At 33.6% G+C, this 72,089-nt stretch overlaps 2 protein-coding genes across 3 annotated transcripts in view; both read right to left on the bottom strand.

Moving 5' to 3' along the window:
- The window catches only part of LOC127837411 (hemicentin-2-like), a 9,091-nt gene extending 3,571 nt beyond the window's left edge, over positions 1–5,520 (bottom strand). The window contains exons 1-6 of one of the 2 annotated variants that reach the window (XM_052364474.1): positions 5,390–5,520; positions 4,403–4,515; positions 3,886–3,948; positions 3,144–3,282; positions 2,148–2,288; positions 1,034–1,159 (exon numbers count right to left, since the gene is read on the bottom strand). In XM_052364474.1, coding sequence (XP_052220434.1) covers positions 1,034–1,159; positions 2,148–2,288; positions 3,144–3,282; positions 3,886–3,948; positions 4,403–4,515; positions 5,390–5,423 — 616 coding nt within the window. In that variant the 5' untranslated portion in view covers positions 5,424–5,520. The remainder of the gene's footprint in view (positions 1–1,033; positions 1,160–2,147; positions 2,289–3,143; positions 3,283–3,885; positions 3,949–4,402; positions 4,516–5,389) is intronic. The other variant, XM_052364475.1, reaches the window with a different exon arrangement.
- A 26,728-nt stretch (positions 5,521–32,248) lies between these two features.
- LOC127837412 (hemicentin-1-like) lies at positions 32,249–49,647 on the bottom strand. Its single transcript, XM_052364476.1, has 9 exons — positions 49,526–49,647; positions 46,232–46,344; positions 45,698–45,754; positions 41,896–42,034; positions 41,008–41,148; positions 38,064–38,189; positions 36,861–37,012; positions 34,585–34,744; positions 32,249–34,290 (listed from the first exon to the last, which is right to left on the bottom strand). The coding sequence occupies exons 1-8, from the start codon at positions 49,557–49,559 to the stop codon at positions 34,586–34,588; spliced, it is 921 nt and encodes a 306-aa protein (XP_052220436.1). The 5' UTR covers positions 49,560–49,647; the 3' UTR covers positions 32,249–34,290; position 34,585.
- Positions 49,648–72,089: the final 22,442 nt, after the last annotated feature.

Here is a 72,089-nt window from a genome sequence, read left to right as displayed (position 1 = left end):
AATGCCGAGTATCGGTCATTTTTTGGCTCAAAATTGGGTCATTCCATACGTAATTATATATCTCTAAACCGGTTAGAACCGATTCATTGCACCTCATACCTACAGTCAAAAACTTGTGAATAGCGGGATGTACGTTTGAAATGAATAAAGGTTGTCGAAAAACAAACAATTTGCAAACAATTAAAATCGCAAAACAATTTAAAGAGACTTTGCCTGTGATGTACATATTGATCAAAAGAAGTGATAATACTGATTGTAATTACTTATAACAAACATAGGGTTCTTTAGTGGGGGGTTTTATGTAGGAAGCCGTGATAAATTTTAATAAGCTTAATTTTGAAATGTTTATTACAATTGCTTATTTTGTTTCATATAAATTGTGATTTGAAGAGTTGTTGAAGCAGTTGCATTTTAATATTCATTTAGATTTTCAAATAAGGTATTAAGATAATTAAGACTAAACCAGTTCGAACCTCCTTCTTAGCGAAGGCGCGTGTAATTGTCACTAAAAGACAAAATCAAACTGAACAAATAGTCAGAGACATTGACTAAACCTACACTCTAGATGCTCTCAGAAAAATATGGGGTAGAAAAGTCGACTATCGGGGATATCGTGCGAAAAAAGTATTTTTATATTCTCCCAACAACTATTTTCCCAACAAAAGTCGGTTTATCAATGAATTGAAATTTAAAAAAAAACCTTTATGGAACTAGTTCTGTATTGAAAGGTCTAAGTCATTGTCATGATATATATAAATAAACAAATACAATTTCCTAAAAGTGTTTTTTTCCGCATTAAGATTTAACAAACATATGCATAGGCTGTCAAGCTTATCATAAATTTATAACATCTGCAATCGTTTTGCGATGAAGATAATTATATGATCCTTATTGTAACATTGTAACATATTGTTCTATAGTAATTACTAACAGGTACAATTAAGTTCATCGATGTTTCCTTTTGTGGTACTTGACGTACGTGTCGCAATAAACTCAAGTTTATTTTCAAGCATCAAATATCGCTGCTACTCACAGTTTACTTGCAAGTCGATCGTGTAGTTGTGGCTGTTAACAAAGTTCTTGCCTTCGCAAATGTACGTGTCAGACGCGTAGCGCGACACTGTCGGCAGCCGCAGTATTTCACCAGTTATGCCCGTGTCTGGAAAGACAAGTAAGGAGTAAACTTATATGCAATTGCAATATATTGTCTTATATGTTTCGTAATAACACAATTTCTTACATTAAACGATACAGGGATATTTTGCTAAACCCGTATCTACCTGTCATGTTTTCAATTGTGATTAATGTGATTAATGTGATAAATATATATTACCAAACACACGGACTACAAAGGGCTAGCGAAACCCGAATTATATCACTGGCACAACAAAGATTGTGAAACACATCACTAAAATATGTGATATAATGCTCTTCATAAAAGTAACTACGATTGGGAAAGAGATCATATAAATATCTATCTATATCTATCTTATTTGTTTTAAAAGGATCTTTTCACGCTTTGGTAAATTGACAAAATTGAAAAAAGTTGTTTCAGATTCGTAAGTTTTTGTTTTAGTTATGATATTTGTGAGGAAACAGTAATACTGAACATTAACCATTCTCTAATATGGCCATTATATGCATCTTTTGACGATTTTAAAACCTAAAAATTATAAAGCGTTGCAACGCGAAACGATTGAATAATTTGGAGAGTTCTGTTTTTGTCGTTAAATTTTGTGAAACTACGAAGATTGCTTATATAAGGTATAAAATACGTCAAGAATGTGTACTCGGCGGAATAGCTCAGTAGGCTAAAGCGTTTTTACTTCAGGACTCTGGCAGGACTCCAGGGGTCACTGGTTCGAAACCTGCTCCGGGCAATGTTCTTTTCCTTTTTTAAATTTTTTTCTTGATTTTTTACTGGAGCTTTTATGATCCAATGTTTACATTTATCAATATAAAGCATTTAATGAATAAGTTAAAAAAATGCCAAAATCTGTGAAAAGGCCCCTTTAATAGGTCAACATGCATTTTATCTATTTTAAATGCATATTCGCACAATTCACTTATACTAGTATACGCAACTAGGTCGGAGCATTAACAGTAGTGTAAGGTCTGTAAAGCCATACTCGTATGTCAGTTCTTACCAACGGCGTTCTTTAAACCACGATACCAACGCACTGTGGGCGTAGGAACACCCGAGAAGTGGCAATAAAGTGCATGCGTGCTGCCTTCTGAGCACGTTTCCTGAGAGTCTGACGACTTATCTAGGTTAATCCTAGGCCCATCTTAAAACACACACCAACATTACCTTAATACAATTTACTTCACATGTGGATATAGTTAATTACGAATCAAGTAATAATAAATTATTGTATTGTAATATTCACCCCAACCCTATTTACAGCATGAACAAAGAACAATTATACTTTTGATTGAACATTTCACAATTCAAAAATTTAATGAAATCGACAAAATTGATGGTATTAACTTGCATTTTAATAAGTACATGTAAGCTAAATAATCGAAACAAGTGTTGTTGTTCTACTTATGTATTCCCTTAGCAACTGTGTTATAGTATTGCAAGAACATGATTCGCTGCAATTGAACGAGCATGTAAAGATACAATGTTAAAATGAAAGTTATTGATAAATTTTGATATGTTCAATGTAAAATCAAAAGGAACAAATATAATATGAAACGAAAACAATATCAAATAACGTATGATATATGATTGTTTGTTTACTATAGTTTGTTAACTATATATTTGTGTTATTTAATATTTATTGCGCATTATATAATATAGACAATACGTGTTTTTCAAATGAGGTAAACGCATCTTTCGGAACATCAGCGCGTCCGCATTTTGGCACCGTTTGTATGAGTGTGATATAAATACATTCACAATTTCTGTGAGGATTGTCAAACACCACAACACACCACATCAAATAACACCAAACCACATCACAACGCATTACATCACCTCATATCAAATCAAATCACATCGAATCGCTTCCCATTACAACAACTCATATCAAATCACATCACATAGCATCGCAACACTCAAATCTCATCACAAAGTACATCACACTTCACCACCCATTTATCAATTAATTTCTTAGTAGCCAATTGCATTGTCATACCGACTATTTCCAATGTGTAATTTGAGATTATCTTTCCAGTGTTTGTCTCACATGTATACACTCCTGCAAACCTGTTGTCAACCTTCTTAATAATCAAGGTCCAGTCGTGTTGAGTCGGCTTTTGGACCTCAATATTGTTCTGGAAAATAAACTCCTGGGTTTATATCTCGATTAGATCGACAAAAAGCGGTCACACGATTTCGCTAGTTAATCGGTTTTTGATCAACGAGTAATGACATAACATTTTAAACAACTGATGTAATAATCATTTATCGCTAATATATATTACTGTAGACGACATGAAGTAACACAATATAAATGTTATAATAACATAGTCTACTCAACTCATTTATTTTGTTAAGTGCTTGTTTGTGTTGTTTTTTAATTTAATTAATGATGGTGATGTTTGTTTTCTGCTAACATAGATTGAAAATACGTACATATGAATTAAATGTCAGTGCCAGGTTAATGGTTGTAAGCTATATATATGGTAATGAATGAGTTTGACAACCCTAGATTAATCTCACTTTATGCACGGCTATATTTAAGAATGGCTATGATGACTGCATTCATTTTAGAATTAGCACCGAGATAAATACATTGCCAGTTTTTCGGACTAATTATATTGTATTTTGTCATTTAGCTCGTTAACAATTATAACAAAAAAACAAGTACGAATTTAGGACAACATTCAAGCACGTAACCTATTCACATAGAGTTCACAGGCAAAAGGTCAATATACTATATGTTTGTAAATCCTTGTTCCACTCGTTAGAAATCCCTCTTTCGCCAATTTCCATCGTATCTGAAATTCAGAAATCACTAAAAATACGCCATAGTCATTTTTGAGATATGAATGTAAGATGCACTGTGCTGAAATGGTATCTCCGGCCCGTTATCCTCTTGAATACAGTAATAACACAATCTGTATTTTGACTTATACACTGTATTACCTATTACCCCTTGATTGTATGTGCAAGCATAGTAACGTATGTTTACGACACAAATATAACACGATTAATATAAGTATACAGCTTTTTCTCAATAAATGATAAATAAGTGTGTGGCCGTCTACTTGGGTTGCAATACATATTCCAAATGCACATAATAAACATTTAAATCTTATATTCCCTCTGTTCATATGGTCTGCTGCTATTAATTTGAAAAAAATAAGTTGACACTATTATAAAGTATGACAACGATTACAAATAAAACAGTACTGAGAGGTTATAATCAGATAGACAGTTTCCACTATATACCGTTGTATTTTTATCCACTTCTTGGAATACACAAATCAATGAAGCGGATCCTCCCCGACGAATGTGAAGGTTGCTGGTCGGTACAACGGACATCATCATAACGATATGCACGTCTGAACGGTAGAGCATTTGCAAAGTCATTAATCAACACTATATCAGCGAAAAAAGATTGTTTATCTATATGAAGGTTTTGTTGGCCAGTGAATAGAACTTTGTATCGAATATCAAAAGTCCAAGAAATATAAAACCAAAAATAAAACAAATATCAATTGGGTTATAGATTGAATTAAATTGTCAAATATTATACATGTATTATATATATAATTAGTTTAGTTGTTGGTGTTTACAATTACATTGTTTTCGGGCAACACACAGTCATATGAAAACAAATTCATTGGAATACGTTTGATTTACACTTTTTAATTTGCGGGTTCAGGGATTGGCAACCATAAATTTTTCAAATGGAGAAGTGTCATGGATTTGAAATCGAAATTACAACTAATGATTATTTAAACAAACGAACTAACGGTCATGACTAAGAAAGAGAAAAACATTAATCGTTTATATATCAATTTCTATAAATAAAATTAAACGAAGTTTGTACATTAAGAAATTGAATCGATAGCTTTGGAAAAAACATTTATGATAAATGTTTCGTTAAATATTTCTTTAAAATATGCCCAGAGAATGGATAGAATGGAGCGCGCGAGATTGTTCTTCCGGATTCCTAAAATGCTTACTTTTCATTTCACGTTTTGCTTGACATTGTTATTATATCACAGTAGTATACATAATATAATTCAGTAAATAAATACATTTTCTGACATAACGAAAGTTTTATATATTTTTCTTTCCTCCAGATATCGTTGTGCAAACATGGTAACGTGGAAAAATGAATGATACATATTACAAAGACATTTTCATTTTATTTTAAGATTCGTAATTATTTGCAAAGAGCATTTACATATATATGTATAATATACTCACGCATGGTGATTTGTATCCACGCCTTAAGGCACATTTTCTTTTCTTTAACTTAATTCTGCATTTTACGCAAGACAATGTCATCAATGTATATTTTATAAATAGGCTATGAATATAGTCAACATACTTTGAAAGTTTGCAAACTCTTAACAGAAGCGTTAACTTCCTGAACACTTGAGATGTTACACTGACGATGTGCTATTGTTATGTCTGTGTTTGTTTTTTAATCCACCAATATACGGCAAAATTAAATTGCTGGGACAGGCACCTTCGACCAGACAAACAGACGGACATGTTTCTAACACATATCTGCTAATGTTTACTTTTGAGGCTTCTTTAGACTGGCCACTATTGTCGAAAAGAGAAACACCACTTGCAATAATTGTAGGTTCATTTTCTGTTAAATCAAAGAGGATTTTGTTTCGAAAACATTACTATACATACTCCATATCTTTGGAATTCCTGCACATCCTTGCATCGATTATGCTTCTCACGTGTTTCATACATTGTGTAAGTACTGTACTTCAATGTAGAACATATCATCATGGGGACATGCGTCTTTCTACCGATTTATTCTAATACATACGATGACGAATGCGTAGACGTAGACGTAGACGTTTCTCGTTTGTGATGTTGTCCACAAATGTCCACGTAGGTTCTTATACTCACCACAATGAAATATCTCAGTATTTCATCACATATCATGCAAAGTGAACTGTGTGGTCTTTTAAACCAGAGACATCTACATGTCACTTGACATCAAGCGGGGGATGTGAATATCGGCTGGATGTGGAAACGTATACTCTCTGCAGTAGCGGCTGCTCTGGCGTTCACTGGGAGTCTCTTCACAGACCAGACCTTCTTTAAATCCAGTACGTCACTTCCGGAGATTGACTAAACACGGAGATGCACTTCTGAGCCGGAAAAGGAGCTTCCAGAAGAGTTCTTGATATATACTGGTTTCCCTGGCTGTCGTAGCTTTTTCAAAAGCCGCTCATCGCACAGCGATTTATCTGCGCCATCATCTATAAAAGCGTACGTCTCTCATGTGTTGCCGTTCATTCCCGTAACTTTCACAGGTATGATACTCAAATACGCCTTTAGCAACTAATCTTGCGAAGATGCGCAATTAACGGACGGCTGAAAAACAGTGCGGTCGGACTTGGGCTTTACCCAATAATGTAATAAAGAATGGTGTTTATCTTGACACTCAGGAACATTGCATTGTTTGGGCATTTTACAACTTACAGACATGTGTCTTCCTTTAAAACAATTGAAACATAGTTTACGTATGGGAACAAACATCCGCCTCTTACTTAATGGCATGTCAATAAGTGCTTTACAGTCACCCAATTCTTTACCAGAACAACAAATGCATTTGCCTTCAAATGTCGCACACTCGCTACCCGTATGCGTTGTAAGAGTTGTGACCTTTGTGTTTACAAAGCTGTCAGACTTTACATGTGTATCATGGCCACTGCTACGTGAGTGTTTGTCTCTGACAATATCGGTAGCATATATTGGATTAGCAGTCTGTGACATTTTGTTGACAAAGCAAACTAAATCAGAAAATTTTGGCGCTCTGTCTGATGTAACATTTATGTCATGTGCTATATCAACCCATCTTGTTCTCATATGCATGGGCAAGCGTCTAACAATGCGTCTAAGGTTTTCTGAGTTGTCAATATCAGAGGCGAAACCTAGTTGAGCAAGAGTTATCTCACATTTGTGCGTGTCCAACGCTAGCATTGAAAGTGCATCAACATCTGAGGCCTTAATCTGAGGACTATGCACAAGCTTATCGATGTAAGACCTAGAAAATACATGCGGTTCGCCGTAACGAAATTGCAAAATATCTCTCGCACGCCCATATCCTTCAGTAGGTTCTAACAAAACACAATCTTCAATACTACATTTGGCCTCACACACACAGTACTGTATAAGGTAGCTCAATCTAACTCTATCATCATACACTTTACATTCTACATTTGTCTCAAAAGTCTTAATAAACTTGCAATAATCAATAGATCTGCCACTAAATGTAAACAATTCAGGTTTAGGCAAAGTAAAGCCTTCTTGTAATGTACTAGCCAGTTTATGAAATGCACAGTCTATGTTTTGCGTTGAAACCTTACCGCTGATATCGCTAGTAGAATTTACCGCTAGTGCTGAGTTGTTGTGCGTAGACTGCTGTGTTGACCGTAAGTCACGCTGACCATGGTCCCCGTATGTAGACGCTTTTGCCAGCGGGTTCGTCACGATCGTACGCGTCACACTCATGCGCGCAGATAAGTCCGAAACACCTACACTTCCGGTCGATGAAACGCCCGCCCGTCCCACGTACGCGTGTACATCAGGCCCCGGATACAGATTTCGATGCCAGATTGAAAACGTTAATCGCGGCACGGTCCTCATCATGGGTCTAGGTCCCGGACTTGTCGCAGTCTGCCTCCCTCCACACGGATTCCTCTAGGACCGGTTCCTCCAGCTCGCACTGCGTGTCAAACAGCTGTTTGCTTTAATTAGATTGCATGCCTCTCCTTGATTCTCTTAAGTCTATGCTCGAGTACTAAGCGTTTAGCCTTCACTTTCCGGAGTTCCGATATGGCTGACCCTGACGACGCCGAACTTATCCGGCTTGCCACGGAACACGCGTCATCCTCTTCCGGTGTTTTCTCGTCAGTTGCTGTCCACTGGGAAAACCGCTTCCGCAATTCAACAAAGTTCTGTAGGCAATTTCCATACGTCAGTTCCAAATTTTCAGCCACATCCGGCACAGAGCACAATTCTAAACACTGGATATGAGCATTTTTGATCAGTTCAAATCTCTCACAGAGTTTCTGGTTTAAAACTTTCACGTAATCGATGTTATCACGCGACATCATGTTTTTCTCCAGTTCATTGTACAATTTCGTCATCGACGCCTTTTGCGTCGACCGTTTCCTTTTACTGTCTACAAAGTCCATTGTGGTTTCTGTTTCTTCCATGTTGCACGGACAAATAATCGAGAATTGCAAGTAATTCAGTTCATGTGGAACATATCATCACGGAGACATGCGTCTTTCTACCGATTTATGCTCATACATACGATGACGAATGCGTAGACGTAGACGTAGACGTTTCTCGATTGTAATGTTGTCCACAAAGGTTGTACAATTAATGTTTTTATCAATGACCGTTATGACGTCTATTATATGACGTAAAACGCGTAAATGCACGTGACGTCGTGGCGCTAAACATAAGAGCGTAGGTTCTTATACATTGTGTTGCTTACCACTGCTTCGCTATGATAATATACACAACCAACCCCAACCTCTCATCAGGCATCCTGAAATTTTAATGACCTCATCAATACTTGTTTTAAAGCACGATCAGTGGAGAGACCGGCCGGATTATCTTCAGTCAATTGTCCCATAAGCTCCAATTGTGAAAGCTTCTTTTACTTCAGGGTGCTTTTAATGCAAAAAGCACTTACTTATGAAAGAAGATAAAGGCGCTTTTATGAAAAAGATTATCATCTTTTTAAAAGTATCTACATTCAAAGACCAGTCACAAGTTTATTCAGCTCAATTGACTCGTTCTAACAACGCAATCATATTTATTTAATGGTACCATATACATGGAGTTATGTTTTGAAAGTCTGTGTCATCGTTATTGGGATGGAACACGATAGCTATAACAAAATGTAAGCGCATTGCCATTGAGCACATGCGTTCTTAGTGCACGTTGTGCAGTTTTCCCAGACAACATATATACCACTGAATTCACAGCATAAACTGTTTGTATTACTTCATTCAGGGTGACCCGGACATGAGATGTGTTATACACCCTAGAAAGCACATATAAGTGTGAAACGCCCCGGTTAAATGTTTCCTTTAGTACGCTGTGTGGGCTGTGTGATTCAATTATACATGTGGCTTTTTGAAACAGTGGCTGGTGGAAAGTAAGTATCTGTGTCTTGGAATACTCCTTAGATTTGCAACATAAAACACTTGGATTGGGAACATTCGTGAGAAGAACAATTGAAGTTGATTTCCATGGAGTCTGTATATGGTGAACAGCACATGCACTTTAAGCGCGGGGCCGACTTCGTAAGGCCGCCACCGAACGCTATTTGCACAGCATAACAATTACGGTGTGCATTCCAAAGCCCTTGGAAGTCCAATTACGAAACAACAATTCAAATAATTAATTTTCCTCATGCTGCATGCCTTGTGATTCGAAACTTAAAATACTCAAGTATCCACAAATATTAAAACGCGACGAACAGAGGGCCGTTGCCTTAAACAAATTATCTACTCTCAACATCTTTCAGATTCAATAAACCTTAAATGAAGCTTCAGCCACTTCCTTGTTCGACGTTTGTAGACTCCAACCCTCTGAAGAACCTCCGCACTTGCAATAGGCACTCTGCAGCCCGAGTAGCACCGTTCGAGCCTTACAGCCAACGTAAACACTCACATGTTCCACACCAATTCGTTTACAGTACTGAACTGTCTTCTACGGATGTTTCTCGATCGCATCCACATGAGAACTGACTACTTTCTGCGTGTGTATTTCGAAGTTTATGGGCTGGAGGCCGCATAATGTAAAGTATCTGAGTCTCTCCCAGCACTCCCACTTTATTTGCTTACTAGAATAACGAAAGTTTGGACGAATTTCCAGCTATTCAGTTTTGTCATAGATATTTATCCAATTGTGCTGTGGTCTTATGCTATGTGTGTTCCCACAGGGAACCCACCTGTTCGGTACGGTGACAACCGATCAATCTCAAATACACAGGAAAAGGGGATTGAGCCCGTGTCGCAGACGTGAGAAGCGCATGAACAAACCACTGCGCTAACCGGACAGCTACTGACTCCTTTCTTCAACCTGCAAGCCAATATATAATGGCGAGCAAAGCGCCTCCTTGCCAAAAATACGGAAATGTATTATTTGGAAACTACCGACGTTACCAGATTAACTTCGAGTTTGAAAAAAGCATACCGAATGCCCTCTGTAATGAATGAAGATTAACGATCATGAATTTCCCCTTCACTGCCATAGAAACGAGCCGAATTTATATGCAGGAACTTATAAGACATGCTCCTAAAATATCAAATGTTTTAATTATGCTTAATCAATCATTTATTAAAAGAGAATTTACTTTTTGAATTACACGTAACAATTCCATATTGTTTACTTGGCTTATAAAACATCTAAGCGAGGTGATGATAATGTAACCGTGAAGACAGACGCTACTTCTAATTAGTTTGCCACAATCGCTTAACAATTTAATATATCATCAATAATTAGTTACTTTCTCAACATACATTCGGACTTTCGTTCAATCAGGGAAGTTTCATACGAGCTGTTTACATCGATCGTATAAACATGCGGTTTATACTATCGCTATTTTTAGATCAGAATTGGGATTTTCCAAAAATTGGAGAATCTGTTTTTGTCAACTACGGAAACTCAAAATCGTTCAAAAATGCGATTTGATAATTATTACTGGAAATAAGGAGGAAATAATAGGATAAATAGAATATTATGAGAGTTTTGGATAATGATCAAGTTTATCATGCTCGGCTCGAACCATGTTATTACATCGGTTCTAAGTCTCGCATGATAAACTTGATCTTTATCCGAAATTCAAATAATATTCTCTATTAACATCGTTTCCACCACCGCCCATATTCTTACAACTTTTCACATGGCTCACGTGCGGCATTTTCTCCGGTGTATTCTCTATTTATCAGTAAAATATCCGCCACGAATTTACAAATATTGCTACTATTAAAAGATTAACTGTACATTTTACTCCAGCATTTCATTGGTCAGCCAGTTACCTGTTCGGAGTCTTATCGGCTGAAATCGTAAATAATGGTGACTACTCGGAGTGAAATGGGCTATTAAGTGGTTCGTTCCGAATTGTACAGGCAACGGGCCAAACACGTATGGCCCTCCAGTTACGGTAATAAAACTACGTGATTGTGTTTTATCTATCAGCCTGAATAGCAAAATACTGTAATTCATTAAACGAGATACAACTCACACTTTAAAAAGTTCGCTTGGAGGAGATTAAATGTTTTACTTCTTTCATATATAATGCTTAACCATGCAATGTCTGTGAATGTGTAGCTGTTTATGCCGGAAATAATTAAATTTATCTTAAAATTGTTTAAGGGTTTAATCTCACTTCGTCTCTTCATATTTGTTAATATGTATACAACTTTGTCCTACCACAATTGACAAACTTAACTGTTTTTATTATGTATTGTTGTACATTTATACAAGTCAAAATATACTGTCTGTATGGCTGTCTGTCATATTTAAAATTCCAATAGCATTGCTTGAGAATGATCAAACCACGTGTTGATGTATAATAAAACTATTGTTTTATGAATGAATACATCTTGACAAAGTTAATATTTTATACTATGTCGAAAAAGCACTATAGTTGCAACACAAACAGCATCATATACAAAGTATTGCATAAAATATTATTTTTATGCTTTACGCTGCTAATCTTTGTTTGAAAGTGTTTCTAGGCCTTTTAACGCCGTGGATAGATGCATTAAATATTGAAGAACTAACGATTACGCGTTTGATTGTTTAGTTTGTGTGTTATTTTTGTTTTTATTAAATATCCGACTTAAACGCAGAATTATCTATGATTGAATGCATAATAGTACTTAAAAAAAAGAAGCGACGACTTAATCTGTTAGTGGCAAGACGTGTCAACTTCCTCTGAAGTAGATATATTGCGAACTTTTGGAAGCAAATGGCTTAAAGAAACAATATACTATAGCGCCAACATAACTTTAAATATCACATATTTAAAATAAGACTTTAAATAATGTATTTAAACAGCCTTACTATCCTTGTTTGTCGAGTGAGTGTAAAGATGACGAATGTGCATTAAAATGCAAACTTATATAAACCATTATGTTTTGTTTAGGTTCTATTTGATGTATGTCTAATGATGTTAATTGATGAACTGATAACTAAGTGTTTCTTTGCAGTACACTCACCTCCAAGTTAGCATGATAACATTATCTGGCAAAGCATTCGGACAAAACATACACGAGAAAGGCCCGCAGTGACCTTTCCTATTTCTTTATAGTCATATTTAATATGCATTTCTTTATAATACTTCGTTTGAAAGTTCTTATTTAAACTGAAAGAACAAAATCAACTCTCTAAATTTTAATATTGATAAGCTGTTTTCATATAAATTCAGAAAGTCTAGTTAAATCTGACAAAACGTACCACAAATCTTTGTTAAAATTACCCGTCATTTCCTTACTGGGTAGAATGATTAAAGCAATTGTAATTACTATTTTACAGTTTTGGATATGCCAATTTTCAAGTCATAATTTTTAAACGTGTTTTTTTTAATTTTATTAACAAACTGAAACATTGAAACATAGTAAGCCGTTTTATCTATAGAACTTTCGCTTAAGGTAGGTTCCCACTGCCGATCCGATCAACTCAATCATCTCGATCACCGAAATTTTCCCGACCAAAACCGACCAAGCTCGACTAAAAAGTTTATTCACGACTTCTTCTCGGTCTCTTGTCGATAACACACGACCCCCACACGACTCATTCACGACGTCTACAAAACCATCTTTTCGATTTCCGCTCGATGATCTCGACCTATACGCGAGCCCTATACGATCGCAACTCGACCAAGTGGACATCGATCACCATCAGATCTTCACACGACCAGATCGTGATGGTCTTACTACAGTCCGATTCTAAGAAGGTTATGAGAGACAAGCAAGACGTTTTGCAAATGAGTCTTGTTTTAGTGACATGAGCTCGTGTATGGTCGAATACCAATCGGGAAGTGATCGTGTACGGTCGAGTAGCCGTCGGGTAGCAGTCTTGTGAATCAGTACACCAAAACGAATAGAGGTCGAGTGGATCGTGTTGCGATCTAAAAAAACTCGGGTAGATGTCGAGCGGATCGGGTACAGATCGTGTAAAAGATGTTAATCCGATCGCCACACGATTGCTTCACGATCAACTCGATATTCTACACGACTAATACACGACCACTTCCCGAGCGCTTTTCAATCCATTTTCTACTCGACAGCTACTCGATATTTTTTGACATTTTTTTAATATCGGGTAGGAAGCCCGACCAACGCCGACCTACCCGACCGCCCCGACCACTCATGCCAATCGAACCAGACCAGTATCCGACCGCTTGGTCGGGCTTGATCGAGTTGATTTGATCGGCAGTGGGAACCCAGCTTTACCGAGCATCCGCGTTTAAAAGCCTTAGTCGACTTAGCATATTTCAACTGACAGAAAACAGACACGAGGATTTTACAGCTGCTTTAAAAACAATTTGAGGAAGGTTTCCCGTATATTTTTGCGATTTTGCATAAAATCCAGCATGATATAAACAATATATTAAGTAGAAGCGTTCTGTCCATTTTATTATATTCACGTAACAATCATATCTACACGTATCACCCAAATATCAGAATTATCATAAGGGGCGCGTCGGCGGTGTCGGCGAAGTCGGCGGTTGATATAGAGGGAGATAATTATATTTTACAACAACGGCATTTCCTTTTTCCGTGATATCTTATTAGATACTCGTTCACAGTCGATTATCTATATATAGGGAGAAATGTATGTGTGAACAACCAGATACACAGATATGTTAAATTGTTCCCACGTTAAGATTTCTGGCGGTGTAAGGGTGGGGCATATAGCTATGAATGAACCATCTTTTCTAGGGATGGGGATTTCATAGTATATTTGCTTCATTCTGCATCTAGGCGCACACGCCGAAGTCTCCAATTGGAATATGTATGTCTGTTTGTATGTCTGTGTTTGTGGTTGCTCACACACTCACACACACACACATATATATATATATATATATATATATATATATATATATATATATATATATATATATATATATATATATATATATATATATATACCACACTTTTAAATTCACAATTGTTATTAACCTCATAACATATTTAACAATTCCAAACACATTTCCTGAAACTAAAGAACACGTGAACGATTTACAAATACAAAACAGTAGTACTGAAATTTACTGATTATAAAGGATGCTTCATGGAAATAGCATTCAAAAATGGAACCGCAATTAAATCTTCTCGTTCAAAACCTGATAAGATCCGCGTTGGGTATTTCTTAAATCTCTGTTTGTAGTTTTGAAGTGTTACTAAATTTATGAAATATACTTTTTAAGAATATTTATTTGAAATTGTGTCAATAATATTAAATACTTTTTTACCAACAACATTTAATTATCAACATTTATCTTAATCACATATGGTTTTTAATTCCATTTACAATATAGCATACCTATTGTTTATTTAATATGAATTATATATGAATCGATTTATGATAATGTATATGTATTATCGGCACCATAACCGAACTTTCTATTGCAAGTCAATTATAATATGGATGACACTGCAGTGTGCACTTGACAATATGTTCGGTCACTTAATTCAATTGCAAATTCCAAGAAAAGGTGGAAGTTTTCAAACGTTTATTTTTTATTAAAATGATATTATGGACATTTTTTCCTGTTTAATTGAGCAGAAAAGAATAAACAGGTCGAAAGAGTAAGTTAAAATGTGGTTACTGACCAATTATCTGCAACTCATCTTGCTACCAGTTGTTTATAAAAAATATATTTTTTATATTCTATATGTTACGTGACTCACCTAGTCCTGTAAGCCAAAATGATCCGTAAAACGAAATTGTGTCTTTGTGTCGTATAAACGAATCGGCAGTTAAAGGGATCTTTTCACGCTTTGGTAAATTGACAAAATTGAAAAAAGTTGTTTCAGATTCGTAAGTTTTCGTTTTAGTTATGATATTTGTGAGGAAACAGTAATACTGAACATTAACCATACTCTAATATAGCCATTATATGCATGTTTTGACGATTTTAAAACTTAAAAATTATAAAGCGTTGCAACGCGAAACGATTAAATAATTTGGAGAGTTCTGTTTTTGTCGTTAAATTTTGTGAAACTACGAAGATTGCTTATATAAGGTATAAAATACGTAAACAATGTGTACTCGGCGGAATAGCTCAGTAGGCTAAAGCGTTTTTACTTCAGGACTCTGGCAGGACTCCAGGGGTCACTGGTTCGAAACCTGCTCCGGGCAATATTCTTTAACTTTTTAAAAAAAAATTCTTGATTTTTTACTGGAGCTTTTATGATCCAATGTTTACATTTATAAATATAAAGCATTTAATGAATAAGTTAAAAAAATGCCAAAATCTGTGAAAAGGCCCCTTTAAACTCAATTTGGGTTAACATTGTGCATGCGTGATCAGTTGTCAAACGAACTACGGTTGATATTCAAATGCATTATTTTTCTCTTTCCGGGATATTGTTTTAGTATGTTGATGTAGCTTTAACAAATATAAGTGTTTATGAAGTGAAAGCACCAAAAATAAACAACGGTTACGATAGACACCTATAAACTGTTAACTGCCCATAATATCACTTTAATACCCGCAAGTCAAACTGGCAATAAGTCATGTCAATCATAACAATCAAAACTTTCAAGTCGAACTTGTTCGTAGATAGTTCTTGTTGGAAGGAGCCTTGTATAACAAATGGAAGTGTAAACAAAGCGTTCCTTAAAAGCAATTTTGAATTGAACGTAATGTACAAAACAGAATAATACAGTATACGTAAATAACATCAAACCTAACTTATACACCCCCCATAGATTATTTATTCTCAATTTAACCCTTTAAAATAATCGAGACCGTCAAATATGATCGTCTATTAACATTTGCTTCATCTGACATAAATGATCCCTTGCTGTGGACACCTTCACAGCTGCTTTACATTAGCTGAATAACGTCAATTCCGTATTATGGCTCTGCAAAAGACATCGATATAATGTCGTCTCCTGCGAGCCATAACACAATTAAAGCGCTGGCTAAGACGAAAACGTTACTTTTCCAGCAAATCTAGGGTCGATGGTAGTACCTTACAGCCCTTCGTGAGCAACATCGAGTAGCCGGGTCCAACGACGAGAAGATAAGGGTCGGTGGTTTTGTCCAAATTCATGACTAGTCCTCAAGATGCAACTGGAAGCAAGCTCGAAGTCTTTACTGATGTCATTACCGGACTATTACTGATGTCATTACCGGCCTAATTCGATCTGCAAGAGTGCGCACCAGCAATCACCACTGAACTATTAGGCCAATTGCTAAATTATAGACATTTAATATTACGTTTTGTTATATGTTATTTAATATTTTGCTTTCCGTCGTAAGTTTATATACATATACATATATTCTCTATTTTTCGCAGCCGGGAGATGTTTTGATTCTCGCGCGACGTCGTATGACGCGAGCGTTCACGATCTGAAGGTGTCATCATTATTGTTATTGTTGTTAATTATTGTCTGTTGCACATTTAAAACGTTAGTTAGAGGTCAAACTGTGATTGCGTTTCTCTTTATTTAAACAACCAAACAAATAGTATTTAACGATCTGCGACATTGACTATACAGCAAAACAGTTGATGCATTCACAGTTTCTAAAGACCCCAAAAAACTGCATTAGTAAATGTTAATTTTAGCAATAATAGCCATATAACAATTTATTGAATCATACTTTTAAAATTTTAACAAATAATTTTAATATTAACTTTGTTTTCGCAATAGAGAGACAACAAATTGTGGAGAGAGCAGATGTATTCATTTATCAAACGGACTCATGTATGTGCCTTTCGTTTCATGTTGAATGCAATGCAGACTTGTTGAAGATAAAACTCGTTACAATCTTTCAAAATCCGCATGCATTTGTTTTTAAATTTAATATACACACGAATTGAATGTTTACTTTTTTCTAATAAATGTACCGCATAAGGATAATTCAATTTCTTAAATGCAAACATGCACGCGCTTGCCTGCTAACGTGTTGACTTTTTTAACGCAGCTGCATTTAACATCACGTGATTGTGTGTTTAGGGTGAGGTATTATAATGAATTGTGCTTACAAGTGTGGGAATATATGACTCAAATGCAACAGGTGAAATGTTATTGTAGATTTAATTAAAAGAATAATGAGCAATGTACTCGAATAATGCGATGTACACAATAACTGCTTTTGTTGAACAAACTGATGGATGAATACACAAAGTCGGTGTGTTAACATCGAAGAATTATGGTGCATTGTTTGTTTGTATTAACGTATTCTTTAAAGCGTAATTTATTTTATAAGTATGTCGTTCTTTTAAGTTGATCAATAATGTATGCCCACAAAGATATTATATCATCAATGAAAATTTATATTAATTTTGCTCCACCTATGTGTAAATATGAATTAATTAACAATTAGTCTAATTCTTGACACACATGGTATTATAATAATTTATCACAATTTCGGTAAAATTATTTGAGTTATTGAGTGTCAACTGTCATGATCTTATACAGGGTGAAAATACATAATCAGACACCGTCATATACTTGCCCGATTTATCATAGGGGATATATTTGTGTGTTTCTGTCTATGGGTCAAGGCATAACCGAGTTCCTTTTACGTTGGTAACCTCCGGAATAATTATTTTAAAGATACAGAAGCATGAACACGTATCTCAAGACTTAGGAACACGCATTATGGACATATACACGTTTTTCCGTGTTTGATGATGCGTTATTGTAGTATTTATTTTGACCTTGCAGTCAAGGATAACCCATGAAAGTGCAAGCACTTTTTTCCAATGGGTCCTTTTTTTAATTATTTTTTGTTTCTGAAGAGACAGCAAGAAGAAGAGACAGTATTGTGATACAAGGCATCCGGGTGCGAAACCCTAGCTCGTTGCGAATAGATCCCTTGGTTCTTTTACGTGCTCAGTGTATAGCACCGATACACGTGAGAATTACCTGGGTTTCATACCAGTACATCTCTAGTTGGGTGGGAAACACTTAAAGCATTTCTGAAATTGCAAGTGCCCCGGCCAGGAATTGAACCGGGGACCTCTGGAATGGTGCACCAGTGTGTTACCACTAGACTACTGAACCACCCGATATAATATTCTCATTACAATTTGTACAATATATTATAGATATGTGTTGGTCCTGTAACTAAATGATACAATGGTGTATTTGATTAAAATATCGCATGCATCATGCAGACAGTATTCCATCAATATGACTTAAGTTTAAAAATTATCGTTTCCCTATAACACAAAACATGATTGTATTATATCATGCTTATTGATACCTCCATATGCCATGCAATATTATGCATTAAGGATAACTCTATAAATAAGTCCTTAAAGTTTTTTATATAAATACATTAGTATCTTAGTACGTAAAGTTGTGGGTAAAGGTTATTAGTCATTTTATGATTCCATTTGAATGTTTTGTTTGTATTCGCTTAATGACCTTAGTGGATATCATGGATATCATAATATGCAACTATTATGTCTGCATTTTTTGTATAACCTAGGAATTAAGCTCTATTTTTAGAAGATTAACTCTTACATACCTTTCAAATAAGAGTGGGAATTAAAATAGTTTAACCTTTAGGTAGATAAAATTATATATGTGTGTTAACACTGTGCATACAATGTGTATACAACATTATTACTACACTTGTTTTTCTATCATCACTTGTTAAACATGTTTATGCAGCTTCAGTTACACCTACATGTGCTCATTAACATTGTGCACGAATGCGGGTTAGAGGCACTCGATATTATTGTAATTTACAAAAATCTTATTGCATCCCTTCGTAACTAGATAAGGACTCCCACAGTAATAGACAAGACAATCTGGATGATTTATATGTCGCTGTTGCATAATTCGTTTAGACTGTGAAATTGAACGCAGTAAGTCTACCACGTGTCATTTTGGATTGGACAATGTTGTCACAGATGTCATGATGTACATGTACTTATCTTGCTATATATCGTTCTTATTCTTGTTTGAGAATGGCACACAGACGGAGAAGTACAGCCGTTAATTTGTCATGAAAGGCAACAAGAGTACATTCTGCATTGTTATGTATACCATGAATCGTTGTTATCATTTGCTTAATTGACATGTCAGCTCGATGTTGTTGTTTTTTTCTGTAAACCAACATATTCAGCACAAATGTTATATACACGGAGGGTAAGCTAAAAAAAATGTGGAAACTAGTGTCATTGTCGAACACGCTGCAACATGATATAACGTACGTTTTATGCCGGATTAAATCTTTAATTATTAAAGATAATAAATGCAACTTACAAACGCTTATAAATTACAAAGTTCTGACTAAGTGTACACCTGATTGTATTATCAGCTCTGCATAGTGTTATAGTACTATTGAACATGTTCATGCATGTGCTGTTTAAATATCTTGATTTAATAATATGAAAACGGTTTCAGAATTTGATATCAGATCTACAAAACGAAAATAAAAACATATGCAAACGATCAGTTTATCTATTTTTGGAACGTCACAATATTTAATAAAATCAAAAGCTTTCATTACATGTGTTTGTAACATTTTGGAAACATACATCCAAAAACGTGCTTTTCCGCGATGCAGAAATATTGCAACTGAATCACAAGAAATCAACGAACATGCGTTTTCTCTCACCTTCTTCCTCTCCGAAGGAAAAATAAAGACAATAAGCACAATCCTTAATTAAGTTTGTGTTTTATCTCGTACAAACAATTGTTTCCAAATTGTGTCTTGAAATAATATCAAGATGCTCCGAAGATTCCTGTTTTCTTTTATACCTAATGATAAAATATGACATTTTTGAAATGAAATTACAGCAGTGAAAAGAACAAATTGTTATTTTTATCGGTGAAAATAACAAATTTTCGGAACTCCTTTTTCTATTTTTACATTATCATAAATATAAATATATTTTTTCTATGATCACGAGTGATTAAAATCGACATTCCACTAAATCCAACAAAGTTTTTTTTTTATTTTATGCTTTTTTACCGTTTATTTACATTGTAAAATGGTTTAACTGGATAATATCGCTGGTATAATGACGTTATTTCGTCACACAAAAGACGTCATTTTGTGTTTTGAAATGTATTGAGGTACGCCACGGGAGAAACTCCGAGAAAGGGTAACTTTTCAGCGAAAGGGAAACAGCTGTTAATTATTTTCTTGAAAAAGGGGCATAACAGAAACAGAAATTTGTCAGTGTAAGATCGTTTGTTATTTCACTCGTGAACATAGAAAATAATATTTTCACGAGTGGCGCAATATAATTTATAAGATCATTCGTGAAATAACAAACGATATTACACTGACATGAACAAAATCCTCTATGTCTCCAAAATATCTACGTCAGCCTGCTACGACAATCGTTGATTCGTATACATTCTTTCACTTCAATCATAGCAATAAATCAGTATGAATGGTTGTTTATATTACTTTAACGACAATGCAATTTAACAGGGGGTTTTGTTGTTAATATTAAAATATTTCTTTTTGAATGCACACAGCAATAAGTAATTATGATTATAAATACAATTTTCATTTATATACCTATATTTTTACCCAAACATTTATTGTACTTGTTACTTTGTTGGTAAAATAAAGCTTTGACTTAATTGAATGATACATGTTAATGCATATTCATGGCTGATATGACATTTCTCTTCAAGAAATATATAAGTATGATTATAAATACAAGTTTCATTCAAAAATACCTATATTCTACCCAATAAATTACTGTACTTTCTACTTTGTTGGTAAAGTAAAGCTTTTACTTAATTGAATCATAAATGATAATGCATAATCTTGATTGATATGACATTTCTCTTCACGAAAAAAACTTATACATTGTTTACAAATTTTGGAATTGTTATTTACATATAGGTCTCATTGTTATAGTTTTGATCAATGTACATGAACAAATACGGATAAATTAGTAGGTAAACGAAATGAATGAAACGGATTCTAATACACGTCTATTCGCATGAATAGTACGGGTAACGATTTTTGTAGTGCAAAAAAAAGTCTTCCTGAAGCTTGATATCGTTTATACCCTTGAGAAATTTACTGAAGTATGCAATATATTAATTATTTTTAAACTGTGGACAAAATTTAAGACAGAACATAGACAAATATTTACGTATGGGTTGGTAGATATATCTGTTTAATGTCTAACATATCCTAAGAAAATTCCAACGATACTTTCTCTTTAAAATAATTAGAGTTTTTTGCAGACAGCGTAAATGCAGCAATCTCATAATGCTTGCATGCATTAACAATTACATACGGTCATTGAATTTAAACTCTTTCTAAGACAGATTCGATGACATTTGATTCACTATCACATGTTTCCGTCTTCAACGTGTTTGGCTCAAAAGGAAATCTTAAAAATCCGGTCTTTCTTCCACAGCCATCAATATTTTATGCTGCAGTTGCGAAACAAAATACGGTTGCAAAATATGTTTGTTCTGCATTAAGTATACACATTCAGGATTATATTTTATATCGATTAATGGACCTTTTCATACTGAGTCCATTACATCTTTCTGCTCGCCCTGATATATAAACACTAATATTTAAAATCCTTGCATATAAATGCCATCTAATGTTGACTATTAATTCAACATGAAAGCGTTCACATGTTGTTGTTTTTTTAATAAAAACTTACATATATATATTTGAAATTCCACTATTCGAGATGACCCAGTTAATGTCAACGTTATTCTCCCAATACAATGTAATTTTAACATGACATTGCATGTGCAGCAAAATTTAGCAACGCAAAGTTGTATTTATCATAAATTCCCTGCAAATATATTCACGTTATTAAATGTGATATTCGGTCTTTTAGAATATATAAATAGCTTCTTGCTTACGATTGTTTTGTGAATATGCAGGAAAACCAACATGTATTGATCGAATGAAGTTTGCACTCTTTACTCAAATATTTCCATTCAATATTGTCTTTTCATATGGGTATGCAAATCCGAAAACCATGTGTGTACGTAAACTAGTTGTGACTAACAATTAACACCATAAAACAAATTTGAGTCATTTGGTTGTGAAATCCTGAAACGTCTATGAGACCATACATTCTCTATTTGTTTTTTTAAATGCCAAAATAAATAGGTGATCGCCCATGAATAAATGTTCCTGTTTGTTTGTTTTTAAACGTATCAACCCTTATAATTTATAAATGTAATATTTTCAAAAAGACCTGGACTTAAATGCCAAATTTGAGTATAGTTGGCCCATTAATTACATATTAAAACAGAGGTGGCAACAGTAAGTAAATGACGTGACATCTTTAAAAAAAAACATAAGTTATACAGCGTTAGTAAAGCTTTTCATGGTCATATTGTGTCTGAATGTCAGTGTAATAATAATTATTCCTGACGGTAATGGGTTCAAAACCGCAAAGCAAATGCAAAACAATTCAAATGTTATCCAATGGCGACTGTTCGTTCGAAAACAAAATCTTAAAACAAAATAGTTTGTAAACAATTAACGTTTACAGACGGGTACGTGCAATTTCAACAATCAAGTTCTCCCAGTATAAATATAGTGAACTCTGTTACCAAGCCAGTAGGGCATATTTCAGATAGAATCATCACTGCATAGTAAACAAGGTCCATTCTTAATGACACAAGTACTGTCGAGAACGCTCGTCAATACGTAAATCGAGCGATTCAATAACATGTTATCTAAGAGAAGTTGCACGAATATATTTAGACACTTCAGAAGCGATTTATTTGCATCATTTCTGTGCATTACTTATGTCCGTAACGCTGATGATTTACTGTCACAAACCTGTCAATCCGTTGCATTAATTGTTTGTCTTAAGAATGAAACAGTTTTGGGGCGGACAAAATAAAAGAAAATCGTGCGTGCGTTGAAATGAATGAGACCTTATCATGGAGGTTTAAGCACGCTCATTAATTCAGTTTGAATCTTTTATTAAAATGTTCAAGGATAATAAACACAACAAAAGAACAAATAAACCGTATAGTGCCCACACTTTACACAGTCCATGGTCAGTTTTACAGAGGCATGACTTAAACAACCGTATAATGAACCACCGCATGATGTGCCCAATTCAGAATCAAAACGAGTAAATAACACCTTACCTTATAGCATCTTTAGTGCGATTAAAAAAGTGATCAAATTTAATTACAATTCGATTTTGTTGATATGTGTCGCTTTTTAGCAACTCTATTATAATAATATGACAGCAATCCTGCTATAACTAAAATTCATTGTCAACATATTAGTTTATATTTGTGCACAAATATCAATTACCGATTAACTATAGAACATTTAATTATCGTAGGAATGTAGAACAAGTTATTTAAACCGCGGCATATCTGATAGAAATAATACAATGTGTGGTTCCTGATGGGAGGACATTTATTAAAGCTACTGTGCTTCTGAACTGCATTAGTTATTAGTCGATGCTTTATGTGAACGTTTGACACGTTTGCCGTACCGAATGAAATATCGTTAAATCGTGTTTGCTGGAATGTTAATAAAATAGATTGCTTTCAGCGTGCATTTGGATGGTGTCGATCCTTAGGTTCTTAGTATTCAAATTTTAATTTCAATTTCATATCAGATATATGATGGCGAAATGACATTGAAGGCATATTTACATTAACGGAAACGTTTGCTATGCGTATTTACAAAAAATCGCATAATTCCAAAAAGATCTTTTGTTTTATGCCATTGATGTGCGTCAGTGTAAATAGTTAAACTTATCATATTAATTAACGAAACTTGTTATCAGTAATTTGACATTACATCTTAGCATGTTTCTAAATTATTGCAACATAATAATGGTAAAATGTTTTTATGCGGTAATGCACTTTCGATGATTTGTTTAATGAAACCTGCCTGCCCAACATATAATGTCAAACGCATGGCACATTTAATGGGACATTTGTAGTTGTTATTAAACGTTCTACATGTGTGTTATAATGACCTGTCGGGAGTGCTTATTGAAGTCATGGCAAAACAGATTTACATTTTATTCCAATTTAATACTTGATTTTGTTAGTATTTTTTGTATTGTACTGTATTGTTTAAACAAAAATCCCCGAGTTTTAAATAAAAGACAAGTGGACGTGGCCTTCTTAAAATAGCATTGGAATTGTAGTGTGCCTACATTCATGATTAATACAAGCAACTGAAGTATAGTTTGAATCGTATTAACTTATTGATATGTCGATTGCTCATGCATATTGTTTGTGTAAGCTAACAACTCCACAAATATCTCTGCATGTTTCAATGATGATCTTGGTGGGAACATACGTTGACAAATCGTCAAATTCAAGAGCGTCGTTGTCATTTTGCCACATAATGTATTTCAAAAATCTCAAACAGGACTGCGTGGTCTGGTACAAACAATATGTGCGTAAGCCTGGTCCCATGCATGCCAATCAGGATATCAGTGTTTGCCATGACGGATAGTTGTTCGCGCATGCTCATCTCTTCTAGAACTAAAGTTGTCACGGTAGATAGCGGAATGACAACCTTTGCTGAAGACAAAATTTCCAACTCGTTACGAAATTTACGCTGCACTAAACCCTTCATTTTAGTTATTCTCTCTGGATGTGTAATATAGTCTCTTCGATATATGATTGAAACTTGCAAATTGTTGTAGTCAATATGAGACCGCTTTTTATCCCGTAGGCATCCAATGCAAAGGTCTGAAACTCTTCGATGTACGGAACTTCTGGCAGGTCATGGTTGTTTGCAGGACTGATGTAGCCTATCATATTCCACACAATTCGTCGGTGCACTAGGCCTTTGTCAGTAGCATTATGACTATATACATTTCCAAACAGAGTACTCCAAACAGACTCTTAAGAATGGTACGGCCTATCATCAATAAACATAATACCCACGTTAGAAATGTTCAATTTTAGAATCTGTGAAACAATAAACACATTCATCCATTCGCATAAAGTGTGGTAGAGAGTATTAGCTTCGATACGTTGTATTACAGACAATGAATCGAAAGCATGTTTCGCTTGATTGCTATCCGCTATACTGGGTTGATAAGCATGTAGATGTTGAATCCATGTTTGTAACGGGGAAGGACGACCCTACTGGTATATAAACCTGTTCCATGGTAGTGGACCGCTACACGGCACTGCAAAACGGTCCCCATGTACATGTTTGGCGCAATGAAGACCGACAAAGCCCTGAAAATAAACCTCTATGTTGCCATCGCAACCTCGCATGGTTACCGGCCGCTCGTGAATGCCATTAAGAGGAGGGGCGTAGTGTCGAAACCGAAATTACAAGCATGTCGCTAGTACGACAGCAATAATGATGAAGCAAGCGGCAGCTGCCTGGCATGTAGTGGCTCTGCTGGCACAAAACTGGAGCGACTACGCATTCTGATAGATCGATCTGAAATAACAATATTAGTTCAATGTACATCCCAGGTTTAAATTAGCAATCATAATACTAGTATGTATTGCTATTGAATCGAATAAAAAACAATGCAGTCTAAGTGAATGAAATTTAGACGTCATAATAAGTGGGGGAATTACATCGGCGGTGGTATTGGTGGTGACCGTTGTTAAGCAATAGTAATAGAATCAGCAGTACCTTTTGTAGAAGAAGAGGTAAAAGTAGTGTTAGTAATACTAGTAAAATAAACAGTATTATCATATCGTCGTAGTAGTACCTAGTAGAAGTCGTCGTCGTAGTAGTCGCAATAGTCGTAGTTGTCGTAGTAATCGTATTGGTCGATGTAGTCACAAACGTAACAGTAGTCTTAGTAGTCTTTGTAATCGTAGTAGTCGTAGAAGTCATATGTGTCGTAAAAGTGGTCGAAGTCGTAGTAGTCGTAGTAATGGAAGTAATTGTAAAATTCGTAGTAGTCTAAGATGTCGTATTAGCTATAGTAGTCGTTGAAGTCGCTGTATTCCTATTTTCGCTCTATTCTTAGAAGTCGTATTTGTAGCATTCGTAGAAGTCGTAGTAGTCGTATAAGTCGTAGTAATATAAGTAGTCGTAGTTGTCGAAGAAATCGTTGAAATCGAATTATCATTGTAGACGTAAAAGTCTCAGTAGTCGTATTAGTCGTAGTGTTCGTTAGGGTCGTAGTGGATGTAATGCTACTATGTGGTAGCAATGATCGTTCTGGTCGTAGTAGTAGAAGAAGTCATAGTAGTGGTAATAGAAGTAGTAGTAGTATTAGTAGTAGTAGTATTAGTAGTAATAGTAGTAGTAGTAGTAGTAGTAGTAGCAGCAGTAAAAGTAGTAGTAGTAGTAGTAGTAGTAGTAGTAGTAGTAGTAGTAGTAGTAGTAGTAGTAGTAGTAGTAGTAGTAGTAGTAGTAGTAGTAGTAGTAGTAGAAGTAGAAGTAGTAGAAGAATAAGTATAGTAGTAGTGGTGTTAGTAGTGGTAGTGGTGGTGGTGGTAGTTGTTGTTGTTGTTGGTGGTGGTGGTGGTAGAAGTATTAGTTGTAGCAGTAGTTGTAGTTGTATTTGTTGTAGAAGTAGTAGTTATAGAATTAGTAGTAGTAGCAGCAGTAGCAGCAGCAGTTTTAGCATCAGTAGCAGTAGAAGTAGAAGTAGTAGTAGTAGTAGTAGTAGTAGTACTACTACTAGAAGAAGTAGTACTAGCAGTAGTTGTAGTAGTAGTAGTAGTAGTAGTAGTAGTAGTAGTAGTAGTTGTTGTTGTTGTTATAATAGTAGTAGTAGTAGTAGTAGTAGTAGTAGTAATAGTAATAGTAGTAGTAGTAGTAGTAGTAGTAGTAGTAGTAGTAGTAGTAGTAGTAGTAGTAGTAGTAGTAGTAGTAGTAGTAGTAGTAGTAGTAGTAGTAGTTGTAATAGTAGTAGTAGTAGTAGTAGTAGTGGTAGTAGTAGTAGTTATAGTAGTTATAGAAGCAGTGGTTGTAGTAGTAGTAGTAGTAGTAGTAGAAGTTGTAGTAGAAGTAGTAGTAGAAGTAGTAGTAGAAGTAGTAGTCGTAGTAGAAAAAGTAGTAGTAGTCGTAATAGAAGTAGTAGTAGTATAAGTGATAGTAGTAGTGGCGTTAGTAGAAGTAGTAGTAGTTGTTGTTGTAGTAGTATTTGTTGTAGTAGAAGTAGTAGTAGTAGTGGTAATAGTAGTAGTAGTAGTTGTTGTTATTAATTTACTGCACTAAGCTGTAAACGATGCTCAGTGTTCGATAGTGTGTATGTCGTTGATGGTATACTTTGTTTATGTTTATATAACAAAAACAAAATTTAATATCTGAGGGTAAACAGCTTTAAATACAATAATATAACCATGACATCGCACTATTTAAAGAAAAAGTAAGATATAACCATACCTTATTCATTTAAATTCCACAAGTGTTCGAAACATATCAAAAACATGTATAAACCTAAGGCTAGCATTTAACAAATAAAAGCGTGTAATGGTGTTGTGTATACTGTTTGTGACAGATATGAATGGCCGAATCGAGATGAATTACCGACTCAGATTGAATTACACCCATGACTACCGAAAGTGCACAATGTACTCTACAATCTATAACTATTGCTGTCGAATGGTCGTTACGCTTCCAATCGACGCATACGTTATTGTATATCAATATACACATTGTTATAAAAGATAGTAATATATCGTTTCAGCGCTACTATTTTATTAAATCTTTAGTATGGTTATTGATATATCATATTTCTTATTCGATAATGTGATAAAGTAATCAGTTGTATTCGATGTTGCATAACTTAAACACTAATTCATATCAGTTTTTCATATTTTTAAAGATTTTAAAATACTGTATCTTCTAAAGTGTACGCATAAGAAATAATGACAGCACACGTATCGTCCTCAATTATCCAAAACGTGTCAATAATTAAGATATTAGGATACACTCGTTTATGCTTGAATCTTGTTTTTGTTAAGTGTTAGACAAGCAAGAAACGCGTCTGACTATACGTTGTTAATGTTGTTTTTGTTGTTTTGTTTGACGTCGCACTCGTGTACCTTTAAGAACACGCATTATTTGGTTCCGTTGGGCACTTTTAATACCCCACACCGAAACCGTAAGTTTGTAATAATCATGAATAAATGAACGTAGAAAAACATTAAATAAGGATAGTAACTTTAGTTATCAATGATTTAATGAACCTTTTTAAGAAACTCCCTGCAATTGTCTATGACATTTATCGATACGCCTATGAAGACTTAATCGTTTGCCATTGTGCTTATTATTTGAACCTTGCTCTGTAAAAGGGGGTCTAATCCATTTGCGTAAAGTGACGTCCTAGATAAGCTTGTGCAGTCCGCACAGGCTAATAAGAGACGACACTTCCCGCTTTTATATTTTTCGTTTTAAGAAAGTATATTCTTAGCAAAAATCAAGTTTTTGCGGAAAGTGTCGTCCCTGATTAGCCTGTGAAGACTTCACAGGCTTATCTGGGACGACACTTTACGCACATGAATTAAACCCCCTTTTCACAGAGCACTGCTCATTCAAATGTGATGATCCCCTTGACAAATGAACACTTATAAAATGTTAAATGTACTTACAATCATTTTTCCCTGATGAAAGATTGCCAATGTTGCACTTGAACTGTTGTTATTTTTATGTGTCGATTTATACCATATGAGTCGCTTACGAGCCATGACTATGTACCAGCAACATTTACAGCACACTTTGAATTGACATTATTTAGATAAGAACCCGTTCTTTCGCAGTTATGGATGGCATAATACAAGATCCTTACAAGATGGTTAAAAGACTACCTACATGAGAGGACCCAGTGTGTTGTAATCTCTGGCTGCCAATCTGACCCATTACCCATAAACGCTGGTGTCCCTCAAGGGTCTATATTAGGGCCCCTCCTCTTTCTCATTTATATAAATGACATTGTACGAGATATTCACTGTCCAATTCGCCTATTTGCAGACGACACCACGCTATATATCATCGTCGACAACCCTGTTGATGCGGCTAATCATCTTAACACTGATCTTGCAAAAATTCATTCCTGGGCTGATAAGTGGTTGGTAACCTTCAATCCATCCAAAACCGAATCTTTGGTTGTATCTAGAAAAATCAACCGCCCAATCCATCCCCCTCTCTTTTTCAACGACTGCCAAATCACTGAGGTTTCGTCTCACAAGCATCTTGGCTTAACTTTTTCTGATACATGTTCCTGGCATGACCATATTGAATCAGTCATGAAGAAAGCATGGCAAAGACTCAATGTAATGCGAACGTTCAAGTTTACGCTCGATAGAAAGTCTCTTCTATCGATTTACACAACATTTATTAGACCAATTCTTGAATACGCTGATATAGTCTGGGATAACATTAATACACAAGATGAAATAGAACTTGAGAAGATTCGACAGGAAGCAGCAAGGATAATCCGCGGGGGGACACGTTTGGCATCCTTGCAAAACCTATACAATGAAACTGCTCTCGAACCATTAAAAAATAGGAGAACAAAACATAAACTTACCCACTTCCATAAAATGTATAATTCACTAGCACCCCCATACTTGTGCACACTTATCCCCTCTAGCGTGGGAGAAAGATCTGCTTATCCACTTCGTAACTCTAACAACATTCGCAGTATCCAATGCAAATCACAACTTTTTACTCGATCTTTCCTACCATCAACTATAAACTTATGGAACAATTAACCGGAATCGGTGAGAACGGCTCCTTCTCTCACTGCTTTCAAAGCAAATCTTAGTAAAGATAAGAAAATAATTCCCCAGCATTTCTACGATGGGGAGCGGACATCTAATATTCTACATGCGCGTTTACGAATGCATTGTAGCAGTTTAAATGAACATTTGTACTCAAAAAACATTGTACAAAGTTCATATTGTCAATGCGGTGCGATTGAAGACACATATCACTTTTTCTTCAATTGCCCCATTTATGCAGAAAAAAGAGTTATCCTTTTTAACAATCTGTCTAGATTCTTACCCATAACTTTGCAACTTCTTCTTTTCGGTGTTAAAGACGGCTCATATGAAGTAAATTCATTAATATTCAAACATGTTCAGTCTTACATCCGAGATAGCCATAGATTCTAACCCATTTCTATCTCAGGAACAAACCATATTCTGCTAACGATGCCCCGTTCCCGCAACTGCTTCCTTTCTTACCGCAACTTCTCTAATTCTGAAACTTTACTCTTCCACTGCTATCCCTTTCCTTCTCCACTTATTAGCTCTTATGCTATCTACATTACTCTGTTATAATTTTTGTATTATAGTTTATATTAATTTTACATTTCTAACCAGTATGCAATAATCTATCACTGTAATATATTGTTCGTAATTTTGACATGTCTTTAAATAGTTGTTATACGTTTGGTTGTTTACACCATTACAGCAGCGCTTCTAACTGACAGAAGAGAGACATAGTATAAGCCTCGAGCTTCCTTCTCAATTCTGTCCAATTGTATTCTACAGCCTTTATGTAAAGCAATACTGCAAGTCTACCTGCCTATCATATTGCTCAAATATAATATGTATGTTTGTATTGTATTGCTTATATGTACTTTCAATGAACTAAATAAATAGTGTTTAAACCAATACAAGATCCTCATATTAACCCAAGACATCAACCATACCAGTACAATACAAATTTTAAGACGTTTCCATGCCGACCATCAAACTGTAAACTTTATCGTACATGGACTAAATGAGGTTGATTATTATGACGAACACGTCGCCCTTTTCAAATTTGGATAACCCCTTATTTCAGAAAATGTATGTTTAGTTAAAACCTATAATGTATATCTCATTTACATGGAAAACATTAGGCATAATAAATCAGTAACCAGAGTGGTGATTAAAGTTGTTAAGAATATTAAAAATTAACATACCACAGAATAGTAAATAAACTAAATATATATAGCATTTTAAAAAAAATGTACGCAAATAAATAAAGACAATACAAGGAAAAGAAATGCCATTATCTACACTGCGTCGTACGAGATTAAATATCAAATTAAATAAATAAGAAAGACGAACCTACGTGACTTGAGCTCTTAATGCATGGAAAGCATAATTAGTTGTACTAGATAGAGCTTGTTTTTTTATAAAAGTGAAATGTGTGAATAGAGAGGTAATGCGTAGGTTATCAAGATAATACGCGGACCATTGTCACATATGCTCAAGACGGTGTGAAAATATTAGCGCACACTTCACTTTGTCTGCCCGTATACTAATCCCTTAAAAGCACGCATCGTTTCACTCGTCATTTAAACTTTCGGGGTAGACTTCTATTTACAAAGGTGCAGTTAACCACTTTAACAACAAGCAGATGAATTGGTCTGACAAACGTTCCTTAACGCGGGCGCGTCAAATTTTACAATGCTCAAAACTGTGTATGGTGGGCTAAAGGACACCTTTAAAATAAAACAAACTTGCTCAGGCACTTCGATCACTAATACCAAACAGAAGGTATTTTATAATTCCATTTTCGTAGTTTGAATACGGGTCTGTTTGTTATGTTGTTATCAACCTTGCCGCAATACAGGCTAATTTTTTATCAGCATTGGTTTAGGAATCCATTTTAATTTACGTTAAGCGTATGTTATCATTTCCTTTTATACTGGTGCCATATGATATGATACGCTTAATGTTTATACCACTTGTTTACTCTTTTCTGTTTCGTCGACCTCTAGAAGTTGTATTTTCCTAAACAGTCTCAATATGATTTAATTGAATGCCTATAAAGAACAGTTCCAACATAGGTGTATACACGTTAATTCCGTTTAAAATGATAATGTTAACTGTATTGATCGCTAACGAAGTGTTAGATATTGTAATATGTATACATATTATGGTAATTATTTTTGTTATAGAATATTATTGTAAACATAATTCCCAATTCATCTCAGTGAAAACTAGTTCAATGTTTCGATCTTTTATTTAAACATTAGTTAAAATATATGTGGTGTCAACGTTTATAAATGTGAAATTATCAACATAAAGTCAGGAGATATATATAGTCAAATCAAAAAGACAACATGACAATCTGTAATATATTTTAAAGAACACCGCTGTATAATACATGCCATAAAATACCGTATAGTTTATGAACAATATTGGTTTCAATACATAAACAAACAAAATATTATCAATGCGTTTTCAATCTTAATTGCTAAACATCATTTTAGGCGAATTCCCCTCAACTCTTCAAAATTGCAGGGCGATGACGTCATAGTTTACATAATTTTACATAACGTTTTCCTCATGTTGCCTGGCGTACGGATTCAATTATAGAGGACTCAAAATGCCCTAATCGAAATAGCAAATGTCAAAAAGTAGTTCAAAGCTCGACTTTTCATTACAGAGCACCTTTATTAAATTGGTACAAGTGTTCTTAGGTTTTGGTTGCGGTGTTTCCTGAAATATGTCGACATCGTTGTAGCTACTATACTTATCTAAATAGCTCTTTACAGATGACCTCGGGTCCATTCTTTTATCCGCATGACCAAGTCTTATAATTAAGAATTGAATGTATCAGAATTGTAACTATGTTCATACTAAGTGGAAAATGTTCATTTCAGCTCAACGGGTGTGTGTTCTTGTGTTGTTTTTAACCAACCACTCAGCACACAGGTAGCTCTTCTTCCATTGTCATCTATGCCCACTACACCCCAACACTCACAATTAAAGTGCACATGAAATTCATTTACGAACGAATACAATTCCTTTGAAATGCAGTCATCTAAACAAGCTCAGATATCGATACTGTTTGGAAAACAGTACTTCGCACTCAGGATACTATTAATCCCTTGTCAGACTTGTACTATGCGTTAATAAATCGTGTACGTTATTGATTGTTTATATTTTAACAACGTTACACAGTTAATAAACTCAACATTTAGTAATAACAAAGTCAACTGCCCTTTGACAAAAAAGTATCAAGATACATATTAGTATCGCAATAAGCAATCAAAACCACGTTAAACACTTTCTAATTTCACGTCAGAAATAGCAGAATTCATTTTCAGCTACTTTCTTTACGATAAGTAAACATAACCGAGGTATACAAATAATGAAACAACAATGGACACAATGTAGCTTAGTCTATATATGCAAGAGATAATCTACGTTATATTCATAATATCATTTTGCAGCATGCAGACACTGGTAAATAAACTCTTCAATATATTTATGCTTGAAGACGTGATACGAGATTGACTGGGTTATGGCAGGTTCGTGTACACACTGTTATTTTATCATTTGAAGGATGCATTAGGCCTGTTTATTTGTTGTTGATTCATCTTCGGTAAGATAACTAACGTGTTACATGCCAAATTTTAATGCAGCACTTTACTCGTGTGTTTTAAGTTGTAAGCTAAAACTACACGACATTCAGTGTTGAAAAAAGAATAATATGTATGTGGCCTTAGACTGGTAAGCTTATGCATGATATCAGTGGTTTATTTGTCGCTGAACAAACAAATCGTGATAACAATTTATGTTTTTTCCGGCTATTCATCACATAAATGCATCAAGTATGAATTCTCAAAAACCTGAGTCCAATTATGTGATTTCCTTGTCAAGTGTGAAAAGCAACACTGTCCATGTTTGCAAATCCAAAAGTACTTTTGCTGACCAATTATCAATAGTATCATGAATAAATTAACGGTATATTACCAATTCGTTTCAAAAGAGTTTTTAAATCGTTATGGCACACATATTACAATTATATTGTGTGTACCTATATGAACAAAGCTGCTATAAAAGGTACTCGATTATAATTAAAAATCTTTTTTTAACCCTTGAATGCATGTATGATAATATTTTAAATCATAATTGCGTCTTGTTGTTTTTTGTTTTCATGTTAGAAATAAAGACTAACACTGTATAAACGTTTGTTTGCAAGTGACTATGGAAACAATTCTTCGTTTAATTGTGGTTGATCACATCACTCGCTGAATCTGCAATATAATTTAAACAAAGTTAGAATCGAACCGATATTTGTAGTTTTGTTCGCTGAAACATGTATCCATGGTAATCGTTTGACATTTGCTCAATTTATCATTTACTCTTGGTTGCACAAACTAACTATTACCAAATTTGCATCGCACACGTATCGATGCGCCCAAAACAACTCAACTCAGAATAATAATTGTATAATTGCAAAACGCAGGGTTAACTTGAAGAATTAATAATATATATAGCAATAAAATTCAAAGCAATACTAGTTCGTGTAACACAATGCAATCACTAACCTTATTTCACCAGTCGAGTCATTTTACTTGCGGAATTGCTGCCCCCTACTCCTACACAGATGTAGTCTCCAAAGTCGTATTCAGACACAAGTGCACTAAATCTGGAAGTTGCGGTTATAAACCACATAACCGGGAAATCGCCGTCTTTTTCAGTAGTGACCTATAAAACAATGAAACACCGTTTGACATGTGTCTGATATACCTTCTGACCAATCTTCGATCCATAATACCCAGCGGTTGTTCTGTTTAAAAAAAACGAAATCTGGTTCGCTACAATAAGACACCATTTAATATTTGGTTTCTGGTTTTAGAGTAATGTATGCCTTTGTTAGTTAGGCTTTTTTTTCAGACAACTGTTCTAAAATCGATTTATTCATGTTTAATAGAGCTTTTCGGGATTTGATCCCCTCTTCGTTTGCACACTCGTGAAAGAACATAATTATGCATTTGTAAAAGTTCAATCACCATAACTATTGCAAAAAAGTGGTGTTTTTTTTTTCTTTTTAAAACGATCTACACTTACAGCTGCATTTTTTTGTATCCACAAAACAAGCTTACTTTTCGCAATCAAATACCGAAAAACATGCTTGATGGCGTAAAAATCATTTTGCAGAGGGAGAAAACCGGAGTACCCGAAGGGAACTCCACCTGTCCGGTATGGTGACCACTTAACAAACACACATGTTCTGTAAACGGTTATTGAACCCGGATCGCCTGGGAGAGAGGTGTTCCAATCAATGCGCTAAACGCACAGCCCGTTGAAATGTTCGCATAGCTAGCTTGCATATATACCTAACGGGTGATTGTAGTTGTGGCTAATCGGCCATGGTCAATGTTTTGCTTGCTTGAAATGGAAGGAAAATGTTTCCGCAAACTTGTAAGAGTGGAGTAGCTTACAATAATATAATAACCGTTATATATGTGTCTGTTAAACCGTCTGACCAGAATTCGATCCATATTACCCAGCGGCGTATTATGTTTAAAAAAACTGAAACCAGATTTGCAACAACTAGTCATCATTTGATTCATGTTATATAAAGCTTTTCGGGATTTGATGTTTGCGTCGTTTTAAGTACTGGTGAGGGAACATGCATGTGTACAAGTTCAATCACCAAAACAGTTGCACAAAATAGCTGTGTTGTTTTCTTTATTTTACAACGATAAATACAACAGCTGCATTTTTTATATTCACAAATCGAGCTTACTTTTCGCAATCAAATACCGAATAAAATGCTTGTTGATGTAAACAATCATTAAAAAGCATATCGTTTTTGTCTTTAAAAATGTAAACCTACAAGCATTTGCCTTCGCAAAATTGTAGACATTTTACTTCCTCCTCCGCAAACCTCGTTATTGAATATATATTATAGTGTACATATCTGAAACTTTCGTCGTCTTTCAAACAATTCATACATACTGGTTATTGCATTGGTGTGTGACAAGCAGAGAAAACGAACACTTTGTCTCTGGTCGATAACTTTGCATTGACTGATCTTTATTAAACCTCTGATGAGTATTTTGAAGTTTATTACGACCTTCCGAGACTGAGGCAACATTATGTCAGGAGCCGGATTGTGGCCTAACATTCTAACCAAATTTTGTTTACACACCATTTTTAACATTAACGATGTCGGGATATTGATCAAATATAGCTGTAATTTAAAGCATTTTAGATTTAAATAAAATATTTTAAATTCAGCATTTTGCAGTTGGGGAAAACCGAAACACCCGAAGGAAACCCCACCTGTCCGCTATGGTGACCACTAAATAAACACACATGCTCCGTAAACGGGGATTTAACCCGGATTGCCTGGGTAAGAGATGCGTTTACCAATCAATGCGCTAATTTGACAGCACGTTGAGCTGTGGATAAATATATATTCTATATATACCTAGTTGTTGATTGTAGTTGTGGCTTATCGGTCATGATCAATGTTCCTGTTGTTTAAAATGGAAGGAAGTGGTTTACGCAAGCTAACAAGAGGGGGTAGCTTACAATGAAATCTAGTTTGATATTACAATTCGGACCCGTCTGGTTAAGGTCAATGTCAAGGTCATTGTTGCTTAAAATAGACAAACCCGTTTCCGTTCAATCACTCGAGTCTGGATAGAGGTTTGCTCTGAAATTATGTGTGTAGGTATCTTACATGCACACCCCGTTTGTTATTTTAATTAATTCAAATAATGTAAACATATTAGTGAGACATTATCATGTTTCTTATTAACACATTTCGTAGCGAAACATAATGTGAAGTATTTCTATAAATGAACAGTACATTAAATTTCCAATCGGAGATGATCGTCTTGCCCTGCGGATCCCGCCAGTATCCTTCTTTTATCGGCTGTCCCTCCACAGCACATACCAGGGAAACAACTGCGCCAGCTTGGACTTGGATTTCCTCCTCCATCACATCAACCTCCACAGGGACTGCAGGACATAATCACACAAAACATTGCACGGGCGGATTAATTGTTAACTAATAGGCATGGATAATTATTTCAGCCATGTACATTTAACCTTTGCTGACATTTAAAGCCAGATCAATGCTACATCAACCGCTGAAAACTGAACATGCAGGGATATAATGCATAAACACAATTTTGGAAAATTTATAAATTCACTGAGATAAACTTACAGTTTATAGACGCTACGTGTTTCTTCCATTGCTATACTGTATATCTGTATTTTTCGATATGTTATCAAATGTGCCAAAACAAAATATGTGTTTACCGCGAGTGGACGAATCTTATATGACCATTACTTATCAGCACAAAAAAGGTTTACTAAATGTGTAGCATACTAAATTATTAAAGTATCATCACACTCAGCTTCGTTATAGGAATTAAAGTAACAACAGCAACATTGTATTGGTAACTTGCTTCTTATATTTAGGATTTATTAGGCAGTTTTTTGTTTGTTGACATTGCCAAAATAACCACTCATTAAAGTAGTATTAAATAACACCATTCAGTACGATTTGTCAGTCATATTTCTGAAATTAAATTGTCGGTAGCATACTATTGCAGTTGTTTTAAAAACAATAACAACTATACTGACTATACTCTCATTTTACAATTTTTCACAAACATATGCAACGGCTGTCAAGCTCAACATACAGATTTAAACTCTGCACTCTTTTTCCAACGAAGATTAGTGTATGATCCGTATTGTGAATGTCGCAACATTGTATCATATTGTCAATAGTAATTAATAAAAAGGGACTAAAAGATCGCCGTGGTGTAGTGGCTATGGTGTCCGCCTAGCGATCGGGAGGTCACGGGTTCAATCCCCACTGTGGGAGCGTTCTTTAGATCCCCCAAATAGACACCAAGGAAAAAGGACTCGAGAGCGTTTCATATAAACTTGGCTTGTTATGCAATCGAGCTTAAATAAATAGATTTAAAAAAGGACAATTAAGTTCATCGATATTTCTTAATGTGGCACTTATATTACAGCAATACATAACGCTGCTACTCACAGTTCACTTGCAGGTCGATCGTGTGGTTAACGCTGCTAACAGAGTTCTTGCCTTCGCAAATGTAACTGTCAGACGCGTAGCGAGTAACGCCCGGCAAACGCAGTATCTCACCAGTTATGCCCGTGTCTGGCGAGGTAAGTAAGAAGCGTACTTATATGCAGGAGTAAGATTTTGTCTTTAATCATACCGCTACATTGATATCTGTCTGATTTACTATTGCATGATATATTTGTTTTTAGTTTAACTCACTTTTATTCACAATGCTAAACTCCCGTAGGCCATCGTGACATAGAAATAATGTCAGACCCAGCGGGAAAAAAATTACTGTCCAAAAAGTACTGTATCCCGCTGCCTTAGCAACCACGTACGGAATGTTCGAAAATTATACTGTCCCATTCGCGCATGCGCAATAAGCAGTTTTGCCTTTCCGCTGTAAACAGACGACAAAATGGCAAGTAAACGTTTTTCAGCGATGAGCGAGGAGGATTTGAAGGCATTGGATCGTGACAAGGACTCTAAAAACACTAAACGTGTAGTCTAACATGGTATGAACTTGTACAACGAATTTCTTCGTTCCAATTACATGGATCTTGGTGATCTCGTGGAAAATCCAGCGGAACTTAACAACCAGTTATTGAGTTACGCTTTTTGTTTTTCTATGGCTATGCATCTGTACGTCAGAAAAACGACTAGGAACTAAAGAAAAAATCTTTGGACAGTCTGAAGTATGGAATTTCCAATCATCTCTTAAGACCGTATAACATTAATTTGAAAGACCAGCAATTTTCATGAAGTAATGAAACCTACAAGTCAAAAGTTAAGCAGCTTAAACGAAGTGGACATGGGAGTGTCGACCACAAACCTGTAATATCCGACAGCGATTTTGAAAAATTAAGTGGCAACAGTGTACCGTTTAATATTTACATATTAACACTCCATGTGGTTTTCAAAACAGGGTGTGGTTTAACTTAATGTACTACCTTCTGAGGAGAGGTCAAGAGAATTTAGGGTCAAAGACGAAGTCAACATTACTATAGCAACTGATTTAACCGGGAGAAAGTTTATACACCAGGTCATCGCAGAATCAACAAAAAATCACGGGTAGATTCAATTAAAAAAATAATATTATGTCAACCTTTCAAATCGTAGTAATTGTACTAAAAGCTGGCAGTTGCTGCCAAGAATTTAACTATAAAAGGTGGCTGTTAATTTGTTTAACAGAGGAAAAAACCCATAAATTACATGGAATTTTAGTGGTGAAACCGCATAATCTTTTAGCAAACATATCTATTTTTTGGTTTCAGGCAATTTTAAATGTCAGACCAGTGTCAAATTAAATGAATTCATCTTTTTAGGATTGACGATACGCCTGATGGTACCACAGGAGAAGGAAAGATAAAAGAGCAGCCTGGAAGTACGTTTTGTCCAGTCCGATGCTTTGAGAAGTACATATCTAAACTGAACCCTAAACTCCAAGCATTATGGCAAAGACCGTTAGAATCATTTCAAGAGACCAGTGACATTTGGTCACCATTAGGAAAGAATACTTTGACTGTGTTAACCAGCATACTTTTATTTTTGTTATCAAAATATAAATGGTTATTCATTGCTGAATTTAACTACAATTATTGAATCTTAACATTGATCATGGTTCTTATAAATTGTTCATGTTTGAAAAGTTTGTTCGGTATAATAAAATAAATATTACATGTCTGACAGGGTGACCCCTGTCAGACATGTAATAATTAGTTTATTATACCGAACAAGTGATAAGAAATTGACTGTGTTAACCTTCAAATCCTCCTCGCTTATCGTTGAAAAACGTTTGCTGGCAATATTGCTTGCCAATTTGTCGTCTGTTTACAACGTCATAAATTGCGTAATCAAGTGATAAGAAATTGACTGTGTTAACCAGTGTACTTTTATTTTAGTTATCAAAATATAAATGGTTATTCATTGCTGTATTTAAATACAATTATTAAATATTATAATTGTTCATGGTTCTTATAAATTGTTCATGTTTGAAAAGTTTGTTAGGTATAATAAAATAAATATTACATGTCTGACAGGGTGACAGTAAATTTGTCAACTTTCGGAAAAATACTGTCAACCTTGGCTTCGCCTTGGTTGACACTATTTCCTCAAGTTGACAAATTTACTGTCACCCTGTCAGCCATGTAATATATATATAATATCACTTCAACAGGACATTGTTATGTCAGTCGATGTTTGCAGGTTGGCCATATTACTCGAAATAGTCATCGTGTTTAGAAACATATAATCAGACTCAACATAAAAACAATTTGATACCAAGATGTAGTATATTTTGTACACAAATAGCAACAAAAACAGCAAAAACATATTTTACAAACATGAAGCGCAAGTACTCATTACTTCATTATTAACACGTCAAAAGTCGACAAAAAAAATCATTCCCATTTAAAATGCAGCGTCGTAGCGATTATTTCATTATTTGTTTCAAAATTGGGACGTAGAGGTATGATAAACCTAATAACAGTTTACTTCCTGATCTGTTTGTATCATATCAGGCTCGACACGAATAAAATAAAGGCTCGGCGATCCTCGCCGTTATGTTATTCAAAGCCTTGCCTGATATATTACAAACACAGCCTGCAGTAACCTGCTATTCTCTATGCATCAGTGCCATGCAGAATGATATCGCTCACACATATTAAGCAACTTACTTGTTATGTTTTCAATCGTCATTAATATAATTTCCACACAACATGAGCTCCCAAGGTTTTCAAAACCAGATATCAATCACATACGTAACATACAATGTGAGAAAAATAAACAGGTTTACGTCCTTAAGCTATTTCAAATAAACATTTGCAAATTCCACTTGTTGTATATGGACCTATGACGGACGCGTTGACATTTTATGTATGGTCTGTCTAACCATAATCGTAAGTCATGTTCCTACCTAAGGCGTCCCTCAACCCCCGATACCAGCACACTGTAGGCGTAGGAACACCCGAGAAGTGGCACGTCAGATTCGGCGTGCTGCCTTCTTCGAACACCACACGAGTAGCAGACGACCTGTCTTGTATAATCCGAGGCGGATCTGAAAACGCACAGCAACATTCTCATGAAATAATTAAATTCAAATGAAGATATGTTTAATTTCGTCCAAAAAATAATTGCGGTTAGATATTTTCCACAATTCAATTCACAATCTTAACAAAGGCAAACTATACTTCTGCTTCCGATTTTAAACGATGGCATTAAATCGGCAATATTCATAAGGACACAATCAGTAACTTGCACTACAATTATTATTTTTTTATAAGGAGATAGAAAAAGAGATTTTGCTGTTTGTTTCTCTACCTAATAATATATATTTTCTTATGAAACTGTTGGGTTTGTTTTGTATTGTCAAAACAGGATTCGTTGTGTTTACTGTGTTTGTCAATTTTACAAATTAAAACATTGTAACTATGTAGGGTCTATGATTCATGTACTTTAAGCAACAGGAAGAACATAACATTAAATTTAGACCAACAGCACATACATTATGGTTTAAGGTTCTTTGTTGCATCCCTGGTGCTATACATGTTGGCTATTTAATATTATTTTTGTGCATGGTACATAACAGGCATTTGGTGTTTTTCCAATACCGTTATCTCATTTAATATCTCGAAATAATAGTGATATACTTTTTGGCACAGTTTGCATGAAGTTGACATCCATAATTTTACAACCTCAATCGTCAAGCCATTAAACGTCACACCAAACTACAACACACAGCAATACATATCACCTAACCACATACATGTCTTTTCATTATTATCAACCAATGTTATTGTCATACAGATTATTTCCAGGGTGTACTGAGCTATGACCGTCCCATTTTCTGTCTCACACGTATAATTTCCTGCAAACCCATCATCCGCCTTCTTAATAACTAGGTTCCAGTCGTATTCAGTCGGCTTTTGAACCTCAATGTTGTTCTGGAACATTAACATACAATAAATCAGATTGGCTCAGATATGTCACATTGTTTCGGAATATATTTTTATTAAAGAGCCATTGTATAAAATATGTTTACGAAATGTCGAGTGAAAACATGTTGTGGTTTTTTTTTATTCAATGCTGTAACCTTAAAAATCATTTTAAAGTGGTTCGCATTAATTGTTTCGTAGGTAAACCATGATATGACGAACTTATAATGACGTCCTTTCACATTCACATACTTTGTGTAAAGGATGGCTGAAAATCTGTTCCATTTTCTACGCATATTCTTACACCAGTTGATCCGAGGAGTGCATTTATTGTGAAACAGTTACACTATTGATATACTAGTATATCAGTTTTATTATGTACTGTTTCAGAAAACAAATAACCATATGTTTATCACTAAAGCTTTATAGACGACAGAAGAGTATATAAAGTAATAACACAGTCCATTAAATCAGTTACGTCGTACATGTTTCGTGTTTGTAATCCTCATTATCATTATTTGTCACTTAGAAATTGATAAAAACATAGCAAAAGAGATTTCAGTGATATAAATGTGGCCTGTTCTGAGATATTTGGTCAAAACGGGGTACATGGGCTAAAATGACTTATTTACATTTTCAGAAATCTCCATGTATGTTGAACGCGGAAAAATTTAGATATTTGCAAAATTTCTCAATTGAAGATGAACACGGCTGATTTAGAAATGATAATTAAAACACAAAAATAAACATTTCTTGATTATTTTCATGTCTTGAAAATAAGTTAATACATATTTAATAAATCTTCAAGTGCATGAATAAATCAATCACATATGGTTTTATAATACATTATACTTAATACTACTCAAGAATTCGAAAACATTATCAACATTATTAAATTTCTATTGGTTACCATGCAAACATCATAAATAATTCAAACTATTGAAATTATGTATGTACCATGCGTTTTTAAACTCTTGTTTGTTAAATAACTGATATACGGTAAAAATATTCGTCCATACCAAATACAAAGTCATAGTTTCTATCTCATTGGATGGAGAGTCTATCTCAATAGATAGAGACTCTTGTGGTTATTTGCAGTTAATTAGTTTGCAGTACATTTGGATCAAATAAGATTACCAACATTACGCATATTTCAGAGTTTGCATCTACTTTTTTCCAAATATTATCAGTGATTGGTTACAAGGTATCTCAATATTTTAATTGCATTGTAACAATGGAAACCAATGCCCATACACACAATACTTTATTTAAAAGAGGTGAAAATAAAATAATTTATTTAAAAGACGTGAACATGAACTATTTTGTTTATAAAACCCTTTTAAAAAAATCTAAAATGTAATAACAAATAGCATTTTTAAATCTCGTAGCAATTCAGATAATAGTTATTCAATGATTATTAACATTTATAAAGAATAAAAAATAGATCCCATTATTAAGTAAATACATAGAAATACATAATTTTGCTGTTTTGTTCTACGTTTATTTAATTGAACATTTAATGTTACATATTGCTATCTTAAAACTTATAAATGAAAATAAATTCAGGAATCATCAATTTTAAAGAATAAGCTGCATGGCAATGATTAAAACTTTGTGGTTACCGTTGGAAACCATTTTTTTTAAATCATGAAGTTACTTTAGGTTCACATATAATATTAGAAAGGGATACACATAATAACAACAAAATAATAATATGAGTATAGGTAAAATATATTCTACATTCAAATATATTCCCTTAATATAAGTGCAGTATTGCGTCAGTTACCTCTTAGATCGACAATTGTTGCATCACATTATTATAGACTGCTCGTGATTTGAAAATGTTTCAGAAACTAGAGCTGTTAATAGTCATACATAGTTTGTATTGCCACATTTGCAAGTGGGATAGGCAGGGATAGTTCCTTTTGCACGGCATTCTTATTCTTCATTGTATTCCACAGTCATTAAGCAGAGACGCTAAGTGTTTCCTGTTGGATTGGTATACAATAGGTTATTAAACGTCATCTCAAGATGGTCATATATTCCTTGTCATCTTCTGCACAGTGACCCTGTCAAGCTTTTAAGCTTCCAGCTTGCCTGTTTGATGTTATTATATGTAAACACAAAAATGAGAATCAATCAGTTTTCATGAAATTAAGCAAATTGAGGTCAGTATGCTGTTCAATTGCAACATAAAATATAAATTGCACTTTAACTTGTATAAATTATTCAGTTACAAACAATGAGTTTAGGATGATTTCCATATATAGGATTTCTCCAAAACAAAACTGTTATTTTCTGTAAACACATTTAGGTGGGAAATATAAATAATTAAGAGATGGAATTTTTCATTAAATCATGACAAAACAAATTAGAACTTCATTTATTAAATTGAACAAAATATAAGGAACTGAGATAGGTCATAGTAGCCATTTTTACTTTCGTTTTCAGTCGTTAATATGTTGTTTTTTTATAAAATTATTTTGGACATTTAACCATAAACATTAAAGTTGATTGAAAGACTAACACTTACCTTGTTCAAAGACAAGTAAAACTCAACCACTACAATTAGCATCAAGCTGCAATCGGTTTCAACATGTGTTGACAAATTGTGTTTGGCTATAAATTATTCATTGCCAACGTTGGTAAAAGGGGAGTAAAAGTCAGCTCATTGACATTAAAAGTCAAATCAACTATTTGTTTGATAGAAAATACTTTCAAGGACCAGTCGTTGCCGATATGTACATGTAGCAGCATTTTACTTAAATACGATAAATGGTAAAATCAAACATAAGGCAATGTATACCAAATTAAGAGCAAGTTTAGGTGTGCACCCCATGAGGGTGTATTACATACTCACCCTTGACAATTACAAATCATGTAACTAATATTACGGAAATATTGCGTATGATGTACTTTCAGACCATCGGCTTGATATGATTATCGTTCATGAAGCGCAAGTGTGCTTTCGTGCCGCTTTAACGTTGGTTTTCGCATGCGTTGAAAATTACAATGTAGGCGAGTTTGGTCACTTTAAACTTGACCAAACTGCGACGATATGCAAATGCTTTTCTACAAACGCAACTTGAAATATTTATACCCTTAGTGTTGTGTCTTTTTTTGTTCATTCATACTGACCCATAATTGAAACTTACTGCAACGCGTGAAAACTCGCAAAACCTAAACCCGATACTTATAAACAAATGAAGAACTTTAATTGGATTATGAGAATGTAATTAATTTTCTCCGTGCATGTGTTTCACAACATGAATGACAATTCAGCAGATAGTTAGTATGATATTTTGTATCTATTAAACGAGATTTCAAGACCGAAAATAATGTATTGTTAGTAACAGAGCAATAATATATGAATGCATTATATTTTAGTATCAGGTTAATGGTGCGAGCAAACATATAGTAACGAATGAGTTTGCAAACCCAAGATTAATCTTGCTGACTTCATGCACGGTTATAATTACGAATGGTTATGGTGATTATGGTGACTACTTTTGTTTTCGCATAAGCATAGACATAAATAGATTGCTTATAAATAGAGCAACATTCCTGTAATGATATCATTTATCTCATGAAACACGGTTTCAAACAAATGAATCTAGGAGTTAAAGTTATAGAGATAACAGACAAAAGGTGAGTTATGCATCAATATACCACCTGTTTGTAAACTTGTGTTCCCCTCGTTAAAATTCCTTCCTTTGACCTCCATCGGATCTGGAATGCAGAAATCTCAGCGTATGCCAGTCATTTTGACAAAATATAGGTAAACTGAATTACACATTTCAGCAAGATTATCATTAGGACGGAACTGTCCTATATAGTTAAAATACAACCTGTATTTAAAACGTACACTGTATCATATTGTTAAAATAATCCCTCGTGTTTGCATGGGCAATAATAGTAACACTATGTACGTTTAGAAGGTAATTAGACTAAAGGTCAACGGTTACGTTTACATCGTGATTTCAATATCTGATATGAATTGTTGTTCTTCCAATCACAGTGCATCAGTTGCAATAACTATTATATAGAGCATATAATATACATGTAAATCTATTATTTTCTCTGTTCAGATGTTTTGCTGCTCTTTATTTTAAAATAATATATTACCCTTTATATAATATGACACCTATGAAAAATACAAACATCAATGACAGGACATAATCTAAATAGACAGATGCCTCTATATACCAAAGTTGTTTTATCCCATTCTCGGAAAAAGCACGCCATTGAGGCGGACTGTCCTCGAAGTATTTGGAGCTTTCCGGTTTGAACGCCGGTAATCATCATGATGATATACACGTCTAAACGGCGAAGCATATGCAACGTTATTTAGCAAACAAGCAATCATCGACAAGCATACATGTAAATTAGTTGCGGGTCTTTGTGTAAACATATAAGGCCGTGTGACTACAGATTGTAATATAATAATTGCTAATACAAAATTAAACACGATTTGTTTGTACTAAACATCTACGTTGCTTATTCACGTATAATGATATGATCATGTATCTACATGTATTAATAGTAGTTAATTAGACATTGATATTTATCACCATTTAACTTCAGATATGCAATATTGGGCCTACAACCGGTCAATGTTCTAATGACGCAACCCAAAAATTGTTATATCGTTGTTGTTTTTTTTTATAAAATGTTACATAATCAGTAGTTATTCATGATGTGCTTAAAACAAATGAACTGTATACCCTGTTACATATCATTTGTGTTACTCTACCCATAACCTGATATAGATAGGACGTCGGTATGCGAATATGTTCGTAAACAGCGTATTTATTACTATATTTCTATAGCAACGCTCCGAATTGGATTTATGTCGGACGCTGCACATTTATAATAACCACTATTTATCAGATGCTATACCCTGTTCCCCATGTAATACAACCATTACATATTTGTTTTATTACACATGTGTAATACAACATTTTAAAGCGTTTTTATTGGCTTAGTTTTCGTTTATTGACCAATCGCATCTTGTTATTTTGCTGAAATGACGTTGCAACGTCAAATGGCGTCACGAAATGTAAACAACATTCGGAATTTATCATTATGTTTGCGCAAACTTTTTTTTATTTTGCTCATTTAAAAGCATGCGATAAAAAAGATCTGACACTCGTTGTCATATCATACCATATTTTATTAAACTCGTCCAGGAAATTAGTTAGTAAGCTCGCCAAAGGCTCGCTTACTAACAAAATTCCTGAACTCGTTTAATAAAATATGGTATGATTTGACAACTCGTGCCAGATCCTATATATATATGCACTCAACCATATATCAACCTATTACGATTAATGTTTAATTTGCAATTCAGAAAAAGAAAAGCTTCCTTTGTATACTGAATCCATATTTAAACCGCTTGTACCATTTGCTTTACAAATTGGAATGTTAGGTCCGCCTTTTTATTGTGTAATGTGTTTGCTATGATTCTAATGATTAATGAAAGAGCTGTGTGTTGTTTTCTTCTCTAATATACAAAAACACGTCCCTATATGCATGTTTATATCGATATTCAATCGTTTTACTATATATTTTTTATGTGTGACGAAGGGCATATTCTGTAACATCCACTACTTATGATAATACTTAGGATTACGGTCAATTGACTCAAGTGAGTGAACATTATTTTTGTTTCAACACGTTTTATTATTAGAATGGAAACAGAAACGTATATAAATACATATGCAGCACAACGTTCCATATAATTATAGACAGTGACATAAAAAGAAACACATATGCTACATAACTAAAGTAATGCGTTATCTATAAAATTGTAGACAGTGGCATACACAGCAAACAAAGCAATTAGCAAATAAGCTGGAAAAATCCCTACCTTTATCATAGGACAAAGAATGACTTGCACATAATACACAGAATTTAGAGCTTAAGCTTTAGTTAAGGGTGTAATTATTACTTTTTTTTATAAACAAAATCACAAACCATATTATTTCTTTGTTAGCGATTTTATAACAAATAATTACTAGGAAAATACATAGTTTCATGTCAATGGACATTTCAAGTTTACAAACTGAAAAGAATGCTGTTAATATAAGGCAGTTGCATGCAATGTTGTGTTGGAAAAACATAAAAAAGTATTTTAAAAAAATAAAAAAGTATTTATAAAGCAGAAAAGTAGAACACTAGATGTTACAGTATATATATATATAGTATATACGTATTTAAAGTATGTATAAATTGTAATAAGCAAATTATATCTGCATATTCAGATGAAAAAAAAATGCATAAAAAGCTATCATAGGTACATATTCAAAATAAAGATATTTTCCATGATATATACCTATTTAAAGTATGCATAAATTGTAGTAAGCAAATGGTATTTGCATATTCAGATGGAAAAAGGTTTAGAAAAACAAAAAGGGGTACATGTAATTGTGATTTATGGAACGTAGGTACAACCTATAATTTCTTTTAAGATTTCAACTTGGCTGTTTGAGTTAAAAAAAAAATATTTATACAAAGTTGTAAAGAACTACAATATTCATTTAATATAAATACTTAATTTGTTCTACAATCGTAGTAAACATTTCCCATTCAATGTCAACAGATTCTGAATTATTTTTATAAAATAATTTTCTTCAGTTATCATAATCATACCTAATGTATTGTTTGGATCCTATAATGTTTGGGATGAATTTATTCATTTTACACTCGTATAGGTATAGCTTAGTAAACGAAATAACATTATTTATGGCTATAGCTGACTTTGCCCAAGTAGAACATTTTTCTTATTCATGAAAGACAATAATTGTCCTGTTCATATCTTATCAATTAAAGTGAAACTTATAATGGTTTATATGTTAAATTTCCTTGTTTTATATGAATCGGGGACGCGAAGGTCCGGAAGATAACATTTATAGCATTAAGTTTCAAAAGGAATAGTAAAACATGTATAACATGTTTTCTTTTGTTTTTAGCACAACATGCATACTGACCGAGTCATTGCAATAGTGCATTCAGGCCTAGAGAGGGCACCTGTATTTCTAATTAGTTTAGTGTTATGCTGTAAACAATTAAATAGTACTTGGAGAACAAATATGCAAACAGATCCATTTAAACACGTTTGACATACACAATCAACATTATTGGAAATAGTATAGTTTAGTTTATAAAGACATGTTCTCTCACATTTTGTTTAATACAAAAAACTGTGGAAAAATCTCTATAAAGTAGTTTTCGTTGCATCATATTCGTTAATCAAATACACATACGTTCTTAAATAGGGGGTTCGTAATATCAACAGTAACACATTATAAAACTTTTTATTTATTTAAAAAAATCCAAATGAGCGTTGTTTGAACATGGTTACGCGGAATAATGCATTAAACTTATTAACACTGTACTTTGTGCATAGGAACACAAAGCTAGCCTTAAATGTATTCGATATTAAGTAATTGTATTCATAATAATTGAATGTCGCTAACACATGTTATATTAAATACTCACAAACTGTGGCTTGTATCCCCGCCTTGTTGAACATTTTTTTAAAGAATAATGCACGACAATGTCATCGATGTATATATTATAATGAAGCTCTGAATATAGTCATCCAGCTTGGACACGAAGTGAAACCACTCTTAAAAGAAGAGTTAACTTCCTTTATACTTGAGATATTGTGCTAATAACGTGTACTTATGTAGTGTGCTATTATAAGCCTCCAATGTATGTGGAAGTTAAAATGCTGAGACAGGAAGCTTCGAACAGACCAACAGACGGGCAGACGTACAGACGTACAAACTAACATTGTGGCTGCTATTATGCCACCTTCTTCTAAAAGGCGCAAAAAAGACTGCAACCGTAGAAAAAAATATTAAAGCATTTTTTTTAATTAAAGGCCTTTACTTATGGAAAGTTTTGTGGGATGTTAAACTATATGTGTGTGTTTCTTTTAGTATTTGTCGCTTAGTGTGAAGTGCAGATATCTTTTAAACCATTTTAATTACCTTATGTTTTGCATAGATATATTTGTGTACTGGACTTTGTTTAAACTCACAGCATGGAAATAAACATCTTTTATTACATAATTATGTAAAGTGGTGCAAAAATAATGTTCGGATGTTTTGTTTAAATGACAGTACGAATAATGAAAATTTAGGGTCTTGTTATAACATTTAAGACATCATTTGTAACACAATAGAAAGTAAATATTTTTTTTACTGACAGCATTCAAGTTGATCCATGCGCCTTGTTAAAAGAAAACATATCTTGTTTACGATTGTTTCACAAAGACAATAAACATTAGCTTTACTTTATGACAATCAGATTGAAGATTTACCAACCACAATGAGAGATTCGCCCCATAAGGTGTCGTACTGACGTCAGGTTTAAGAGATACATTTTCAAGGTCTTCATTTATTTCATGTAACGCGCTAACGAACCAAACCTAGTATAAAGAAGAGGATCAATGTTGGGGTGTACTTTATTTTCATTGGTTGCTTAGGCCAGCCCTTCTCATTGGTTGCTTAGGTTTGTTACTTTGCGCTTTTTGTTCTATAAATAGTTTATAAATTGAATAAAAATCTTTTGTGCATCTTGTTCTCAATCTTTTTTTCCCAATAAGCGACGTATAACGATATTAACATACTAATAAACCCACAACATGATGTGTTTTTTTATTTAATTTCCCTTCACACACGACTGGAGCAAACATGACCTACTTTCCACTTCTGAAATCGGGCGAATGTTAATCCGAAAAATTACAATGTTCAGCAGTTTTAGAGTGTTACTTTCAGTTGTCCCATTAAACTTCCGGACAAATGGAACAGTCCGGTCAATTGAAAAAAAGGATACATGCAAATTAAACTAATAACAATGTGGTTAAAGTGCACCGTGGAAAGACGAGTAGCTTACACGTTCAATTGAAATAAATCATATTCTAGTTACAAAAAAAAAACATTGGGAATGTAAAGTAATGCTTGATACATTAGTGCTTGCATTCATTATACGTTTAAGCATCCGTGTTGTCAGCAAAATGAATATAGATGAACCTCACAGGAGAATTAAAAAGGACAAACATTTATGTGCACTATGTGATTTGAAGAACGATACAGAATCGCAAAGGGGCGAATTAGATGCAGCAGTAGGTTCTTGATTGTACATAATAACCACTGATCAGTACACTTCTAGAATACCACATAATTCCATTTAATATAATAAAGCCTTTCCTTAAAACATAAAAATATACTTTACATTTATATGTTTATGCTATTATGCATGCAATCATATACATAAAGAATAAATTTGGTCATCGGGATAATGCATGCAATCGTAAACAATATCCTGGTTCAAAATGCTATGTTTCATTTTGGTTTCAACAATTCAAAAAATATGAACGATTATCATTATCATGTTTGCATACCGAAATGCATCTTCAGCATTTATCCGCACAAACGTACAGTTATGCTTTACACGCAAGTTTAATGACGTATGCAAATACTATATGATGCCATGTATTGGTTCAGTTCTCAGGTATCATAGTAGTAATTGTAAACATTTCTCAATGCGATGTACTGTATGACCATGGTAAATGCATTCCCTGATTCAAGTATTCACTTTCACGGCGAGTGTTGCATTCTGACCGGCTTCTTCAGATTATTTAATTCGCAAGCCGCGTGCGTTTCTTCCCATTATTATGTGATATAAAAATATACTATGACCACACCTCGACGTACATGCTTTTGGTGGGTCTATTTTTTGTTTTAAATGAAATAACGCTTTACACGGCTTCAAGGACGGTGTTAGTACATGTTTATCGCATATCTTTGTGTTAACTATGTGCATCAGTAATTCATACGAACTAGTCAATATATATAGCAGCAACACGTCTAATAATAGTAATTATAATCACTGTGTACGATAAATGGTTCAAGTCTCTGCCTCCTCGGGAGGAATGAGGATGTTTCATTTTTCAGTGGTTAAATAAACTTTAAACTTTTGTTAACCTTATTATGTTCTGATAATATTCAAAGCGCACAAATAGATATAAACTTTACTTCCAAATAGTGTATGAAAATGTGCATACGAGGTATAGCATGCTTTATTATGGTACTGCTTTTTGAATGAACTTTTGACTTTTTTCTATAGATTTTAACTTCGATTTGAAAGGAATTCTGGCCATTGTGTAGGGCATGCTTTCTAGTATATTCCTATTATGGAAGTAGTTGTTTACATCTCCGATATGCACATACAAGTAAACTTATACATTTACATAATATGCGAGTTGACCTTTGAATAACGATTAATATGTATGGGACGTGGGACAGTATTTAATTAAAGTATAAAGCAGTTTTTTACACATACCAATACCGAATATTGTCCGGAAATTATGTTGCCATTTAGCTGTATGTGTGTTTAAGGTAGCCAAGGGTGTCTTTTATCTTGTAAAATATTAAATGTAGTTCTGTTGTACTTTAAGAAAAAGGAATCCACCTTAGTTGAGTTATTGTTTCTCGAGGGGAAAGTTGTGCATAGGGCGTCAATTTTTATTTTTACAAAATATACACGCTCAAACTTAAACGTTTTAGTTTACAGATATTACAATCACAACAAGATATATTGTGCAATCCAAATGCAAACTGCATGTTATGATACATAAATAAAATAAACTTTATAATGTAGATCTATATATATGCAAATGGACAAGACTTAATCATCACAAATATTATGTTGGTTATTTCTTTCAATTAATTCGTTAAATGTGTTTAAACTCTTGTGTTTACTTACTTAATGTGAATGCTAAAAACGCATTTATCTCTATAACTCTTCAAGTATGGACACCGGGAGTGACAAGCAATATTTCAATGTGCGCTGTGTGATGAAAGTAGCGTCTTGTGATGTTTCTGTAAATAATTGTATCGGCGAACGTAATCCACAAAATTTCATGATAGCATATTTATTGATGATAGCGTGCTGTGAGTTATGTAGGTATAATTACGGAGATTACATTGAAGACTCAGACGAATCAAAAGCATCAGTATTTCTAAATTGGTGATAATTTTTATAACGTGAGCTGGCAATAGCAAAGCAGTAAAAAATGTTTTGTTTAACATTTATCAAAGAAGTCATATATATATATATATATATATATATATATATATATATATATATATATATATATATAATCTATATATACTATATGTGCAACAGCCATATAATGCAATCGATACGAGAAACTTAAAGTATTACTAAAACACATCGTTACGAACAAGCACAACCGCAAGAGAAAACAACAACTGGGTAAACATTTAAAACGGCGCGATGCATGTATCCATTTAGTAAATTGAACTTCCAGATTGAAAAAGAAGACTGGCAGATTGCCGTATAGAGATGTATCATATGTACAATATTGTTAACAATTACGGTCTTACGATCATCAAGTACCAATGTGTGTTGGTTACTCTGGAGGAAATAAAAAACACCATTCATCTTGGAGTTCAATGGGTCAATGTAAAAAGTCAAATGGTCTTGTAACATAACATTTATATTTAATGTATCGACAACTTTGTTGCATGTAGGGCAACTGTTTTTAAATCAGTTCTTGTTATTTAAGAGTTTCTGGTTAAATCCCATAGCGAGAAAAAAACTATATGTTTTTACATATAGTCAAATATATTCAGTGTTTGATATAGTTGCTTCTATGTAATTAATTTGATTAACAAATTTGGAACCATCGTAATTATGAACGTAAGAGTTATTGACTCAATGAACAATTGAAAATAAAACTTATGATCGTGGTCGTTAGTGTTATGGTCGATTGCATTTTGTAAACTTCTATCGGATTGTAACAATTATTTATATTATGATGTCCTTTTGGGAGGTTCACCAATCTACTTTTTTTTACATACCTTAAACAAAGACATTTTTTAAGTAAAATCTAACATTACGCGCAGCTATAAATATTCGATATTTGAAGCATTCCGTTACTGCGACCATCTATTTCGAATCCCTGTGCTTTAACAGCGGTATCGAAATTGCATTGAGAACGGTCTTAGCGCGAGTAAAGTATTCATATAAATATATGACAGATTATCAAATAGGATTTCTCAGTAATTTACACTATGATATAACAAAATGTACACTATTTATATCATTATGTTTCATTCTGCTAAAATTAGTTAGGGCTTTTCCAAAACGTAACGTGTTTTAAATAAGTACATGAAATACATTTTAAAAAGAAAACACGTCCATTTATTTATTTATTAAGTTTTAAATATGCATAGTTTACATACAAACATGTTGGCAATGATAGATTATTACATCCTGGTCTCTGTAGGTACTATATACACAAAGTCTTTATCAAAATACGAGTTTATTATGAATTATGCAGCATACACATATGTCAACATACGTTTTAACAATTGAACTGTTCTATATAGACACCATGGTATTCTCAATACAAATGCAATGCGTATGTGAGCGATTTAAACAGACAATGTGCTTTATTTCGGAGCCGATTGCTTCAGTTCACAATTAATGTACTACATTGGATGAATACTTCTAAGCAGTTTACGACATTTATATATATACTACGATATTTTCAATTAAATCTATGCACAATTGAAAATAGCATCTACTCTCCATGACAGCATGGTTTCGGCAACATTGATTTTTGCAAACGTGCGTTAACCTTTCAAGTGAAGCTTGAACTTAAATTTTTTTCAATGAATGGGTTCTTTCTCCGATCAATTATATATAACATAAATATGTGTTCTCAAACGAACTTTTTTTTCTTCTACCGTTATTGTTTAAGAAAGAAATTATTTGTGTAAATGAATTACGAAAAGAGATAAGTCTGTTTGCCATTGTTTCTGAGGGAAGATAATGACACTGTTGTGCTTATGTTTTATTTGAATACACACGTAATACCTCATTTGCTATCACGAAGGCATGTATAATGAATTTATAAATAAATAAATACCTACTTAGTCTTGCTGTATCAGTACTTAGGTTCATAAGATTGGAGTATGTAGTTATTTCTTTCATACGGGAGGAACCAATATTGAGATTTTTCAATTCGACTGTCTTATATACCTTAATGATTCGGTAAATGTTTCTTAAACTTTGATTCGTGAAATATGCGAAGAAAAAGCAGAAAAAAAACTATTATAGTTATTTTACATTAAATGAGGTATAATATTGCTCTTGGCAAAAGCTTATCTTGAAATATCCCCAATCGAAATCGCTTAAAATAATGTATTTCGTACTCTTATAATATATAGTTTGTAAAATGCTTTCATCACTTAATATCGTTCGCAATTTTCTTCGGAAACAGATTTGGTTGTGAAGATGTGATTTTATTACGAGGAATACGTTTTTAGTAATTAATGCTTTAATTTTAATTCCCTAAGTATAATATCGTGTATTGTATTATTAGTATTATTATTATTAAATATTGTTACAAATATATAAAAATATGTTGTTATATGCATTTTATAACAATATCGGTAATAAGAAACCGAAAAGAAGATCTTTGAAGCAAAAGCTTTGAGTAGGCTCAGATAGTGAGGACAGAAATCGTTTTTTAGAGATCAGTGGAAAGTAAGTGCACAGATTTATACGATTTTTTTACCCCAAAAGATATCTGGCTAGGTATGCATTGTACTATTATACTACTAAATGATGCCTAGGTTTCTTTTATTAACAACTACTTCTAAATCTCAATACACGTTTCTGTTCTGGCAATATAGGTAGCTGTGCCACTTTTTTATGGAAGGGAATATCCGCCAGTCCAAGCATGATGTTAAATGACAGTCTCATTTTAACTACTAGCACATGCTTTCTGATACATGGTAGTTGCATTTTGCCTAGTTACATTTGCAATGCAAACACTTCATCTCATTGTCACATATTGAAAAGTTTATAATTACTTCATATATATCTTTACTTCGTGTGTGTCATTGACAACTGCAGTTAAACTTTTTGGAATTTGTATTTATGCTTATTCTAACGGCGTTCCTTCTTTAACTATGTGCATTTGGCTATGTTGCTACTGAATTTAACAAGCTGTTAATATCTTTGTGGATCTATATTACTTCTTAAGTCGATTGCTAGTGCGTCTCTGATTTAGAATTAGTCCTCGGTTTTGAATACACCGCCATTATAAATAGTTCACAATGCGAAAATGGGAACCAGTACTAAAAAACCTAATTCCAGCGCAAATTGCAGCGTAAATTACTATTGCCGGGAGATCACTCTAAACATCAAAATCAAAATCTCCGGTATCAACCGTGATACATCGACTATCTCTGGAATCCTCCGTGAAAAACCTACCTGTCTACAATATGGCTATTGTTTTGTTTGGAGGTCATAATATACTAAATAGTTTCCCTTTATAATTCAATGTAAAAGTGACAACTTTAAGCGAAAATAAATGAAACATTTTGCACATAGAGTCCCCCATAACCATACCTTTTCTTAAAGGCCATTCTAAGCGGAATCGATTTACGCACTAAAAAAGATACGTCATGTTCAAACGAAGACATTCACTTCTTCATTTCTACACCGATTCACTTCCAAATTATACTGAATATCTCTTATGACAATACGGTCAATCTAAACTATGCATGGCCCCATTACCAACCCTGGGGTACCCCCTGGGTCAAACATGCGGCGTGGGGATACGCGTCGGCCTATGCCGCGCCATTTCTAGTTGTTGTTGAATTCAATATCAATTGCTATGAATGGAATAGTGAGAACTGTCTGTGCTTCTTTATTATGGTATTGTTTATCATAAATACAAGTTTAATTTATCATCTAGTGTGAATAGCTTTTACATGAAATGCCAATTGTGTAGTTTTGGAAAGATAATTGCATCTTTTTGTAAATAATGAATAAATCTTTTTTTATTTGAACACTTATGAGATTTTCAATGAATAGCAAACCACTATTTTGTCATTGGGTAAATTTCTTAATTTAACGGACATTGCTTTAACATTTGAGTCTGGCTCTGGGAAAATTGGATTCAATGCACGTGCTCCAAATGTTTTCTCAGATTAGCCTGAACCGTCAGCACAGGCTTATCAGAGACAACACTTTCCGTCAGAGACTTTTTTATCGAAAATTCCATTTAGCGAAAATTTCATCACTGATTTGCCCTGATTAACACTTGACACACATGCATTAAGACCCATTTTCCCAGACCGAGGCTCAATTATGTTGTTGTTGTTTTTCTTGTAATGACTGTGGATGAAGTCATCCATCATGAAAAAGCGTGTCAAAATAATCTAAATACTGAATAACCTTTTTTACAATTTTATTAGAAAATATATGTATTACATGGCATACTGGTTAAATAAATATTAGGATGAAACACACATTACATAAACATCATCTGAAAACAAAATGATCCCTCTGGTCCTGTTGCTAGTGTATCCCACACATACTGCTTATGACTAGACATCTGCAACTTTACCATGATCAAACAATTGTTTTCAAAACAATCTATAAACTGGTGCAATATAAGTTAAAAACCTACATATGCATGTGAATTGCACTACTGCATTCAGGGGTCCGTCTTATCAAAGATCGTACGACAATATTAACTTAAGATTGACTTTTGTTATTCTAGAATATAAGTGATTATGATCTGTATGTTTCAAATATCAAGGATATTTGACAGCTACTTTGGAAATTAAAATTAAATTAAAACATATAATCATCTCTATATAATTTTGGATTGGTGTGCTAAGATGTTGATTGTGTACATTTCTTTCTGAATGTAATGCGGCTATTTTCCAACTTATGTTTTATACGATATGTTATGTCAAAATACAATTTGTTATGGCTATCTCTTTGAAAAAGGTCAGCAGTGTTTGATTTAGACATTAATCACTGTAACACATAAACTTATGACGACATTATTTATTAATTTATGTATACAATCGTTTGCACAGAGGTTTTTGAAACATCAGAATAAAATGGTGTATGCATTCCTCTGAATGATTGTCTTGTCATAGAGCTAGGGGGGGGAGTCGAAAAATAGCGTTTAAATGTTTGATGATAGCATACTTATAAACAATAAATGTCACGCAAATAACAAAAACCTATCATCATATATTGAGTGTTACAAACATTTGTTACGATAATAAGTGTGCTTCTTCAATCTTCGTTAACAGGGCAATCAATTTCATACAAGAAACAAAAATATTCAAGTAGATAGTCGCATGATGGTATTGTTAAGTTTAGTATGTGCTTCATACAACACTTACTTATACTTGAAGACTAAACAGTATGAATAGACCAGCCACCTAAAAACTTCCTTATTAAGTAGAACACTCATAGTTCTTTTATATGGTTCAGGCATGTATCTCAATGGAAACACTATATAATACAATCTGCAAAACTTTCTCCATTAATCCGCGGATAGTAGTTGTTTGATTGTTTAAATTGATATGTTTAAGAGACCAAACCAATAGCTTAAGCTTGCAGTATTTTTAATTTACAATTAGCTTCGATTCGATTTAAAAACATGGTGGTATATAATTATTATAATAACGAGTATACAGTTATATGCATGAATGTCTTATCTTAGAGGGAAGTGACAATTATAAATTTTGATAACATATGTCATGAATATCATCTTGTGGAAATTGTTGTAAAGTGTTTTACACTATGTTACAATACTAGCTTATAAGTGATAACAATGTATTATCTAAAACAACTATTTAGCAGACCAAGGTTTCATAGAAAACAAAGTTCTTCCAATATATTCTGAAATTGGTGGTATTGTTTAGTTGTGTGTGTGTGCTTAAGACATCACTTAGTTTCAAGTGAACAATTCTCTTTATCAGTCGCCGAGTACTTTAAGCGCTTTGATGTTGAGAAGAACAATCACAGTCCTCAAGAGGCGGTTTAAGTGCGCAGTTATTGCTCTGTATTAAATTATGTACATCATTTTTTATTTATAAAAACAAGTCACCGTTATGTAGTATAATGATAGATTAGAGAGATAATAACTGATACGTAGTCAGATATGACACTTGCTGATCTAAGATTCTATACTTTTTTTCACAGAAATATGATCTGCTTTGATCATCTAAGTACCATCTTTATTGGAAATCTTCACCCCCCATTATCCTACATGTACTAACATCTTGATGTGTTTGTTCGTATGGTGTTTCTAGCAAAAGTAAGTGTTGAAATGATAATAGTTCAGCAACAAGAAGATAGCCACATGAGCAATTTAACAGAATAATTCATTTGTCATTAATTCAAAAGAATGCCTGATTAACATACATCGAGTAAACATTAAAAAGAAATATGCACGCAACATTTCACTGACTGATAGAAAACAAGCATAAAAACGCAAAGAAGACGCAGTTATTTTGTAACAAATAAAATAAAGCAAAATGCAATTGTCATTTAGCAGTATGCAATTGTCATTTAGCAATATGTAATTGTCATTTGGCAACATGAATGGACTGGCGGATATTCCCTTCCATACTTTTTTATGTTCAATTTTCCATAAAGATGCAATATTTTGTATCGGGAAAATACACAGTTTTAAAAACGGAATAAAAGTTTTGTTTATCGACAAACGTACTCTACGTGCTACTTTAACTGCATTATTCGGTACTTCTTTGTGCTCATGTTATTATTCTATAACTTCTCAAAAATGATTATAGATAAATTGTGCTACAATGAAAAGACTTATTCATCCGTGTTGGTCATTTTTCATAACCAAAAACGATAGAAAATCTACCATTTACGGATTGTTGTGGGACCTAATCAAATATTTATCTTTAAATGTATTCGCAAGGTTCCCTTTGTAAATTCTGATACAGTTGTTGGGCAATAAAACACAAAATAACCAAACCAAACTTTAATGATTTATGAGAGCATTGAACGACTAACACAAATTGGAATCCATAAAACTGCGCAGTGAATGTCGCTCTTATTTCTAAATCATCGCTCAAAGATAAATTGTGTAAATATCAGATTTTATGATTCAATGCCTGATTGTTCCTTTTTAGCACTTCTTAGTTAGCATGTCATAACATTTCTTAGTTAGCGGACAGACAAGACGACATGTTATGATATGACATGTTACAGGGCCCAAAATACGGAGAAGAATGCGACATGAATATGCCAAGACCTTTTAAAGCAATACATGGGGATGGCCTCATTATAGCTCGAATTGAAATACGTTACACTATGCGTGACCTATAATTGGTTATCGACAGAACAACTAGACAGCACCACTTGTGTCATGCTCATTGCCTAAAAACCGATTCTCGATATAAAGCAGTACAGTTTTATTTCGATATTATAGTTGTTGTATAACGAACGTTTGTATAGCACTGTTTTCTTTCATATTCACCACTTTTGTGCAATATTTGTATCAATATGTTAAGTCATTGGCTATCAAACAAAAGAGATAAAGTATGTTGTGTGTGGTTCTAGGCTTGCGATCGGCGTCTGATATCCTCGAATTATCTATGGATGATGCTTATAGCAGCCACGTGTCCATTTTAAGTTTGGTAATGGATATTTTGTCTTCAGAATAATTCGTAATAAGCATATTAAAGCTATTTTAGACTATTATTACAGTCCTAAATTATAATGAACTAGACGGAACTGAACACGAAATAATCACTCACATTTTATGAGATGTTCAAGTTAAAGGACATCTGCTTTGACGATGCGTTTGAAGCTTGAAAACTCATTAGTATTATGTCATATGTTTGTCGAAAGAAAACCATTTATTTAGAAAAAAGCTGTTTGCGTGTTAATGAACGCACGCGGCCATAAGTGATGTACTACATACGGCGACGCATTAAAGAAACTGTCTGAGACGCCTTAAAAAAGACTGGTAGCAGGAAACTATAAAATCGGCATTTTACTGAACCTTATATAGATTTTCTTATAAACCAATGTCGTAGTTCGTTAGTTTAATATTGTATTGAACGCTACCTTATTTGAATTGATGGATCTACATTACGGCTAGATTCTTATGTAAAATGGCATGTAGCATATTATGCAAAGCAATATTCGTTTAATAATTTTATAGCTCAGAATTTCGTTTTAAAATTTAACTGTGAAAGGTTTTCTATATCAAAACGTTCTGTATTGTGTATGTTTTAAATTCAATTGGAAGTTAACATTGAGTCGACTAGCGCTAGAATTTAGTCATGATGTTTTGTCAAATTTACATTGCATATTGAGAGTTTCTTTAACTCATTATCTTATGCATAATGAAATATATAGTTTAATTCTACATAGCTATTGTAATACAACTTCACACAGTTACAGGAGCAAAAAAAGTTTCTTATGCTATGTCTTAAATAATAACACACGTAAGTGTGTTTGAGGCATGGTCACCCAGAATGGCTTTGTGTTTATACAATCCAGTTCTCAAAAATACACAAACACGCTTGCGTTTGATAAATACCATTCTTAACATATCCAATGATCATACTACGTTTCTAGATACAGACTTGATACAGCCAATCTGGGTATCGAGCACATACGATTTGTGAATGCTGCCGAATATGGTCACTGTGCATTACATTTTAGATGTAGCTTTATATTGAATACGTCGCTAAACCCGATATAATGAAAATTAATTTTCATAGTCAACAATTGAAGTATACGGAAATCAAATATATTGCATTTACAAGCATACTCTAGTAAGTAATTGTTAGTCACATTAAATTAATGTAAAAAAAACACAATTTATAATCGTGTTGTTTGTGCATGTACTATAAATATTCCAGCACCATTGTAATAGGAGTTACACTATTTGTGCGTAATGTAAAACTCTAGGCAATATATCAGCCTATTGTGGACGATAAAGTGAATATAAGCAATTCAGTTTTGCTCACGTTTTCTGATTATTAGTTTGTAAACGGCGTGGTTTTAAGGTTGTTTTAATGTTTTGAACAGCTATATTACTCGTCAAATAAATTCAACGTTTGCATTACTAATTAAAGCGGGTTTATGCATAAAAAATATCCGCCTTTCATCGTAAATACAACAGCAGCAAGTTAATAAAATAAATCTTTGAACATGTATCTTGAATACACTATTGTACAACAATAAAGGTGAACTGTGGCATCCACTTACTCAAAATAAATGCAACGATATAAATACAACATTAATGTGTATAAGACATAGTATGATGTTAACTATAATTATATGTTTACTAATATTAGTAATAGTGTTATTATAATTTAACTATGGTAATTTTAGCAGTTTATCGTATCCGACGTTCTAGTGATTTACTGAAAGCATACTTTATTCATTAACGAATTGGCCACTAATACTAATATGTATTAATCTTTCCTTATGTTTAAAAAATCAGAATTTATCGCTGTTTGATGTTGTTTTTTCAAGCGAGGCGCGAGCATTTCGTATGATAGAACTGTCAAGCCAACAAAGCAATTATATATTTAATCACATATTGGTACATATGGTTTAATCACACTTTGGTATTTTAATCAATTTAATATCATAACAGTTATATTTGAAATAGTTTTAAATAATTATAATTACTAGAAAAAAATGATATGCCTGTCTTGTGGATCTAGCTGAAGACTTCTAGATGCAAAGGCTGGCTCGTTGCCAAGTCACCTTTCAGGCTTTTGAATCTGTATTGTTTGGAAACAAGTAATGATAATCGATCAACGGACATATTGTTTAAACAGTTTTCTTAGTCACGATTGTCTTTTGCCTGTTTGAATGTAATGTATACTTGTTTTGTTTTTTTATTAAATAAACTTGTTTTGAAAATTGACATTTTGGTAAACTGTTTACAAGTCCCTTGAAGTTTCTGATTCTTCACATGATCTGATGATTAACATCGAATAATGGTTGTTATATTCGTGAAGTATGTTACGTGAAAAAAAAATACAGCGAATACTATTAAGTAGTCTATATTGTTAATTGGACATTTTTCCGTTCAAAGCAGCGACCTAACTGAATTTAAACACAATCGGTATTTTCATTATATCAAACAAACTAAAAATTGAAGAGCTCCACAAATTCCGTCACTGCGTTAAAGTCGGGCGAATGAGAGAAAATAAATATTTCGGTTATGTAATTTGACTGGGTCTAACTAGATAGAGCTGGTCAAACATTTGTTTAAAATGATAAATGTTATCACCATTTGTCAATTGATAAAAAAAAATAATTTAAAGAAAAGTCCAATTTGTATATGTAATAGTTTAAAAACAACAATTGTTGAGTGTGCTGTAGTTCACCTTCATTATACAGTATGCGTGTTTTTTTATATTCGAACGTATATGATTTAATTGATATTAAAAATACCGTATCATGCTGATATCGCCTAGCTGAGTTTACATTTAAAACACATTTTGAATAATATACGGAACAGAGTCCCGATGAGTCTCGAGGTACTTCATTATCAATTATAAATGTATGATATTTGAGCGACACTCTTACCGCATGATTGAAGCGGAAATCCGAAAAATCCCATGTGAACTTTTGATTTGGACTTGCTTTTGAGAAAATAGGAAAACAGCGGCGATCTACATAGACTTTGTCAGAGGTGGAAAGTTTGGAAAATGATTCCACTTGTTGTTGCGAGTGTGTACCGTGTCCTAAAAACAAATTAGATAATCGAAATTTATTTAAAATATTTAATTTTACGTTCCTGTATCTTCTCTTAATGCTGGACATTTTTATTAATTATACAAATATGAAGGCATAGGACATCTGAGGTTTTACATTGACAATTTACAACAAATGTTGTTGCGAAGTTAAGTTCGAAACGCGTATATATATATATTGTCAATGTTATTATAATATTCAAATATTGACCATTGAATTCATTACAAAGATTATTCATTGCTAAAATATAGACGCATTCGACAGCTTTTTGGCACTGTCATAATACATAATACGATAATAGACATGGTTGAAATGTTTCAATAAGTGCTCCTGTAGATCTTTAGCATCTCCGATTTAAACAGGTGTCCTGAAACACTAATATGTATGCTTAATTGAAGCACATATCAAATGTATTCTTTTCATATGTTATGGCAATGTAATTGCCTTCCAATCCAAATCCAACATTATAATTAATGAGATGGCGTCTGCAAATGACAGTTACATATGATATGTGCATTAACCTCCATCGCAACGGCCAACTATGTTACAGACCAAGTGTATACCAGTCTTTATGATTAATGGGCGCTGCTTGTAGTGTTTATATTTGATGAGTTGTAGTGTATGTATTAATGTTGTTGTAGAAACAAGCGTCCAGTTGCATGAAATAAAAGATTATATGACTGTAACAGTCATTTTCTTTCTTCAAATGATTTTGTTTTTTTCCTTACATTTTGTAACATTTGAAACAATCACTCATATTCAGGTGGCATTTAATTTGTGTTGATATACATGCGTGCAGTTTTTTACCCATATTTCAGAATCGTATGTGGTGTATATAAGAGTAAAATTATGTTATAGTTTTTTGCTAGCTCAATATTTTCATTCAAGCACATACATAGCCATTCGCAACAATCTGCCAATGTTAAGCTACTGAGGGCTTATCAAAGCTATAAATATACAAGAAAATAAAATATTGAAACATAATAAAAATTCCAAGACATCGAGCGCGGAGCAATGTCTTGTATGTCTTTTTTACTCTAATATACAATCGTTATAATTTTACGTATGCCTCATACTACTATAAAAACCTAATATACCAGATGATACTGAAAACTTTACCAAAACCACACAATGGTCAAAATATATCAAATGATTGACATGTGTTAAATGTATTGCATTTTTGTTTTATTAGAAAATGATAATAAATAAACACAAACAAATCACAATAAAAACTGAAAAAATATAATAGATTTACAAGTATTTTGAGTCAAAAAATTTCATTCATTGTGATTACTCTACTTTTCAATGCAATTACTAAATGGTCTTACAAATTATTAATTAATGTATAAATGTGTGAGGCATTTTCAAATGAGCACTCTATAAATGCCGTATTAGTGAATTCAAATACCATAATGCAGTTTCTGCAACACTTTGAAATAAATTAATAGCCAAACTATGTTCGAGAAATAACGTACACGATGCTATTTTGGCTGATGTTTATGTAACCGGGGTTTGTGTTTATAACACAAGAGGTTTAAGTTCCAAGTTTTAATATAAAATGATGGTCTGAAACTTGAATACGAATCATGTTATAATTATTAAATTATAATGACAATAACAATTAAAATAGTTCACTGCAATTACAATGACAATAACAATTTAAATAGTTCACTGCAGTACACAAACATATGCAATACAATACAAGTCATTTAAATACAATTATATAAGCATAGAACAATTTACTCACCATTGAAAAAGACTTAGTGTAGACTTTTCTATAATAAATAAATGTTAAGTGGCAATTGTAAATAACCTGAACAACTACATCTAACTCTTACAAGGTTTAACAAACAAGTGACTAAATGTTTAGTTATAGTTTAACATTATATGGATGACCATGAAATCATCTCACAATAAAAGCATGCACTGTAAGTAATTGAACTCACTCATAAATCACCAAGTATCTCTCACACTGAACCTCTTCCTCGGTCTTGATTGGATTAGACGTCATTAAAATATAAGTGTATGCGAATACCCTGTTACATTAATACAAAATACATGACATGCGTATTTGGCGCATTTTACAAGTTAAACAGTAAGCTAACAGGTTTAACAACCTTATAAACTATTGCCTAATGAAACCATCAACATAAGACAGCATAATCGAATCACAAAGCAATCAACATGTCTCGTTTTATTGGTGCATCTTAATGAATAAGAAAAAGAGTAATAAAATATATTTGCTTTCTAAATTCCAGAATGCTCTTGTTTTGCGTTCTTTGTGGGAGGTTTTCATCAACATAGCTAGCGAATGGTTGATGCATATTGCATATTGCATGAGAGTAAGTTTTATGTTATGCACTATGCAGTATGATATGCTTGATATTCTTATGCACTTCGTTTAAACACATTATAGGTGAACATCGATTGTTCTCTTCTATGTGTATACCGGTAAGTTTTAAATTAAGAATTGAGTTTCTGTTTAAAACTATTGCCAGGATGGAAATTGAAAACAACATTAACAATAGTAAATGTTATTTAATTCATATTTAAAGCTTAATGTTACAGTGGTTTTAAGCGAGCTTAAAGCGTTACCGGTCACACGCAAGGTTTTGTTAAATATTCTGGTAAACTGCTATTATAACACTTAACTTTTGAAATAATTTGATCCAAACATATTTTACGTTTACTAAAAATCACTTGAAATCATTTGGTGCAATAACTATTCACACAAAATGTTTTTTGGAGAATTATTTAATTTATAATATCATATTAAGGTATAGTGAATACGAATACTAATACATCGGCACATATAAAAATATTATATTGCACATGGCCATTCAAATTTCAGATTAATGTTACCGCAGGAAACGGCGATACAAATATTAATATATATTAACCTATCTTACTTGTTTTTTTCTAAATCAACGTCTGATTCGGCATTCATTGAAATGCGCCCTTGAAGAAACTCCTGAAGGGATATGTGTATTGTTGCGCCATTTAAACTAACCTTTGAATTAGATCAGAACCTCTGTGAACAACAACCGGCATTTTTTTCGCAGGGTTTAAAGTAGATGAATTACTGATCTTTAAAGTTGCATCAAAACAAAATCGATTCTTAGTCTTGGATAATAAGAAGGAAGTGCAAAGTCTGAAGGCAGGAACATCTCCGGAATTGGAGAACGTGCCTTCCGAGCTGATTAAGCTTGGTGGAAAGGCACCGACTCCAGTAATAACATTACTATGCCAGAAGACCCGGGTAGAAGATGTGGCCTAAGGAGTTGACGCAGTCTTTCGTGATCACATTACCAAATAGGGCGACCTCAAGCTGTGTGATAATTATTTCACCATCAGCCTCCTTATCCATCCCAGCAAAGTTATGATACGCATCCTCCTTAACCGACTGAAAAGTAAGCCGAGGAACTGCTGGTTACGTATTACGAATTGTATAAATTACAACATTCGACTTTTTTCAAAGTTCATATTCAGGCATAATTTTCCTCTTTTTAATAAGCCAGAGATTAATAAAATACGAAGTATGCATTTAAACAAGAATAAACTTATTATTTCCAATTTGTTTTAGGACAGCGAAGAAAATCATTGTGAGACGAATGTAGCCGATCGAATTCGAAATCACTTTACGATCAAAATCGACATAAGCCGATATATAATAAAACGCGCGAGTTTATTCCAAATGCATTACCTTAAACGACCTTCTGTTTATATACTGGTCAACGCGCAAACAGTATATAATTCACAGCTTCCTGGCTCTCAATACGGGGTTTGCCAATTTTATTTACAGCTGGTTTAACCGGCATTAATCATGTTGTTGTATACGTGGAGTCTTACAGACTTTGTTCTATCTTAACTTATCGAACAACACAGTTTGATAGTTTTTTCTACTTGTATATTTGTAGCTAGTGCATGATTGGTTTACGTAAGACGTACTCAAAGTTGATATGATTTATGTGGTTTATGTATTGATAAGATTGTATAATCCATTCCTATTTAATTGACGTAACTATTCCCAAATAAAGATTAATGGCTCCACGTGCTTTACCACTGCGACTCTCTTCTGCTATATTCGTTTAAACATAAACTACCAAACTCACAGTCATTCTCAATACAGAGGCTAAGGTCAGAGTCTGGTTGACTCCAATTTGCGCTCCAAGGGTAACACCTCAGCGCGGTTATAAACATCGATGTCTTTATAACTACCAAGGGTAACACCTCAGCGCGGTTAAACATCGATGTCTTTGCGCTCCAAGGGTAACACCTCAGCGCGGTTAAACATCGATGTCTTTATAACTACCAAGGGTAACACCTCAGCGCGGTTAAACATCGATGTCTTTATGCGCTCCAAGGGTAACACCTCAGCGCGGTTAAACATCGATGTCTTTATAACTACTAAATTCTTGAGTTCAATCGTCCTCGCGGTTTTATTATTTCTGATCTTTTCACCAATAATCTTTATATGTATATTTAGTATGTTTAGGATATATTTATATACAAATTGTTTGTATAGCGATTTTTTTTCATGAATGATATTCATATTATAATATAAAAAGCAATTTCGACGACATATAAATGTACAGATTATTGCAAATAAGTTTTATTAACTGATTCTTATAATACCATTGCCATCATATCCACAATGCTCAAACAAGTCAATGATTGCGATTTTTGGTACAATTTACATACATGCAACATATGCTTAAAAGTGTACACATCTCGACTAAACACTCTTATAGAAACAATAGAATGTTTTTTGCTAAATTTAAAATTGCGAGAAAAAAGTAATGTTATTTTTTTAAAAATGGTATGCAAGAGCGAACACATTGGTGCCTTCAGAATTGAATATATTCTTGTTGGAAGCCAGAGGTCATTTCAGAGTTGCAATCCTTATACGTGTATCGAGAAAAAAGTATTTTCTGTGCAGGCTAACGTTTGTTGTATAATATTCAATTACAAAGTAAAAACAATTCCATTGAAACAGTATTAACAATTAAAGCGTACGTGTCTTAGTTCTCTAAAAAAAATAAACATGGAAAAAAACTACTATTTTATCGAGTTATATTCTCATGTATTCCTAATTAAAAATGTTCGTTTGGTTATTTAAATAATTTGGAGTCTACGTATCTGCTTATGCTCATAAATACTTATGTCCAAAATTTATAATGATTTTGAGTGGTAAATTTGAACTCTTTAAAAAAATTAAGGAAAGTGAATGAAAAACAATACGTTAAATTGTTGTTGTCTTATTTAATTTTAATTTATTGGAATGGCATTTGCGTTCAATGATTGTTTATGTATTCTTATTTATAACAGGTGTGTGAAACACACGTTTTGTGTTGGCGAGATTTTTCTTGCGGAAAAGAAGATAGAGCTATTTGTTATAACATTTGTTCAACATGTAAACAAATCGTTGTTTTTTCAAAATATCAGGTCATGTTTTGTTCTTTTTTTCAGTATAATTTAGTCAGTTACTTCTCCTAAATGCTCACCTGAACCAGTTATGTCCTAAACGTTGTTTGACTCGGTTTTTTATTGTCGATCATAATGGCATACGTGATGAACATGTATCTCTAATATCTATGTTGAGTATAAAATAAAAAGTTTGCACTTCTATTTATATAATACATTCTCATTAAATGTTTTTATATGTTGATAAGTAAACATAACTATTACGAAATAATCAATTAGAGCAACAACAAAAAAAAAGGATTTCAAATAGTTTGACACTTGTTCAATTTGATCGAATTCGGAGTTTACTTGTCAAGGGAAGTAAATGCTATGTCTTACAGAGCCAAGATGGGCAGGAGTTATCGTACCAATTCTATGAATATATTATTGTACTGACTTTTGCCTAAAGACAGGTTCATTCTGGTTATTTAAGTTAAATATTATCCTTATATTTAGGAAATCGTCTGTTTTCACTAAAAGTGTTGGATATTACGCATGCAAAATACCGTCGACATCAAATGAAGCCCAAAATATTTACCTGCGCGGAATAATACTTAAAAGCCCTATATTTAAGAATAAATGTCACTTTTACGTCTCTTGAAAGTTAGACTCAATTGTTCTCTCAATTTGAGAAAGTGCTGTGTATGGCAAGGCCTGACATCTTTGTCACCGTATAATGTATGTTTGTTTTCAACTTACATAGGCAGAGGTGGAGAAGGCGGTTCGCAGTTTGAAAAGAGAAGGCGGTGCGCAGTTTGAAGGGAAAAGGCGGTGCGCAATTTAAAGGCAGAACATATTCGGGTCTGGCCAACATCCTATCCGAGATGAGAAAGCATTAAAGAGAGGTCACGGCTGTATAAATTACTGCAAGCCATCAGTAGCAGACCCTTGGAATGAGCAGGAGCAGACGGATGGAGGTCAGCAAAGAGATATTGAGGATTTTGATAAACATCACGAACAATACAGTGCATATATCAGTATTTACGCCATGAGGCTTGCAAACGTGATCAGCTAAAAGAACTTGGGAGCAACCGTTTCCAAGGGTGGTAAAAGTACCGCTGACGTCCGAATCATAATTGCCATGGCTACCACAGCGATGGACAATTGAGCAAGTGGGCGAAAGCAGATCCATAAGCTTCCCCACCAAGCACAAGCTCTACAAGTCCCTCGTAGTGAAGGCCTTTGAAAACAAGTTTCTCCAAATACGTCTACGCATCTCTTACATGGAGCACAAGATCAACGAGTTCGTTCGACACGTGACTGCCAAACTACAAAAGCTGGCTTGGTATGAATGCATCACCAGGCTTGGCTCTCTGTGTAAGACTATGCTGCAGGGAACGCTGAAGCGATGACGCCATGTGAAGTCCGTAGAGGCTTATCAGGGAAGACACGTTCGCATTAACCCAGTTATGCCCAGTGGACTCTCCCATCCTTCTAAATTGGATCAATTTATTTTCAAAATTAGGGATGTCAAGTATATTTATTTCTATATTTAGAATATTTTATAAAGAAATTCCTTTACGCAAACAGCGCAGACCCAGATGAGACGCCGCATTATGCGGCGTCTCATCTGGGTCTTCGCTGTTTGCAATGTCCTTTTTTCAGGACGCTAGGCATGAATGGGTTAAGGTATTTTCGTTGGAATGACGTCAATTTTAAGCAGAATTCCAGTTCAGGCGAAAAGTGTCATCCTTCATTAGCCTATGAGGACTTCACACGCTTATCTGGCACGACACATAACGCACTTTCATTAATCCCAGTTTTCCCAGTGCGAGAGACTATACAAAATAACATTGAATTCTGACAGATATATATTTATTGAAAATTGAGTTTGTTTGATACTTTTACATAAATGGATATGATTTGTATGTAGTAATATATCAGACGTTTTCTATGACTTAATATAAAACTATATTTCAAAATCAATTAAGTTTGTATATAATAAACTAAAAAGCAATCATATATTAAACAAGTACTCTTTATATATATTGTTATGTGAAATATTATTATATTCTATCAATATAATAAAATAACTTTAAACTTCAGATTATAATATTACTATGAAAAGCAGATGATTATTCGAACAATACTTATACACAAACCATATTTTTACAAGAAAACACAAAATAAATAACCAAACAAATGCTTGTTATCTATGTATAAACATCGTATTTTAATAATTTATTTTATGTTCAATGAATGATTGTATACCAATACAAGTACGCAATATAACTGTTATTGCTACTAAGTAAGCTTTAAACATGTTCAATATGCTTGTTTTATGTCAGTAGCCCCAAACCTGGGGTTCCGAGGTTTCTTCCACTGTGTTATTCTTTTGAGTACAGCGTTGAAAGCTCTTAAGTAACTAAGAAAGTTTTAAATCTGTTGAATATACTTCGTTTTGTTAGAAGCCCCAAACCAGTGATTTTGAGCTTTCTACTACTGAGTTATAAATTTTAAGGACAGCATTTAAATGCCCTTAGTTACTAAGTAAGTTTGGAATCTGTTAAATATAGGACAGCGTTGAAGGATCCTCATGGTCCTCTTGTTTCTATTTGTTGAACTCTGACATGCATGAAAACATTTAGAATAATATTTCCGTCTCCATCTTAAATGATTGTTGTACTGTATTATAGAATTCGTACATGGTACATATTTGTAAACAAGTCAAAATCAATGTATTAAAGTGGGTATGCACGATTTTGTCAAATATTTATGATATTATATAAATGTGTAAAAAACTTAGTATACATATATTTCAATATAAATTAGAATAAAAGTGAAAATAAACATGTGTCAAATTCGACAGTTTGTATATTACGCATGTACGATGTGAATCTACATTTAGTTTTAAGGATCATTTTAATTTTCTGCAACGATATCTATTCATACGACACACGAACACTAATTCCGATCCTAATAAAAAGACGAATGCTTTATTTATTGTTGGAACATATTATGAAATTCGTCTTCAATGTAT

The sequence above is a fragment of the Dreissena polymorpha genome, chromosome 7, assembly GCF_020536995.1.
Source record: "Dreissena polymorpha isolate Duluth1 chromosome 7, UMN_Dpol_1.0, whole genome shotgun sequence".
Classification (NCBI taxonomy): domain Eukaryota; kingdom Metazoa; phylum Mollusca; class Bivalvia; order Myida; family Dreissenidae; genus Dreissena; species Dreissena polymorpha.
The sequence above is the reverse complement of the archived record's forward strand: the minus strand, read 5'-3'. Positions and strand labels throughout refer to the sequence as shown.

Bases quoted from the DNA above. Each gene is read 5' to 3' on its own strand.
- LOC127837412 (XM_052364476.1), bottom strand. From the start codon at position 49,559: ATGTTCAACAAGGCGGGGATACAAGCCACAGTTT. The intron at 42,035-45,697 runs GTGGTATATTGA...TTAATGTTCCAG, and splicing joins GAACACAAGTTTACAAACAG to AACAACATTGAGGTTCAAAA. The intron at 41,149-41,895 runs GTATGACAATAA...GTGCGTTTTCAG, and splicing joins GTACACCCTGGAAATAATCT to ATCCGCCTCGGATTATACAA.